The sequence below is a fragment of the Nicotiana tomentosiformis genome, chromosome 2, assembly GCF_000390325.3.
Source record: "Nicotiana tomentosiformis chromosome 2, ASM39032v3, whole genome shotgun sequence".
Classification (NCBI taxonomy): Eukaryota; Viridiplantae; Streptophyta; class Magnoliopsida; order Solanales; family Solanaceae; genus Nicotiana; species Nicotiana tomentosiformis.
This window is the reverse complement of record NC_090813.1, coordinates 79,712,017-79,777,676: the sequence shown is the minus strand read 5'-3', so window position 1 is coordinate 79,777,676 and position 65,660 is coordinate 79,712,017. Positions and strand designations below refer to the sequence as shown.

At 37.7% G+C, this 65,660-nt stretch overlaps 2 protein-coding genes and 1 long non-coding RNA gene across 3 annotated transcripts; 2 read left to right on the top strand and 1 right to left on the bottom strand.

The window, feature by feature from the left end:
• Nucleotides 1–25,491: 25,491 nt before the first annotated feature.
• LOC104109488 (G-type lectin S-receptor-like serine/threonine-protein kinase At1g11300) lies at nt 25,492–28,918 on the bottom strand. The gene is made up of 7 exons (XM_070195638.1): nt 27,345–28,918; nt 27,142–27,249; nt 26,859–27,055; nt 26,576–26,786; nt 26,247–26,490; nt 26,012–26,162; nt 25,492–25,911 (listed from the first exon to the last, which is right to left on the bottom strand). The coding sequence occupies exons 1-7, from the start codon at nt 28,624–28,626 to the stop codon at nt 25,612–25,614; spliced, it is 2,493 nt and encodes an 830-aa protein (XP_070051739.1). The 5' UTR covers nt 28,627–28,918; the 3' UTR covers nt 25,492–25,611.
• Nucleotides 26,405–27,107, top strand: LOC138906563 (uncharacterized). Its single transcript, XR_011414017.1, has 2 exons — nt 26,405–26,492; nt 26,650–27,107. It is a non-coding gene; the product is annotated as an uncharacterized lncRNA (long non-coding RNA).
• A 3,234-nt stretch (nt 28,919–32,152) lies between the features above and the next one.
• Nucleotides 32,153–33,655, top strand: LOC138905131 (uncharacterized). The gene is made up of 2 exons (XM_070193635.1): nt 32,153–32,356; nt 32,717–33,655. Exons 1-2 carry the CDS (start codon nt 32,153–32,155, stop codon nt 33,653–33,655), a joined length of 1,143 nt encoding a protein of 380 aa, XP_070049736.1.
• The last annotated feature ends 32,005 nt before the right edge of the window (nt 33,656–65,660 follow it).

Below are 65,660 nucleotides of genomic sequence, written 5' to 3'. Positions count from 1 at the left end.
AAATCTCCGCGTTCAGCTAGCTCACTAATACCTGGCCTGATAGGAAGCACCTGCATTTGCACAAAAAGATGTGCATAAGCGTAGTATGAATATACCACAGATGTACCCAGTAAGTGCCAAGCCTTACCTCGGTAGAGTAGTGACGAGGTCAGGTCAGGCCCTATTAGAAATAATAAAGGACATGGTGAAATGTTTATCAATATAATAAAAATAAAATGACAATGGAATGAATCAAGTAATATGTCACCATTTAATTACACAGAATAAGGGCAAATAATACCTCGTGGAAGGAAAACAGAAATTTACAACTTTAAGAAAATCACAACAATGATCAAAGGCAAATGCAGCCATAAATAAATATCAACAAGGGCACTCCCGAGGTACCGCCTCGTAGTCACAAATCATAAATAAATTCACAATATCTCATTTTTTTATATTACCGCGAGAGCCTTCACAATCAATTTTAAAGAAAATATATTTTTTCGAAATAGCATCCCGCATTTTACCCACCCTTATCACACCGCATGACTTCTAGTAATTTTCCTACTAGCCACGCGTATCAAGCCACCCTTATCTCACCGCATGCGTTTCAACACCCAGACCTTGTACCACCGCATGCGTATCAATATCATAATATATCACAATTTACACCTCAAGTGCCCAAATATTTCAACTTGCCAAAATAAATCAACAATAATATTTTTCCATAATAAAGAGCTCACAGCTCATGCCAAAATAAATCAACAATAATATTTTCCATAATAAAGAGCTCACGGCTCCATCACAATGAGTACAAAAATCTCACAAAATATTCGGGAATAAATAACTCAGCAAAAAAAATAATATTTTAAAAATTTTAATACGTTGCCTCCGTACCAAATTTAAAATATCAAATACTTTATATTAATAATATTTAAATTAAAGAAATTCAACCTTCAAATAATGCACAGAATAAAAGAAACCAAGTTTCAACTAAACAGGTAAAACAATTAGCAGAAAAAGGTCAAGCAAATTTAAAGTATAAAAATCAGATCAATGATAAAGAATATAATAAAATAAAATAATTTAATTAATATGAAACAGTGATCTACACAATTTAAAAATATAATCTTTCACATTTAGCCCGTGTACACACTCGTCACCTCGTGTACACGACTTTCAACACATTACAATTATCACATCAATACCAATCGTAGGGAGAATTTCCCCCACACAAGGTTAGACAAGTCACTTGCCTTGACTTGCTTCAATTTAATCCACTAGTAGACCTTTTCCTCGATTATCCTACTCTGAATGGCTTGAATCTAGCAAAAATAATTCGATACAGTCAACAAAAATTATAGGAATCAATTTCATAAGAAAATACTACATTTTCAATAAAATCCGAAATTAACTCAAAATTCGTCCGTGGGGCCCATGTCTCGGAATCCGGTGAAAGTTACGAAATATGAACGCCCATTCAACCACGAGTCTAACCATACCAAAATGACTAAATTCCAATAACAATTCGACCCTCAAAATCTCAAATCTATCCAAAAGGGTTTTTAAATGTTTCCAACTTAAATCACCAATTAAATGTTACAAATAACGATGGATTCGGGTAATCTAACCAAAATTGAGTTAAGAACACTTACCCCGATGTTATCCTTGAAAATTTTCCGAAAATCGCCTCTTCCCGAGCTTCAATTTGGTAAAAATGGAAAATGGGACGAAGTCCCATTTTTTGAACTTAAACTCTCTATCCAATGGTTTCTTCTTCGCGAACACGGACCTTGCTTCGCGAAGCAGAAAAATGTGATGCCCAACTTTCCTCTTCGCGAAAGCGAGGGTCCACTCGCGAACGCGATGCCTTACCAAACTTGACCTTCGCAAACACGATCCCTCCTTCGCGAACGCGAAGCTTTAATGCCCAATACCCCAGCTTGGCCTCTCCCTTCTACGCGAACGCCTTCACGCATGCGCGATGAACACTGCCATCACCCTTCGCGAACGCGGTTCCTTCTTCGCAAACGCGAAGAGAAATTTCTCGCCTGCCCAGTTCCCCTTTGCGAACGCGAAGAAGGAAATCAGAGCTGGACACCAGAAATCCTTCAATTGTTCCCAAGTCCGAAAATGATCTGTTAACCTTCTGAAACTCACCCGAGGCCCTCGAGACCTCAACCAAATACACCAACAAGTCCTAAAATATCATACGAACTTAGTCGAACCCTCAAATCAAATCAAATAATGCTAAAATCACAAATCACACCACAATTTAAGCTTAATGAAACTTAAGAATTTCCAACTCTCACATTCGATGCTGAACCCTATCAAATCAAGTCCGGTTGACCTCAAATTTTGCGCACAAGTCATAAATGACATAACAGAGCTATAAAAATATTCGAAACTGGATTCCGACCCCGATATCAAAAAGTCAACTCCCCGGTCAAACTTCCAAACTTAAATTCCTATTTTAGCCATTTCAAGCCTAATTTAACTACGGACTTCCAAATAAAATTTCGATTAAGCTCCTAACTCCAAAATCACCATACGGAGCTGTTGGAATCATCAAAGTTCTATTACGGGGTCGTTTACACATAGGTCGACATCCAGCCAACTTTTTCAACTTAAGTTTTAAACTTTGGAACTAAGTGTTCCAATTCATTCTAAAAATCTCATCGGACCCGAACTAATTACTCCGACAAGTCATATAACAGTTATAAAGTACAGAATGAGCAGTAAATAGGGAAACGGGGCTACAGCTTTTAAAAAGACTGGCCGGGTTGTTACATCCTCCCCCTCTTAAATAAATCGTCATCCTCGAACGGGTTTACAATTTTACCTGGAGTGGTGAAAAGATGAGGATAACAGTTGCGCATATCATGCTCGGTCTCCCAAGTCACCTACTCGGACGGATGACCCCTCCACTGTACTTTTACTGAGGCGATGCTCTTCGATCTCAACTTTCTAACATGTCTGTCCAAAATGGCCACTGGTTCCTCAACGTAAAGTAGATCCTTGTCCAACTGGACTAAGCTGAAGTCTAATACATGAGATGGATCGCCGTGATACTTCCGGAGCATGGAAACTTGGAACACTGGATGAACTGCAATGAGATTAGGTGGTAGTGCAGGTCTATAAGCCACCTATCCAACTCTCTCAAGAATCTCAAAAGGTCCGATATACCTCGGGCTCAACTTGCCCTTCTTTCCGAACCTCATAACACCCTTCATGGGCGAAAATTGGAGCAAGACCCATTCACCAACCATGAATGCAACATCACGAACTTTACGATCCGCATAACCCTTTTGTCTAGATTGAGCTGTACGAAGTCGATCCTGAATCAATTTAACCTTTTCCAGAGCATCTTGAACCAAGTCTGTACCCAATAATCTAGCTTTGCCCGACTCGAACCACCCCACTAGAGACCGGTACCTCCTACCATATAAGGCCTCATACGGCGTCATCTGAATGCTCGAATGATAAATGTTGTTGTAAGCAAACTCCGCAAGTGGTAAGAACTGATCCCAAGCACCCCCAAAATCCATCACACACGCACGAAGCATATCATCCAGTATCTAAATAGTGCGCTCAGACTGTCCGTCCGTCTGAGGGTGAAATGTTGTGCTCAACTCAACCCGAGTACCTAACTCCTACTGTACAGCCCTCCAGAACCGTGATGTAAATTGCGTACCCCGATCAGAGATGATAGATACCGGTACGCCATGAAGTCTGACAATCCCGCGAATATAGACCTAAGCCAGCTATTCTGAAGAGTAAGTAGTAACTACAAGAATGAAATGGGCTAACTTGGTCAACCTATCCACAATCACCCAGACTGCATCAAACCTCCGCTAAGTTCGTAGGAGTCCAACAATGAAATCCATAGTGATCCGCTCCTATTTCCACTCTGAAATCTCTAACTTCTGAAGCAACCCACCTAGTCGTTGATGCTCATACTTCACCTGCTGGCAATTTAGACAGTGAGACACATACTCCACCATGTTTTTCTTCATCCTCCTCCACCAGTAATGTTGTCTATTGTCCTGATACATCTTCGCGACACTCGGATGAATGGAGTACCGCAAACTGTGAGCCTCCTGGAGAATCAACTCACACAAACCATATACATTAGGCACACATAGCCTGCCCTGCATCCGCAATACACCGTCATCTCCAATAGTGACTTCCTTGGCATCATCGTGCTGAACTGTATCCTTAAGGACAAGCAGATGGGGGTCATCATACTGATGCTCCCTGATACGATCATACAGAGAAGACTGAGAAACCATACAAGCCAAAACTCGGCTCGGCTCGGAAACTTCCAATCTAACAAACTGGTTGGCTAAGGCCTAAACATCCAAGGCTAAAGGCCTATATGCTACCGGTAAATATGCTAAGCTGCCCAAACTCTCCGCCTTACGACTCAAGGCATCGGCCACTACATTGGACTTCCCGGGATGATAGAGAATGGTGATATCATAATCCTTAAGAGACTCCAACCATCTCCGCTACCGCAAATTAAGATCCTTCTGTATAAATAGATGTTGTAGACTCCGGTGATCGGTGTAGACCTCACAATGGACACCATACAAATAATGCCGCCAAATCTTCAAGGCATGAACAATAGCTGCTAACTCAAGGTCATGTACCAGATAATTCTTCTCATGTACCTTTAACTGTTTGGACGCGTAGGCAATCATCCTACCGTCTTGCATTAACACTGCGCTGAGACCAATACGCGACGCATCACAATATACAGTATAAGACCCTGAACCTGTAGGTAATACCAATACTGGGCCTGTAGTCAAAGCTATCTTGAGATTTTGGAAGCTCTCCTCACATCCCTTGGTCCACCTGAACGGAGCACCTTTCTGGGTCAATTTGGTCATAGGTGCAGCAATAGAAAAGAAACCATCTACAAATCGGTGATAATACCTTACCAAACCAAGGAAACTTCGGATCTCCGTAGCTGAGGACAGTCTGGACCAACTCTGCACTGCCTCAATCTTCTTCGGATCTACCTTGATCCCCTCGCACGAAACTATATGACCCAAAAATCTCACTGAATCAAGCCAGAATTCACACTTTCAAAATTTTGTATATAACTTATTTTCTCTCAAAGTATGAAGCACAGTCCTTAGGTGTTGCTCATGATCTTCTCGACTCCGGGAATACACCAGAATGTTGTCAATAAACATAATGATGAAAGAATCAAGATAGGGCTGCAATACACTATTCGTTAAGTGCATAAATGATGTTGGGGCGTTGGTTTGCCCAAATGACATTACAAGGAACTCATAATGACCATACTGAGTCCTAAAAGCAGTGTTCGGGATATCTGGCTCCTGAATCTTTAACTGATGATAGCTTGAACGCAAGTCAATCTTAGAGAACACTCTAAGACCCTGAAGCTAATCAAATAAGTCATCAATACGTGGAAATGGATACTTGTTCTTCACTGTAACCTTGTTCAGCTGGCATTAATCAATACACATCCGCATATAACCATCCTTCTTCTTCACAAATAAGACAAGAGCACCCCAAGGCGATACACTGGGCCGAATGAAGCCCTTATCAAGCAACTCCTGTAACTGTTCTTTTAATTCTTTCAACTCTGCTGGGGACATACAATATGGTGGAATAGAAATGGGTTGAGTGCCCGGTAACAAATCAATGCTAGAGTCAATATCCCTATCGGGTGGCATACCCGGAAGATCCGCTGGAAATACATCAGGAAAATTCCTTACTACAGGAACTGACTCCAAGGTAGAAAAATAAGATGACACATAAGAATAAGTGGAGCCTGGATCAAATAAGACTGATGCATCTCTATGACAGACCGGAATAATACGTGTGATAATAGAATCAGAAGCAACGACCTTTGTCCCAGCAGGAAGGGCATAATATCTAGCCTGGCCTCTCCCTCTAGGGTGACCTCTACCTGTCCGACCTCTACCTTTAGCTGGCTGTGCAGGTGGGGTGGCAACTGGTGCAGTAATCATGGCTTGAGAAGCCTGAGGGGCCTGTGGAATAGGTGGGGCCTGAAAACTCTGTGGAGGTGCACCCCTCCTAAGTCTGGGCAATCCTTCATGATATGACGAGTGTCACCACACTCAAAACAAGCCCTCAGAATACGTGTCTACTGGAAGTGGCTCGGGCCTGATTGACTAGACTGCCCGCTGAAGGCACCTCGTACAAGAGGTAGAGAAGACACTGGTGGTGCATAATATGGAATCTGAGGTCTGGGAGTAGCCGGAATACCACTGGTAGTTGGAAGTGCTTAATGAATAGGATGACTCATATAACCTCTACCATGATGGGCTGCAACTGGGGAACGAGAATTATTATATGTGCCAGAATATCGGGGTCTCTTAGTTTCCCTCTCTTCCTTCTCCCGAGTCCGCATACCCTCCAATCTCCTAGCAATTGACACCACTTGTTGGTATGTGATGTCCATCTCCAGTTCTCGAGCCATACTGAATCTGATACTATGGTGGAGCCCCTCAATAAATCGGCGGACCTGCTCTCGAATAGTAGCAACCAAGGCTGGTGCATGCCTAGCCAAATCACTGAATCAGACCGCACACTCTGACACGGTCATAGCACCCTGCGTAGCTGCTCAAAATATGTGTGCCATGCATCTCTAAGACTCTGAGGAACATACTCCCTTAAGAACATATCTGAAAATTGAGTCCAAGTGAGTAAAGCTGCCTCAACTAGACTATCCAACTCATATGCCCGCCACCACTGGTAGGTCGCTCCTCTAAGCTGGAATTCCATGAAAGAAACCCCACTGGAATCCACAATGCCCATAGTATGGAGGATACAGTGACATTCCTCAAGAAAACCCCGAGCATCCTCTAAAGCTAAACCGCTGAATGTGGGAGGGTGGTACTTCTTGTATCTCTCGAGCCTTAGCTTCTCCCCCTCTGAAACTGCTGCCCTAACCTCGGGTCGAACTGGGACAACTGGTTGCACTGGTATAACCTCTGGGGCATGGTCAACTTGGGCATGTGGCTCTGGGGTATGGGTGGCGGGAGTCTGTACTCCTTCCCCAGCCTGAGATGTGGCAGGAGCAAGAATCAACCCTGCCTAAGCTAGAGTGCCAAACATGCTCAAAAAATGGGCAAGAGTCTCCTGAAGTGCAGGGGTAGTAACAGGCGTCTCATGTGCCTGCTCTCCAACTAGAGCTACTGATGGCTCCTCTGTAGCAGCTCGTGTAGGTTCTCCGGCTACACCACGTGGACTTCTTCGACCTCTGGCATGACCTCTGCCCCGACCCTGGCTTCTTGCGGCTCTAATAGAGGGCGCGGGGTGTCTGATCATCGGATCCAGTTGTGCGTGTCCTCACCATCTGTGAGAGAATAGAAAGACAATGGTTTAAAATTTTAAAGTCAACAAATGCGCACGATAAGGAATCAAAGAAGTGAATATTTTTCTAACAGTTCCATAGCCTCATGAAGATAAGTACAAACGTCTCTGTACCCGATCCGTGAGACTCTACTATACATGTTTGTGACTCATAACACCTATGAACCTAGAGCTCTGATACCAACTTGTCACGACCCCAAATTCCCCTCCGTAGGATGTCGTGATGGCACCTAGTCTCTAAAACTAGGTAAGCCTATCAATATGCGAAATAACCAAAATAACATTTAAAAATTTTAAAATCTCAACCTCTCAGTACATAAAACAATTCTCAAAACCCGGTGAAATACAAGTCACAAGCTCTAAAGAAGTAATACGAATATCTTTATACATCAGAGTTTAAATGTGAATAGGGAAAATAACATAATAATGATAGAAGGGGACTCCGACGTTTGCGGACGCTGGCAGATATACCTTGAAGTCTCCGCGTTTAGCTAGCTCACTGATACCTGATCTGATAGGAAGCACCTGTATCTGCATAAAAAGATGTGCATAAGCGTAGTATGAATATACCACAGCGGTACCCAGTAAGTGCCAAGCCTAACCTCGGTAGAGTAGTGACGAGGTCAGGTTAGGCCCTACTGGAAATAATAAAGGACATGGTGAAATGTTTATCAATATAATAAAAATAAAATGAAAATGGAATGAATCAAGTAATATGTCACCATTTAATTACATAGAATAAGGGCAAATAATACCTCGTGGAAGGAAAACAGAAATTTACAACTTTAAGAAAATCAATGATCAAAGACAAATGCAGCCATAAATAAATATCAACAAGGGCACTCCCGAGGTACCGCCTCGTAGTCACAAATCATAAATAAATTCACAATATCTCATTTTCTTTATCACCGCGGGAGCCTTCACAATCAATTTTAAAGAAAATATATTTTTTCGAAATAGCATCCCGCGTTTACCCACCCTTATCACACCGTATGACTTCTAGTAATTTCCCTACTAGCCACACGTATCAAGCCACCTTTATCTCACCGCATGCGTTTCAACACCCAGACCTTATACCACCGCATGCGTATCAATATCACAATATATCACAATTTGCACCTCAAGTGCCCAAATATTTCAACTTGCCAAAATAAATTAACAAAAATATTTTTCCATAATAAAGAGCTCACGGCTCATGCCAAAATAAATCAACAACAATATTTTCCATAATAAAGAGCTCACGGCTCCATCACAATGAGTACAAAAATCTCATAAAATATTCGGGAATAAATAAGTCAGCAAAAAAAATAATATTTCAAAAATTTTAATATGTTGCCTCCGTACCAAATTTAAAATATCAAATACTTTATATTAATAAAAATTAAATTAAAGAAATTTAACCTTCAAATAATGCACAGAATAAAAGAAACCAAGTTTTAACTAAACAAGTAAAACAATTAGCAGAAAAAGGTCAAGCAAATTTAAAGTATAAAAATCAGATCAATGATGAAGAATATAACAAAATAAAATAATTTAATTTATATGCAATAGTGATCTACACAATTTAAAAATATAATCTTCCACATTTAACCCGTGTACACACTCGTCACCTCGTGTACATGGCTTTCAACACATTACAATTATCACATCAATACCAATCCTAGGGGACAATTCTTCCACACAAGGTTAGACAAGACACTTAACTCGACTTGCTTCAATATAATCCACTAGTAGGCCTTTTCCTCGATTATCCAACTTTGAATGGCTCGAATCTAGCCAAAATAATTCGATACAGTTAACGAAAATTATAGGAATCAATTTCGTAAAAAATACTATATTTTTCAATAAAATCCGAAATTAACTCAAAAATCGTCCATGGGGCCCATATCTCGAAATTCGGCAAAAGTTACGAAATATGAACGCACATTCAACCACGAGTCTAACCATACCAAAATAACTAAATTCCAATAATAATTCGACCCTCAAATCCACAAATCTATCCAAGAGGGTTTTCAAACTTTTCCAAGTTACATCACCAATTAAATGTTAAAAACAACGATGGATTCGGGTAATCAAACCAAAATTGAGTTAAGAACACTTACCCCGATATTTTTCTTGAAAATCTCCCGAAAATCGCCTCTTCCCTAGCTCCAATTTGGTAAAAATAAAAAATGGGACGAAGTCCGATTTTCTGAACTTAAACTCTCTGTCCAGTGGTTTCTTCTTCGCGAACGCGACACTTGCCTCGCGTTCGCGAAGCACAAAAATGTGTTGTCCAACTTTCCTCTTCGCGAACGCGAGGGTCCACTCGCGAACGTGATGCCTTACAAAACTTGGCCTTCGCGAACGCGATACCTCCTTCGTGAACCCGAAGCTTTAATAGCCAATACCCCAGCCTGGCCTCGCCCTTCTATGCAAACGCGAACGCCTTCACACGTTCGCGATGAACACTGCCATCACCCTTCGCGAACACGGTTCCTTCTTCGCGAACGCGAAGAGAAATTTCTCGCCTGACCCAGTTTCCCTTCGCGAAGGCGAGACCTCTCTCGTGAACGCGAAGAAGGAAACCAGAGCTGGACACCAGAAATCCTTCAGTTGTTCCCAAGTACGAAAATGAATCGTTAACCTTCCGAAAATCACCCGAGGCCCTCGGGACCTCAACCAAATACACCAACAAGTCCTAAAATATCATACAGACTTAGTCGAATCCTCAAATCACATCAAACAATGCTAAATCACAAATCACACCCCAATTCAAGCTTAATGAAACTTAAGAATTTCCAACTCTCACATTCGATGCCGAATCCTATCAAATCTGTTACACCCCGAAAATTTTTGAAGTATTTCATTGTAAAGCTCGGTAAATTTCGCAAGTGAATTCAATGTTTCGTGCTGTCGAAGTAGGCTTACGTATTTGAGGATGGTATAAAATCTTCGCGACTCGCAAGCTCACCGCGGTTCGGACTTTTTGGGTTGAACAATGAATCGAAAAGTAAAAGAAAATGTTTGGCGAAAAAACACATTTTTGTGGTCCATTATGTGACCACAGAACCACTCTGCGGGCCGTATAATGGCTGCAGAAGTGAGCAGGAGAAAGGCCAGTCTGGGGGCAATTATGCGGTCTACTATGCGATTGCATAACTGTTATGCGGTGCATTATGCGATTGCATAACTGTTATGCAGTGCATTATGCGATCGCATAACAGTTATGCGGACCGCATAGTGACTGCATACACAGATAGATTTTTGATCATTTTGGTTTGTAATTATGCGACCGATATGCGGTCGCATATGCGACCGCAGAACCTATTCCGGAGCTCCATTTTTGAGTTCTTACAACCCGATCCTACTTTGTTAAATACACGCCAAGGTTCATTTTTTAGCAAACATTCTGATGTTTTAGAGATAAGGGAGAGTGTTTTAGAGAGAGAGGAAACCCTAGGCTAATTATTCATCAAATCTTGCTAAAATCTTGGAAGATATACAAGGAAAACCCACAAGTTCTTCATCTAAGAGGTAAGGTTCCATACCCTAGTTTTTAATTTTGAATTTGGGTAGAAGATGGTTAATTAGGAGTATGATTCATGGGTATGAGATTATTATTTATACATACCAATAAGAATTGTGGGAAGATTGTTGAGCTGAAATAAGTAAGGATTGGGTTGTGGAGTGAAGGAAATCTTGTAGAAGAACCTTGTGGTTAAATTTGGACACCTAGTGTCTGATAAAATACTCAAATGAGTTGAGATCATGAATATCTTCCTAATAATGGTTCAATTTTTGTTATGTATCAAAATAGATTGGGATTGCTAGAATTTTCGAAACGTTGTAGTAATTTAAGAAAAGCTCAAAGCAAGGTATGTTGGCTAAACTTTCTCTCTTAAAATAGATATCCATAATATTTCCGTAAGATCAGGTATGATTGGCTCAAGATTCCTAACTTCTATATTCCGGGTTATTCCCTATAAACTTGTTTATTCCGAATGAGCCTTATGTCGAAAGATAGATGTTGAAAGTATGGTTTGCATATTAAAATATTGTGGCTTTGAATCGTGTTTTAGATGAGAACTAGTATACTAATTGTGTGAGAAAATCTCAATATTCTTAAGACTCGAAATTGCTCATATGTGTACCTAAAGTCTGGATTGAAAATGTATTACTGTTGATAAACTATAAAGGTGGTTGGAAATAAAATAAGTGAATTGGGATATAAAGTGTGGCCAATGTGCAAGAATGAAAGTTATACTTGTGGCTAATGGTGCCAATGAAATGAAATGATGTGAGAAAGGTTATGAAATGAGCCTCGACTCAAATGTTTTAAAATGATTTCGAAAATAGAATTGCCTAAAAGCTTTCGTACTCAATCATACCATAAGTGGTTGTTTTAACAAATACTATGCTTTGTGAGTATTTTCAATGTGTTTTGCGTTCTTACATATTCGTGATTGAAAATTGTGTATTATCCTTTTTGGGGAAAAGTATTTCAATAATAAATGGTGTGTTACTTGTTAATGATTTTAACTTACGCATCAATTACCAATTATATTACTCCATTTCTCGCAAAGAAATCTATTGTGCTTAAATTGTTCATTTCTAATAAACTTAAAGTTGTGATTTCCGGAATATTATATGTATGTTGATATTTATGATGATGATATATGAGAGGAAAGAAATGAAAGTGTAGAATATCAAATATGGCCATCGTGCCTTGAATAAAGAATCTTGTGAATGGCCAAAAGAGCCAAGGAAATATTATCGTTGTGAATGGCTAAAAATACTAGTGGAGATTTATACAATGTGAAAGATGATGAGGTAAATATATTTGCACCTTTGTTATTTTTGTGAATTATTCTCCTTATTTAGGATGAGATTGATGTAATAAAATTATTCCTCCTAATTGAAATTGAGATTTTGGTTGATGTCTTCAAATAAGACAGCCTAGCCGATCGGGTCGTGATCGGACTCTGTGCTTAACTTACGGTGGTATTGGTAATGATAGTAAGTATGGTTGATGTCTCTAATGAGATGGCCTAGCTGGTTGGGTCGTGACCGGACTCCGTACTAAATTTACGGTGATATTGATATTAACAGTAATTATGGTTGTTTCTCTAATGAGATAGCCTAGCCGATCGGGTTGTGATCGGACTCCGTACTAAATTTACGGTGGTATTGATATTGACAGTAATTGTGGTTGATTCTCTAATGAGATAACCTAGCCGATCGGATCGTGATCGGACTCCGTACTAAATTTATGGTGGTATTGGTATTGATAGTAATTATGGTTGATTCTCTAATGAGATAGCCTAGCCGATCGGGTCGTGATCGGACTCCGTACTAAAAGTACGGTGGTATTGGTATTGTGAACACTGGTATTGTGAATATTGGCATTGTGAATATTAGTATATCGGTGCTAATGATCTCCTAACCAAAAATTATATAAGAAGTTCGTATTTTGAAAATTATTATGTTTTAACTGGACATTTGGATATTGTGGATTTTGACTTGTTGTTATTATGTGTTGCCTTTTCTTATATGGGCATTCTATTTTGAAAGAGGATTTTTAGCTATACATACTAGTGCTATTCGACAGTACTAACGTCCCTTTTGCTGGGGGCGCTGCATCTTTAATGGATGCAGGTGGTTGTATAACACGTGTCATTGATCAGTGATAGCAGTACACTCTTTGCAGCTGATTTGGTGAACCCCACTTCATTTCGGGGTCATGTATTTGTTTCTCATGTACTGTGTTTTGAGGTATAGCCGGGGCCTTGTTGCTCGCATTTCCATATTACTCTTATATTGTACTTAGAGGCTCCGTAGACAGGTTGTGGGTTGTGGTTGATGTTGGGAACTGAACCAGATATGTTGGTTTTTGGAAATCATATTTTTCATTAATTCTATAAACTCGTAGTATTTTGGAAATTATGAAGGAAGCTGCTAATGGGAATGAAAAAGGAAGTTGTTAATGAAATCTTTTCAGTGTTTGATTAATGGAGTACATCTCCTATTATTTCATGAATGAGTTTGGGTAAAGTGAAATCTAACAGACTTGCTCAGCAGGGTTTACTCGGTTGAGCGCCGGTCGCGCTCCCCGAGTTTGGGGCGTGACAAAATCAAGTCCGATTAATCTCAAATTTTGCGCACAAGTCATAAATGACATAAAGAAGCTATAAATATTTTCGGAACTGGATTCCGACCTCGATATCAAAAAGTCAACTCCCCTGTCAAATTTTCAAACTTAAATTCCTATTTTAGCCATTTTAAACCTAATTTAACTACGGACTTCCAAATAAAATTCTGATCACGCTCCTAACTCCAAAATCACCATACAGAGCTGTTTGAATCATCAAAATGCTATTCCGGGTCGTTTACACATAGGTCGACATCCAGGCAACCTTTTCAACTTAAGTTTTAAACTTTGGAACTAAGTGTTCTAATTCATTCTAAAAACCTCATCCGACCCGAACTAATTACCCTGGCAAGTCATATAACAGTTACAAAGTATAGAATGAGCAGTAAATAGGGAAACGAGACTACAACTTTTAAAACGACTGACTAGGTCATTACATTAAAACTTTAGCTGCACACATGGCATCATCTAATTAATCTATTGAGAATTAGTGGACGTTATACTACTGGAGGGGATCCTATCCCGCGAATGTGCTAGCTCCGCCCCTCCATAACAGCAAATTATAGTGATAAGGATAAAACTTTGAAACCTTTTTTTTTGTTGCTAATTTGTTACATAATTTTGCTTTTGTAGTGTTAGAACATATGATAATGTCATTTTTGTCTGTATTCTGTGAATATATTTCCCCAGGCAACGCTTCATTTTATCATATTCGGAGCTTTGGTATTGATGGGCCTCATATGGGCATTTGCTCGTATTATAGTATAAATATCACTCACGCACTATTTGGTCGCCCCCATTTAACATGTACTCACTTTTTAAATTTCTTTTAATTTGTACCCACTTTTTAAACAACTTCATGCCTTTTTTCTTTTCGTTCTTCTTCTTCTTCTTCTTCTTCTTTTTCGGATGACAATGATTTTATATGGTGTTTCTTAACATATTTTAAGGTAGATTATGATAGATTACAACGGTGAGCTATTGTGGCGCTTTATTTTATTTTTTACTATTGCTTAGGGTTTCTTTTTTTTTCTTTTTTTAATTATAAAATGAGTTTGTTAGATTTATTATTGTTTTGACAAATTGATGATTGGGGTTTGTTCTTGATAAAATTTTGAGGTTATGTTTCAAAATTGAGTTCATTTGGAGTAGATTTAGGTATTAAATCGTATAGTGGATTGTTAAAATTCGAAGAACAAATTACTGTTTCTCGGCAATTTGCACTTCAGACCTATTTGGCCTTAAGTGCATGACAACGTTGGTTGCACTTCACACCTTTTTGCCTTAAGTGCATCTGAAGTTCAAATTTTTACTTCAGACTTAATGACCTTAAGTGGTAGGAAATATTTGTGGCACTTTAGACCTTTTGGCCCTAAGTGCATCTGAAGTGCAATTTTTCACTCAAGACTTATTGGTCTTTAAGTGTAGGAAAATGTTTGTTGCACTTCAGACCTTTTGGCCTTAAGTGCATCTAAAGTGCAATTTTTTACTTCAGACTCATTGGTTGCACTTCAGACCTATTTGGCCTTAAGTGCATCTGAAGTGCAATTTTTTTTACTTCAGACTAATCTTTTTTTAAATTTTAGACCCTATAAGTCTGAAATTGATCGTAAAGTGGGTAGGCTTGCAAATATTTTTGTAAAGTGGGTATAGGTTCAATTGTGACCTTAAAATCGGGTATAGATACAAAAGCTCCATATTATACTATCCATTCGATTGCAAAATTATCTATGGAGAAGGGTTTAAAATGTCCCTAAATTATTAGAAAAGGTTTAAAAATATCCTTCATCCATCTATTGGGGAAAAAATATCCCTCCATCTACCTTTTTGGTTCACTTATGCCTTTTGACTGTTAGGTCAATGCTGAATTAAAAATAATAATTATTTAAATTTCACGTGAAAACTTTTATTGGTCGAAATTAAAACATCTAACCTATTAGAAAGACCCACCCATATCTACCCAATTTTTGGACTAACTCGCCCCAAACACTAACCCGACCCGTATAAAAAGTTCAACTAAAAAAAAGACGCCCCACTTCCATCTAACTCCGAGTTAGATGGTGTCACGACCCAATTTAGGATCATGACCGGCGCTTAGGAGCAAGTGCTCCCACGTAAGCCTCATCGGTATTTTACAGAAAATTGGACTCCCCTGTTTTTCGACTTTCCAAAAACTTTCCTATCCCAAATTCAACAATCAAACATTCTAATATCAATCCAAACAACAATAACTTTATCAATTAACCAAAATAAGTCTCAACCATTAATAATCCACCCACTAATACCCAGAAATACTAATCTATCTCCAAATTAGATAAGAAAGTGCAATACCATCATAAGTCTATAATAACAAAAGAATACTCATGATACCCATAAAAATGACTATGGAGCGACTCAAAGAGTTTTAAGAAAGATACTATAACAAATAAATAACAATCTTTGCCCACGCGAATAAATGCGGGGTTCACCAGGAACTGTCAACTCATGTACTCTAATTAACGGAGTCCTCGCATGCGTCTACTGTTGCCTCTGTAAAAACAATAGTGGGGAGTGAGTCGCTAGCTCAGTGAGTAATAACACATAACTACAACCGTTTTTAATGGGGACAAGTCAGAAAATATGCTAGTATATTTAATAAAAAATATCATAAGAATGCCCTTTTAGAATAATAAACAATAATCAGTCTCATCATGTGTTTCGTGTAATATAACTCAATTGACAATTCGGTAATAAGCTCGATAAATACAGTGTAATATCAATATTCATATTTGGAAGGTTTCAATGAATGGATCATGTAATCGGTATAATTGTGGACTTCTTCGCAAGAAGTCAAATATAACGACAGTCCCTACTTGAGGAAAATCAGTAACGGTATGCTAGTTCTACCTTCCCACTAGCAAGGGATGTAACGGTAATCGATAATTTCAAGGTGCACCAGGTCTAACGAATCCACCGTTAGCTACGAGATCCTTCAAAGTCTACTCTCATTTATACTTGTCTCTGTAATCCGTATATACTCATAGGAAAATATTTTAAAACAATATAGGGCATTTCAGTTCTTATCAAATCATGTAATTTTATTTCGATAACAGTAAATTCAAGTAACGGTAAAACATATCTAGTAACGATGAAAATATTTAGGTTAACCGATAAACATCTCAAGTAAATTGTTCAGTACCATATCATGTAAAAGACTTGTCCCACATGCAATTTCAAAGCATCGGTAACACATTTATTTTTAAAATCATATATAAACCATGCAAGTTAAGAAAACACAAATTGTGGTAAGATTACTACTCATAGTACTCGTATCGAAATACCAAGCGTGCCGCCTCGAACAACCCGTACAAATTGTTTAGATCAATCTATATTATTACAAACAAGAGTCTAAGTGTCAACTTCATGACTACCAACATAAACAGGTGCTATTCTATACAATTTCCCCTTAGTTCCATTTAGAATAACCTTAATTTAGGCTGCCATGTCCCTATCAAACTAATTCTCTCTAATTCCTTTGTATCACCAATTCAACAATTAATTATAATTAAATACCAAACTAAATCCCAATATTATAATGGAAGAGTTAAACAATATAAAACTTAAAATTCTTCCAGAATACTCACGTTGCTAGTTTGGTAGTTTCTTGTTACAACTCTTTGATGCCAAATAGAGTACTTTTTATTCAAGAAAAATAACTGGTGCATCTTGTTCCTCTTCATGCCTCGCGTCTTCGTCTCTCCTGGCCCACAGTTTGGTTTTGACTCCAAGTTGCTACTAAATTTTCTCGCTTTCAATTTGCTTACCAATTAGAATTGTAAACGTTTTCCGAATTTTCTTTTATGTACTCCATTTGTTGGCAGGAAAGTCTTTCCTCTCCAAACCCTTATTAATTCTCACACCACACCATTCTGATGGGCTTTGGCCTCACAAGTTGCTTTATTTTTTCTTCTTTTTTTAATTGTTAGCTAAATGATCAATTTGTCCTCGTTTAAATTATGGGGTATTACAATCTCCCCACCCTATAAAATTCGGTCCCCGAATTTTTAGTCAAGTGCATGCATATACACTAAATTAAATGAGGATAGTTGACTCGCATAACATCTTCCACATCCCAAGTAGCTTATTCAATGATATGGTTTCTCCATAAGATTTTCACGAACATAATTTCTCTTGATCGTTACTTTCTTATTTGTATGTCAATAATAACGATTGGCTATTCATCATAAGTTAATCTCTCATCAAGTTGTATAATTGGTTCTTCCAGCAGAGCAGATGAGAGAAGTTCAATATACATTTTCTTAGAATAGAAGCATGAAACACTAGATGGAGTAAAGAAAAAAAAGACTCGGGAAGAAGTGACAACCAATTAGCGACGACTCTCATCCCTTCAAGTATCTTTTATAATCTTATAACCTTGGATTCAGCTTTGTTCTTTTTCGAAATTGCATCACGCCTTTTATAGTGAGACTCGTACGATCACTCAGTCTCTAACTATAAATTCTAAGTATATTCTTTTATTATTTATACAAGACTTTTATTTGCTTTGTGATGTAAGCAATATCTGTCTGATTATGTGGACGTTATTAATAGCTTCTTATACTACCAAGTTTGGACCTAATACCTTAGCCTCATCGTTTTTATTCATCTAATAAGGAATCGATATTGCCACAACATTTCATACAATTCCATCTTAGTGCTCTAAGTAAAAGCGATTGTTGTAGGAAAATTCAGTTTGATCGACAAGGTGCCCATTTTATAAGCCAGTCTATGATTACCCACATACTATCATAACCTATAAGCATTCAGGTATCCCATTCACAAAGTACATGATAACTCTTCTTATTTCTACTCTAGGACTCTAGTTGTTGTAGTAGACCCAAGGGTCATTGACATTCAACCTTGTCCAGTTGACAAGTTAAGCAAATAGAAACAAAGCTAGCCAAAAACAAAAGTTTGGTTCTATTTGCCTGTGGTTTAGCTGGCTTCTTGGCTATATCACAACTTTATTTCAGTTTTTGACCTCATTTGGAACTATTTGATTGTAAGTATTTGTGGATGCTCATGCCCAAAATTAAGCATGCAGAAGATCTGCAACACTTGGTGCACACATTGGGATAGCATTGTTCATGTTTATACTTGGTCACTTCTTATTGCTTATTCTCGTAAGTACGCACAATTGGGTATATTGCTCAACTTTGGTATTAGAATTGATGTATTTTCATATTTTATACTTCTTCATTTTGTAAGACCTCGTGATATTTTGTATATATATTTTGTTATTATTAATAAAAAATACCACTAGGCACTCAGTCTAGTGGTATATTTGCTTAAAAAATACAATTGCTTTAGGTCATGGTGCATATACATGTATCTGAAATCTTGGGCTTCATCAAGAATATGTAACACATCTCAACTTACCTACATCTGCTACACAGAATCCATTACCTGGTTGACACCCTCACTGGCAGTAGTCATATCCTTGATTTTACAGCTAGGACATTATCTTAGTATTCGCACAATCACTTATCCTCCTACTAACTAACCTTTATGCACTTTATATTTGGCTTGACCAATAGAATTTTTTTTTTATTTTTCACATTAAATCTAATACGTATACCCTCTAATCTATGTATATCTTTGTCCAGAAGTCTCCTTACAGGAGCTATATGTGCCAAATTACCCATATTTTTTTTTCTTAATGCATACGCCATAATATTTTCCTTTTTCGAACAATAATAAAAATAGTACATTTATATCTTCATTAGTTCCCTCCATTGGTGTTGCTAAATATTTATATCTCTGTTGGTTTTCAAAGTACTTGAAGCTCTTTTGCTATGTATAATTCTCATAGGTTTCTCCGTATAAGTAGTGTCTCCAAATCCTAAGAGGAAATACTACTGTGGCCATCTCCAAATTAGCATAGACCGTCTTAAGATTCTTCAATTTCCTTGAAATATAAGCTATCACACGACCATTCTGCATGAGAAAATATCCTAATCCTACTCTTGAGGCATCACAGAACATCGTGAATTAGAGCCTAATGGAATAAGGCTAATATTGGTGCGGTTGTGGAATAAGACCCTCAAACATGCCTTGGGCTTTTGGAATCTCGGCTTACATTCCTCGATCCACTGAAATTTAGTATTTTTCTATACTAACTTGGTGAGTGGTGGTGCTATTCTAGAGAAATCCTACACAAATGCCTATAGTAGCCCAGCCTGTCAAGCCAAAAGTAATCTCTGTAGGAGAAATGGGTCTCGGGCATTTATGAACTGTTTCTATCTTCTTAGAATCTACCTCTTTTTTTTTCATTCTTAGATACCATATGTCCTATGAATACCACCGAGTCCAGCTAATTGAAGAACTTGGAAAAAAAGTTGATTTTCCTGCAGCGTCTTTGACATATTTTTCAAGTAATTCTCGTGCGCTTCCTGGGTACGAGAATATACCAGAATATAATAAGTAAAAACTATGAATTTTTTCTCCAAAAATAACTTTGAACACCATATTCATTATATACATCAATGCAATTGAAGCAATGGCCAATCTAAAGGACATCACAGGTAACTCATAATATTTGTACCGAGTACTAGAGGCAACATCGAAATATCTTCCTTTCTTATTCTAAGCTGATGATAACCAGACTAAAGATTAATGACTCCTTGTAACTGATCAAACAAGTTATCTATACAAGATAAGGGATATTTGTTGTGTATTGTTATCTTATTTAATTATCTGTAGTTGGCCCACATTCTTAAAGACTCATCCCTTGCTTTTTCAAACAATATTGGTGAATCCCATGGTGCAACACTCGGTATGATAAAACCTGTATCCAGTAGGTATCTCAACTATTCAATTATCTCTTTCAACTCTGTTGGTGCCATATGATATAGTTTGCGTGTCAGGTGTCAGCTCAATACCGAAGACTATTTCTCATATTGGGGGTAGTCCTAGTAAATCCTTAGGAATACATTAGAGAATCTCTCATTATGAGACTTTTTCTTTTTTGTCAAACTAAGTGTTTCTTCTCTTGTTCCCCTTATCGTATCTATGAGATCCAAACAACCTTTCTTCTATAATCGTTAAGTCTTCAAAATATATAATTTGCTCGTCTCTAAAACCTATAATCCCCCTTTTGGACAAAACTAGCTTTTAAAGTTCACCAAACCTAATAGTCTTTCCATAGTAATCGAGGGTAGCATGGTAAGAAGATAATTAATCCATATTCATCTGTACGTTAGAGTCATCCATATCAGGTACAACTTGGTTAGCTAGGGTTTCCTTCTCTTAACTTGAATCTTAAAAGTTTTAAACACATGTTTAACTATTATAAATTTTTCACAGATGTGGCAACCCGAAAAGGATCGCTTAATATCTCAAAACATTCTTGATTTTTAAATCTTCGACTCATATTAAAATCCATACTAAAAGATATTCTAATCTCGATCTTCTTATGTGAGTTCTTGCCCGCCTATCATGTCCATATTTTCAATCTTTCTGGTAAGTGCAACTGCTACAGAATAGGTTTAAATCTTCATATATGCATTTATTATCTTATTTAAACAATTCACCAACCTTTCAACAAGCCTCTAAACTTAAGATTTTGCTTGTGTATCCCGCTGAGAAAGTTTGGTGTTATATGTAAGTATACCCAACGTCTAAATCAATTACTTAAATGATCTTGCAGGCAAGTTCACGTCACAAACTGTCAAGAAGGAAATGATTCATAAACACTTTAGTGAAATTTATTCCCAAATTAGTTGTATTGCTTTTGTTGACATCTCTAAGAGTACAATATCATTTAATGTATTTTTCATATTCTCTAGTCTAAAAGTTTCCTGTTCCATAGACCTCTACATGAAATATCATATAGCTCATAACGTGGTAAGTATTTTACTAAAACCTTTAAGGATTCTTTAAACTATAAGAAATAGTAAACATAGTAGTTTCAACTTTAAGAACTTTATTAAGAATATTTTGTTGTTCCCCATAATCTTCAAGGTGCGTGAGAACTTTAGAGCCCCCTATTCTGTTGCTCATTTTTCTCTTGTTTATCTATTATATCCATAAAGATCTCATTTTTTTCTTTTTATGGAGGTAAGTACCTTTTTATGATAGCACTCCTTTATTGCTGTAGTGGTGGACTAGTATAAATTTTCGAAATGGACTCTATTATGCATCTTACCGGAAAACACCTCATATGGCACAATGAACCTTTTACTGGTCTTGTATACTACTTATGTAGCATTTCTTTGCTTGGAGATGGCTGCATGTCCATTGGCAAAATTTGACGTCTTTGAAGTTTGAACCTCTAGCCAAATTCTATTATAGGGTAATTGGTCTGAGCCATACACGAATAGGATAAGTAATGACAAATTCAGATTTGACCCTAATCGCCACACACGTACGGAGGAATAAGAAAGAAAGACAAGACACATCCTATCATGCCCTCGTGATTATGGGAATAACCAGCTACATAACCATAATTGAGATTCTACTACTAACGTTTGCTCCATTAGTTACAGGAATAACCTAGGGCTCTGATACCAACTTTGTCACGACCCAATTTAGGATCATGACAGGCGCTTAGGAGCAAGTGCTCCAAAGTAAGTCTCATCGGTATTTTACAGAAAATTGAACAGAGTTTCCCCTATTTTTTGGACTTTCCGAAAACTTTCCTGTCCCAAATTCAACAACCAAACATCCTAATATGAATCCAAACAACAATAACTTTATCAATTAAAAATAAGTCTCAACCATTAATAATTCACCCACTAACACCCAGAAATATTAATATATCTCCAAATTAGATAAGAAAGTGCAATACCATCATAAGTCTATAATAACGAAAGAATACTCATGACACCCATAAAAATGACTATGGAGGGACTCTAAGAGTTTCAAAAAAGAGACTATAACAAATAAATAACAATCTTTGCCCACGCGAATAAATGCGGGGTTCACAAGGAACTGTCAACTCATGTACTCTAATTAACGGAGTCCTCACATGCGTCTACTGTTGCCTCTATAAAAATAATAGCGGGGAGTGAGTCGCTAGCTCAGTGAGTAATAACACATAATCACAACCGTTTTTAGTGGGGACAAGTCAGAAAATATGCTAGTATATTTAATAAAAAATATCATAAGAATGCCCTTTCAGAATAATAAACAATAATCAGTCTCATCACGTGTTTCATGTAATATAATTCAATTGACAATTCGGTAATAAGCTCGATAAACACAGTGTAATATCAATATTCATGTTTGGGAGGTTTCAATGAACGGATCATATAATCGATATAACCGTGGACTTCTTCGCAAGAAGTCAAATATAACAGTTGTCCCTACTCGAGGGAAATCAGTAACGATATGCTAGTTCTACCTTCCCACTAGCGAGGGCTGTAACGGTAATTACAAGGTGCACCAGGTCTAACAAACCCGCCGTTAGCTACGAGATCCTTCGAAGTCTACTCTCATTTATACTTGTCTCTGTAATCCGTATATACTCATAGGAAAATATTTTAAAACAATATAGGGCATTTCGGTTCTTATCAAATCATGTAATTTCATTTCGATAACAATAAATTCAAGGAACAGTAAAACATATCTAGTAACGATGAAAACATTTAGGTTAACCGGTAAACATCTCAAGTAAATTGTTCGGTACCATATCAAGTAAAGGACTTGTCCCACATGCAATTTCAAAGTATCGGTAATACATTTATTTTCAAAATCATATATAAACCATGCAGGTTATGAAAACACAAATTGTGGTAAGATTACTACTCATAGTACTCGTATCAAAATACCAAACGTATCGCCTCGAACAACCCGTACAAATTAGTTAGATCAATCTATATTATTACAAACAAGAGTCTAAGTGTCAACTTCATGACTACCAACATAAACGGGTGCTATTCTATACAATTTCCCCTTAGTTCCATTTAGAATAACCTTAATTTAGGCTGCCATGTCCCTATCAAACTAATTCTCTATAATTTCTTTGTATCACCAATTCAACAATTAATTAATTTTATCATAAAAACTCTTATTTAATACTACTCCCTATAATTAAACACCAAACTAAATCCCAATATTATAATGGAAGAGTTAAACAATATAAAACTTAAAATTCTTCCAGAATACTCACGTTGCTAGTTTGGTAGTTTCTTGTTACAACTCTTTGATGCCAAATAGAGTACTTTTTATTCAAGAAAAACAACTGGTGCATCTTGTTCCTCTTCATGCCTCGCGTCTTCGTCTCTCCTGGCTCACAGTTTGGTTTTGACTCCAAGTTGCTGCTAAATTTTCTCGCTTTCAATTTGCTTACCAATTAGAATTGTAAACGTTTTTCGGATTTTCTTTTATGTACTCCATTTGTTGGCAGGAAAGTTTTTCCTCTCCAAACCCTTATTAATTCTCACGCCACACCATTCTGTTGGGCTTTGGCCTCACAAGTTGCTTTATTTCTTTTTTTTTTAATTGTTAGCTAAATGATCAATTTGTCCTTTTTAAATTATGGGGTATTACAAATGGAAGGATGACAACAATAACCCTTACTATTTTCACCATGCTTATCTTAGGTTTGTCCACCTTTATGCCACTAAAAGTTGAAAGAAATGATGTAATAGGAGTGACAATTTCCATCAGTTATGCTAGTGCGAACTTCCAACAACTATAAGCAGTAGCATTACATCTGTGTGAAATATCTTTACCTCAACATGTTGGTGAGTAAGCATTTTCCTAGGTCTTTGTAGCTTCTTGATGTTTATTAGCAGTAGCATTACATCATGGCTAACAGATCCTAACTAATAAACCCTATCAACCACATAAGCTGAAAATTTATTTTCACCAATTCAGTGCTAATTCTGTTTGTTGCATTGGCATTTATTCAACGACTTTCTCTGCTTCTTGTAGTTTCCCAGATTGGTCAAGAAAATCCACTAGTGAAGCATAATTTTGATCTCCTGGTTTCCTAATGTGCTTTTTACAGCAGTTAACCCGGAGTTAGACGGAAGTGGGGCGTCTTTTTTAGTTGAACTTTTTATTCGGGTCGAGTTAGTATTTGGGGTGGGTTGGTCCGAAAAAACGGATAGATATGTGTGAGTCTTTCTAATAGGTTAGATATTTTAATTTCGACCAATAAGAAGAAGTCACGTGGAATTTAAATAATTATTATTTTTAATTCAGCATTGATGCAACGGTCAAAGGGTATAAGTGAACCAAAAAGGTGTATGGTATTTTTAGCCCAATAGGTGGGTAAAGGGTATTTTCAAACCTTTTCCAATAGCTTAGGGGCATTTTAAACCCTTTTCCGAATTATCCAATATGGCTAAGTTGGTTAAAATAATGAAAGCAGATTTATAATGGACTCTCGAATTGTTAAAATCAAAACCTTAATGAGGAGATTAAAATGAGAGGTTTCAGATCATGACCAGCCATGCTATATATATTTCAGTTGGATGCGTATATGAGAAGCTGAACAATACGAACAAATGCCTTTTTTTCCGAGAACAAAGGTCAGTATTTTTCTCTTACTTTTAATGTGGCCACTTTTGAAGATTACAACAACCTACTAGGATTACACTATTAGGGTCTGGGGAGTGTACGCAACCTTAACTTAAAGCAAAAAGACTGTTTCCGAATAGTAGTAAAGATTGATAATAATGTTTTAAGTGTTAGACTGGAACAATTGATATTAAAATTAAACGTTAAGATAGCTGTAATGGAAGTCATTTTCCCCATGAAAGAAAGGTAACTCCAAATCTAGTAGTAGATGAACTCTCTAATTTCAAGAAACACATCTTTTTAGGCTACTGCTTGGATATGGATTCTACTATCAAACAATATAGCATTGCTTTCTCTCTGTGTGTTTGTGGAGGGTGCAGAACTAAAACAATTTATTAATCTGATGTTATTAGTGCTGAACTCATGATTAAACACCTACTACATAAGTGACTTGCACAGTTTACTCTTTTCTCTTGAATTCTTAATGTACTGAGATAATATTGAGTGGAATCATTACCAAATGAATCAGAGGCAGTAATAATTACAGGAAAGAATCAGATACATCCCTAATTACAGGGGGAGGAATAAAATACATGCCCAAATTAAAATGCTAAAATGTCTTATCGTCCTTCCATAATAGTAATGCTAACTGTGTTGACAGAGCCTTGAGTTTTAGAAGATTCCTTCTCAGAACAGCTCGGTCTTGTTGTAAATGCAGGTTGTTTAGGACTTGGCAAATCAGAAATTTCACTAGTGAGCATAGATAGAACCACCGAAACATTTGGTCTATCTTCTGCATATTCTTGAACACATAATAGCCCAACATGTGCACATCTCAGAATTTCCCTTTCAAACTGCACATCTATTATCTTGGGATCAACCAATTCGACAATGTTGTTTTCGTTCCAACACTTCCATGCCTGAAGAGCAAGTGCATTTGACAACACAATGGAAACTTGAATTAAGAAAAGTTGTCATTTCATAAAAAGTAGTAGGAGCTTAATTTTCATATGAACTTACATATGCTAGAAGGCTTAATGCACAGTCATCTTGGTGAAAGCTTGTGTTCCTCCTTCCACTAATAATTTCCAGTAACAAAACTCCGAAACTGTAAACATCTGATTTTTCTGAGAATCTTCCTTCCATTGCATATTCAGGTGCCATGTAACCACTGCATCATGTTATATTTTTGAATGTTTACTTTGTGTATTCTTTGCAATCATGAAAAGATAAAGACAAAGATACACGAACTTACTAGGTACCAACAACTCTCTCTGTGTTGGCCTGATCTTGGTTGCCTGGAAAAATCCTTGCCATGCCAAAATCTGAAATTTTCGGGTTCAGTTGTTCATCCAGCAAAATGTTGCTTGCTTTCAAATCCCTGTGAATAATCCTTAGCCTTGAATCTCTGTGAAGGTAAAGAAGGCCTCGACCAATTCCCTCAATGATGATCACACGTTTACTCCAATCAAGGAACTCTTTCTCTTCAGGGTTTGAACCTGTAAGTTTGAGAATATTTCAAACAATATCCTTTTTAGCTAGACACTATGGTATATAAAAGAAAAGTAATGGTAATCAACTAACCGAAGAGATATGCATCTAAGCTTCTTTTTGGCATGTATTCATAAACCAGCATCTTCTCCCCTCTTTCTATGCAGCAGCCAAGGAGCCTAACAAGATTACGATGTTGAAGTTTGGAAATCACCACAACCTCATTCATAAACTCCTCTAGCCCCTGACCAGAAGACTGTGAAAGCCTTTTCACAGCAATTTCATGTCCCTCTGGCAATTTCCCCTGTAGTTATATCATTCCGTCAATGCCTATTCCGAAAAAGATAATAAATGACTCAATGACAGAGAACATTACCTTGTAAACTGGACCAAAACCTCCCTGCCCAAGCTTGCTAGACAAGTTAAAATTGTCAGTTGCACTTGCTAAGATGTCAAAGTTGTATACGAATAGCTCTTCAAATTTAGCTTGGTTGATGTCATCTGTAACCATGCTTTCCTTGTAGAAGTTTGGCAATGATTCTCTTAATAAGAGCTCACTCTTTTTCTTCCTTCCTGATTCAAAAGCACATTAGAGATAAACTGATAGTGAATGATTAAAGCTACTGTAGATTTGCTAATGTTACAGATTAGATTGTTACCTCTGTGCTTAGCCAAATATTTACATGAAAAGTATCCAAAAATGGCAAGAACTATTGAGCCTACAGGTACTATGATCCCAATGGCTACTTTAATATCTCTCTTTTGATCTGCATTCCAAAAATAGTTTCCATTATACATATGTTTTTGGCAATTGCAGAGTTTTATACTAGCATATATTATTGTTCTGAAAAAGAGGTATTACCAAGCTCAGTGTATGCAAGGCGAAGGAATAAATCTGCCCCGCCCGTGGAGAATTTCTGAACATCAAGTAAGATTCCTTCCCAATGCATGCATCCTATGCCTATGTAGTATGAATAAGCTATGCAGGTATTATTCCTCAAGCAACCCTTATAACAATCTTCAACGGAAAAAGGCACCCAAATAGCAAAATCCGGTACTTTCATCGACTGCAGCTTCAGAAACCAATCTTGCTTACCTTGCTCAATGTTAGAGTCGTTTCTTTCGTTCTCTAATGCAGTCTTTCTGATGCATCCATTGGTCCAGTTTCCTTTTCCCCATTCCTCTTGACTTTTTGGTTTAAACCCTTGCAAACAAGTGCAAATTGGTGAACTATTAGGATCACAGCTTCCAAAAGGTCCACACTTTCCATAAAAATCACACTCATTTGCAGGACTTGCCCATGTTACTGTCCAGTCATTCTTCCTAGCATATAGTAGTTCTTTTTCCTGCAAAAATCCTGTTGAGTTCAAGACTAAGTAGAGTATCTCATCACCATGACCTGTATATGAATAGGAGAAGTAGGCACTACCCATGTTGTCATTTACTAGATCAAATCCGTTGAGATAGAAAGAAGTCATATCTGGCATTCCAATGAAAATCTGTTTATTCCATGGACCGCTACGCCAATGAGGTAAGCCATTCTTCCATATGAAAATTTGGGGAATGGTTTCAGGTTGAATTCCAGCTGAGAAACTCCCATCAGAAGGATCTAAGGGACTTCTCCATGATTTCAGCAGATTCGTCGTGTTAGTACTCTTATCGCTGCCAAGTTTCATGTACTGCAAGAAAGAATCTGAAAGATCACTAAAACTTTCCCATAGAGTTCTCCCACTGGAGCTGTCTTTCAAAACTAAGTTTCCAGTATCTGAGAGCTGGGCAGTAGTATTTCTCACAGCTGTTGAAATATTGGATGACCAAATACTCTTCTTATGTGCATTCAAGATTACAAGATTTCCACCTTCTGATATAGTTATTCTTCCACTAGAATCTTGTAAAGGACTGTCTCTGTTGGCTACCCATACAACACTTGGTGTTTGGGTATTAAACATAATACCAACATAACGATTCGTCGAATTCTCTGGACTAAAAAATCCCAATATGAATCTGTTATTATTGGAAACTAAAGTTTCTGAACCACCCAGAGATTGATTGATACTAATGGTGTCTGATAAAGCATTTGCTATATGAAAAAACAGAACAAGAACAGTGCGCCAAAGATATATCTTGTTATAACTTAGCTTCATTGTTTATCAAGATTTCTTCTGCCAATAAGCATGAGAATTGTGGTTATCATCTGAAATTGATTTTCCTATCGTAGCAGTATGTCCTGATATTTTCACTTCTTTTTCTATTCCAGTTGCTCAACAGTACCCTTTTCTTCTTTGTCAACAACAAATGTCTGAATCAAATGCCTTGATTGACCCGTCATATTGGATTTCCTACAGTTGGTGATTACTAAAATGATTGATCATTAACTTAGGATGGCTAAGGAAACCACACCAACGTAAGGAAGTTTCCATGCTAATTAGAAATGTCAACAGTATGATATTTCCTTGTCAATCTTAACCCGGACATGACCAAAAAGTAACGCTGTGAATTTGGGGTCAGCGCTTTATTTGAACGTGGTAGTTCAAATGTCAAATTAAATAATATGTTGATTGAACATAGGCAGTGGGCAAAAAGAAATTTCACTAGAATAAGATTGTCAAATTAATCTCAGCAGCACTATATGACATAGGCAGGAAACTTCCTTCCCAGTTATTTTATAGAGTTATGTTTGAATACAGGAAGGCAATGGTTCAAAAATATGTCTACAATAATCGTTTATTTATTTTCCTTTTTAACATAATTTCTGATTATTGAATGTGAATTGTGTATTTGACCAAATCTTAATTAAAAAAACAAATTGAACCTTCCAAATATGGGTAAAAATGGTGGAGGATTAGCTGACACTACATAAAAAAGGGTTTCATTTTTTGAACATGTTCCAAAGTCACTTTCTGATTGGTTCCTGATTTGCTTGATTTCCGTGCGTTATATATATATATAGCCAAATTGTAAGGAAATCTCGTTTGGTGTTATTATCCTCTGAATCGATAAAAATTATAGATTCAGAATTGTAATTTTTTTAAGTTATTGATTTGTATATATTTAATAAATTTTTAAGATAAATATAGAGTTTTGACCAAAAGTATTGGTTCAGCCGAATCCACAACGTATGTGGGGATGGGATTCCCTCCGGTACTCTAATATCCAATAATTCTCAATGGCTACCTAGATGTATGCCATGTGTGCAGTTGAAGTTTCAAAGGCTTAGATTTACTTGTTCTTTTTAGTATTTTTTATTTGCATTATTAATAAATTATACTTTCTGTTTTTTTATGTATTAGATAAACAAAAAATGATCGGTGCTGCAACATGCCCGGACATGACCAAAAAGTAACGCTGTGAATTTAGGGTCAGCGCTTTATTTGAACGTGGTAGTTCAAATGTCAAATTAAATAATAGACCAAATACATTAAACTTGTCTCAACTTTTCATTTAGATATTTAAATATGAGAATCACGCGGAATTCTAGTTGTTTGGTCGAAAAACGCAAAAAATGAGGAACGATCATGGCGGGGCGGATACTATGGTTCCTTAGGTCGTATTTGATAGTCCGAAATTATTTAAGGCGATAGGGGTTAGGAGTTCCCGGGACCACTCGGAAGGCGTAGGCTATAACACACAAAAATATGGGAATCGCGCGGAATTCTAGTTGTTTGGCCGAAAAATGCAAAAAATGAGGAGCGATCATGGCGGGGTGGTTACTATGGTTCCTTAGGTCGTATTTGATAGTCCGGAAAAATTTTAGGCGATAGGGGTCCGGAGGTCCCGGGACCACTCGGAAGGTGTGGGCTATAACACACAAAAATATGGGAATCGCGCGGAATTCTAGTTGTTTGGCCGAAAAACGCAAAAAATAAGGAACGATCATGGCGGGGCGGATACTATGGTTCCTTAGGTCGTATTTGATTGCCCGAAATTTTTTTAGGCGATCGGGGTCCGCAGCTCTTGGGACCACTCGGAATGCATGGGTATAGCACACGAAAATATGGGAATCGGGCGAAATTCTAGTTTTTTGGCCAAAAAATGCTAAAACATCCAACTTGTTATTTAAATATTTCTGAATATTGATTACGTGAATTTGTGCGAGTCTAGGAGTTGTGCATAATAGGTTAATTCTCTATGGGATTCGACTCCAGACTTGTTAACCGGAATATATTTGCAATGACTGCTTAGTCCTTTTTATAAGGCATAGTTGGGCATGATCAAATTTTGACATCGTTGCCGGGGACTTTAACAGTGTTATTAATTACAGCTAAAATAAGTGCAAGAATTCTTAGTGTAGTCAATTTTCTTTATTTTAAACTAAATGCATTAAAATTCTAACGTTTGTAGTCTTGGGTGTTACAGGTGCATGCCTAGAAACTCCTCAAGAACTGGTGAATTGTTCCAAGCATTATCAGATCCTGAGAAAGTTTTCAAGGCACTGAATCATGCAAACAAGAAGGGCAAACAACAACATAACTCAATAGAATAAATCGAAACAGACATGGATGACGGAATAGAAAATCCAAACAACAAAAATAATGCGATGACCCAAACAATCAGGGTGTGGTGTCTCTTGTGCCAGAAGCAGCATTGTATGATTGGGCACAACCCACTGCCAAAAATCTAGCAACCGCAATTGCAGTCCCTCAGATACAAGCGGAATCATTTCAAATCACAAACAACATGCTATATTTGTTGCAGAACAAGGGACTGTTCTCAGGGTCTTACATTGAAGATCCTCGGCAGCATCTAAAAAATTTCCTGTCAATATGTGTCACACAAAGGCAACCTAATGTGATACCGGAAGCAATAAAACTGTTATTGTTTCCATTCTCGGTGACGGGAGAGGCTCAGACTTGGCTTAATTCACTCCCCATAAACTCCATCACTATTTGGGAGGAATTAGTCAAGCAATTTCTAAACAAGTTCTAACTACCCAATAAGACTGCCAAACAAATTGATGAGATATTGAGATTCAGGCAGAGACCAACAAAAATACTACAAGAAACGTGGAAGAGGTTTAAGGATATGCTAGTTAAGTGTCCACATCATGGCATTCCAGATCAGATGTTGGGGCAGAGGTTCTACATGGGATTGGCAGACAGCTTAAAAGCCAATGTTGATGCTTCAGCAGGTGGAGAATTTTTGAGCAAATAATTCAGTGAATGCAAGATCCTACTTGATAAAATGGCTCAAAACTCAGGATGGATGACAAGAGACTCTACGATCATTCATGTCGTTCACTCAGTGGCTTTAAACCCAAACAACTCCATAGCCGAAAATATGGCCACTTTGATGATGCAACTGAGTATCCTCACCAAAAAGATCGATGAATCAAGTCAGAAAAAGCAGGTACACATAGTTGACGCGACTAATGAGGGCTTATGTACACCATGCATTAACCAACCATATGTATGCTCTTGGAGTGCGTAAAGTGACAACCAACACTATCGGGAAGATATGAACTATGTGGCCAACTATGGAGGACAAAGGCAAGGTGGTCAGAATTGGGAGCAACAGAATCAACAATATAGACAAGCACGACAACAGTACAATAATAGCATCAATCCTGTAGCTATGCGACCACAGGGTCAAGTTGTGCCGTACCAAAGGCAACAGGGATACAACCAGTAAAATTAGCAGCTAGCTTATCAACAGCCTCAACAACAGCAAATAATGAGACAAGATGATGGGTTGTCTGAAATTAAAGGAATGTTGCAACAACTGATTGGGTCCAATGGAAAAATGCAAGAGAGAGTGGACACACATGAATCATCGATAAAAGGCATTGAGATTCAATTAAGACATATATCAATGGCTTTAAATAACCGCCCCCAAGGGACGTTACCTGCAGACACAGAAGTTAATCCAAAAAAGCAGGTCCCGAAATAGCTTATGGCAGTGAGTCTAAGAAATGGTAGAGATCTAGATCTAGAGCAAGAAATTTCTTGTGAAGGCCGACCAACTGAAACACTTGTGCCAGTACCCATTGAGGTAGATAATTCAACAAGTTTAACTGAGGTGTCGATACAACATGCATAAGAGAGCACAAGAAAAGAAAAAGAGGTTGCGAAGGAGACTGATGTAGCACAATAAATGGCAGAAGAAGTAGTGCCTGAGCAGGATAAAACTCAAATCACAGGAAGGAAGCGACCTCCAGTACCATTCCCATAGAGATTGGCCAAATATCAGAAGGATGAGCAGTATAAGAAGTTCATGGAGATGTTGAAACAAATCCAGGTGAACATTCCACTAATTTATGCCTTGAGGGAGATGCCTGGGTATGCCAAAATGATGAAGGATTTGATGTCTCGTAAGTTCGACTTTCAAGACTTGTCCACTGTTACACTAACCCAGACCTGTAGTGCTTTCGTGATGAGACCCATAGCTAAGAAGTTGTCAGACCCAGGGAGTTTCACAATCCCATGCACAATAAGAAGCTATGCTTTTGCCAAAGCATTGTGTGATTTGGGGGAAAGCATAAACTTGATGCCCTTGGCTATCTACAAAAGGTTAGGCATTGGAAGAGCAAGACCCACATCAATATTACTACAGCTAGCCGACCGGACAGTGAAGAGGCCATCAGGTGTCCTTGATGATGTAATAGTGCAGGCTGGAAATTTTGTGTTCCCAGTAGATTTTGTCATTCTGGACTGCCGGGTTGACGAAGAGATCCCCATAATTTTGGGAAGACCATTTTTGGCCACTGGGAGAGCTCTAATTGATTGTGAAACTAGAGAGCTAAAAATGAGACTTAACGATAAAGAGATAACATTCAATGTGCAGAAGTCTGTGCGGCGACCAAGTGAATTTGCTAACTGCTCTCTAATAGAAGATGTGGATGTAATTTTGGATGAGAAAGACGAGACTCCGAACGCTAAAGACCCTCTAGCAGCCTGTCTCATAAACTTAGAAGAAGTAGATGGAGAGGACTTGGCAGAGTGGGTGCTGGCTCTTGAAGGTCAAGGGTTCTGGAAAAGAGAGCTCGAATTTGAGTCTTTTCACTTAGAAGAAAGAAAGACTTCTCCAGCTAAGCCATCGATCGAGGAGCCACCACAGTTGGAATTGAAACAGCTACCACCTCATCCCATGTATGCTTTCTTAGGACCTAAATCAACTTTACCTATTATTATCTCATATGGTTTGTTAAATGTGCAGGAAGAACAACTTTTGCATTAATAGAGTGCAAAACTGCAATTGGTTGGACCATTGCAGATATTAAGGGTATCAGCCCAGCCTTCTGTATGCATAATATTTTACTGGAAGATGACCACAAACCTTCCAGCGAACATCAAAGAAGGTTGAACTCCAACATAAAAGAAGTCGTGAAAAAGGAGGTGATAAAGTGGTTAGATACGGGAATCATTTTCCCCATCTCCGACATCAATTGGATTAACCCAGTTCAATGTGTGCCAAAGAAAGGTGGAATAACTGTTCTGTAAAACGATAACAACAAGCTTATCTCAACAACAACAGTCACATGATGGCGAATTTGTATGGACTATAGAAGATTGAACAAGGCCACCCGAAAAGACCATTTTCCCTTGCCGTTCATTGATCAGATGCTAGATAGATTGGCTAGGAGGTCCTACTTCTGCTTTCTGGATGGATACTCGTGGTATAATCAGATCTCTATTTCCCTGGAAGATAGAGAGAAAACATCATTCACATGTCTACATGGCGTCTACGCTTTCCGGAGAATGTCGTTCGTCCTATGCAATACACCCACCACATTTCAAAGGTGCGTGATGGCCATCTTCATAGATATGGTAGAAGACATAATGGAAGTCTTCATGGATGATTTCTCAGTGGTGGGATACTCATTCGATGATTGCCTTAAGAATCTGAAAAGAGTGCCGAAAAGATGTGTGGAGACCAATCTGGTGCTCAACTGGGAAAAGTGCCATTTCATGGTACAAGAAGGTATAGTCTTGGGGCACCTAGTGTTAAGTAAAGGCATTGAGGTGGATCGTGCAAAGGTTTATGTGATAGAAAAGTTCCACCACCTACTTCCGTCAAAGCAATAAGAAGTTTCCTTGGCCATGCCGGTTTCTACAGATGGTTTATAAAAGATTTTTCCCAAATTGCTAACCCCTTGTGTAAACTGCTTGAAAAAGATCACCTTTTTGTATTTTTGATGACTGCAGGGTAGCGTTTGAGGAGTTGAAAAAGAAACGGTGACTGCACCAATCATAGTCACCCCCGACTAGGGGAAACCTTTCGAACTGATGTGCGATGCAAGCAACTATATTGTGGGAGCCATTCTTGGGCAACAAAAAGATGAAGTCATGCATCCGATATACTATGCAATTAGAACCTTGAATTGCGCCCAACTGAATTACACAGTGACAGAGAAAGAGATGCTAGCTGTGGTGTTTGCATTTGATAAATTTCTGGTCATACTTGATATGCTCAAAGGTAATTGTTTACACTAACCATGCTGCCCTCAGGTACCTAATTGAGAAAAATGAGTCAAAGCCGCACCTAATTCGATGGGTGCTACTGTTACAAGGGTTCGACTTGGAAATTCGGGACCGAAAGGGAACATAAAACCAAGTTACTGGTCATTTGTCCAGGCTTGAAGGAGCGAAAAAGAAGTTTGAGGTGGAGGAGATCATGGAGACTTTCCCATATGAACAACTCTTAGAAACGAGCCTTGAGGCTACACCATGGTATGCAGATATTACAAATTACCTAGCAAGTGGTATTGTTCCCTATGACTTGTCTTCTGTTCAAAACAAAAAGTTATTTCGTGATGGTCGCATGTATTTCTAGGATGAACCATATTTTTTTAGGATTTATCTTATTAACATAATCCGGAGATACATTCCCGAGATAGATCAATCTTTTGTTTTGCAGGCATGTCATGCTTCACCGTATGGTGGACATTTTGGAGGTGTAAGGACAACGGCTAAAGTGTTGGAGTCAGGTTTTTATTGGCCGACGTTGTTTAAAGATGCACACTTCTGGGTGAAAAGTTGTGATGAGTGCCAATAGACGAGGAATATTTCTCGTTGACATGAGATGCCCATAAACCCAATTCAAGAGGTAGAAGTATTCGATGTATGGGGAATCGACTTTATGGGACCATTTGTCAGCTCATATAACAACAAGTACATACTTGTAGCGGTAGACAATGTCTCGAAATGGGTAGAAGTCGTGGCACTTACAACAAATGATGCAAAGGCAGTTATTGGTTTCCTGAGAAAAAATATCTTCACCCGATTTGGCACTCCAAGAGCTACCATTAGTGATGGGGGCACCCACTTCTGCAACCTAGCCTTTGCAAAGTTGTTGGAGAAATATGGCGTTCGCCATAAAGTTGCTACTCCGTATCACCCACAAACAAGTGGGCAAGTCGAGGTGTCAAACAGAGAAATCAAGAGTGTTTTGACCAAAACTATAAATGCTACTCGGGCAAGAAAATTGGATGATGCGCTATGGGCTTACCACACTGCATTCAAAACTCCGATTGGTAAGTCACCGTATAAATTGGTGTTTGGAAAGGCATGTCACTTGCCGGTGGAGTTAGAGCATAAAGCCTTCTGGGTGTTACGACAATTAAATCTGGACTTGGAGGCTGCTGGAACTAGTAGAGTCATAGAGTTGCATGAACTTGACGAGTTCCGTTACCATGCTTTTGAGAGTACAAGGTTATACAAGTAAAGAATGAAACTGGTGCACGACAAAAACATTCTTGAGCGAAATTTTAAGCTGGGAGACGTGGTATTATTATTAAAATCGAGATTGAGGTTGTTTCCAGGCAAATTGAAGTCAAGATGGTCAGGACCATTTCGTGTGCTAGAGATTCATCCCACCAGAGCTGTAGAGATTGCTTCAGAAGATGGTTCTCGTAAGTTCAGAGTCAATGGTCACAGGTTGAAACTTTATTTGGGCATGGATGAGACGAAAGTAGTATCGGTGACTCATTTTCTAGAGCCAACAATGTTGAGCGAGCCTTAAGTCAATTGCATGCGTTGTGCCGCGACGTTAAATTAGGCGCTTCATAGGAGGCAACCCATTGTAATGTTGTATTCGTCATGCCATGACGTTAACTAAGGCGCTCATTGGGAGGCAACCCAATTCGTAGTTGATTTTTAGCATAATTAAAAAAAATCGTTTGTAGGAACTAACATATTTGCAGGCAATTTTGGCGGATTGTGCACTGGACCTCACATCGCTAGGTCCCCAGCGAGCTAGGCCGGGCGGAAAGCCTCGCGTCGCCAGCGTTATTTCTCACGTGGGAGCTTGCCTTGCGTGGGTTACATCAAGGTGAAACGCGCGTACTGTCTCGCACCACGCGCCCCACATCTCGCGTTGGAGCTCGCTTCGCATGGGGTATAGCGCGCCATTAGATTCGCGTCGCAAGGTAAGTATTTTTTCCGATTTTCTTTTAATCCTTTTGTTTTGTTCCTTTTAAAATCCCTCCCTTAAAACATAAACTAAACGCCTCAAACATTACTCATAACGATCTCACACACTCATGCCTCAAGAACCCTCCCACACAAAACCTTTGAAGACAAGCACTCTATGCTCTTTCCTTCACCTGCAACATCAATTCAAGGGCAATCCCTCCTCTTAAATATCTAATGTATGGTTTCTACATCCATTCTTTGGAAATTTCGAATTGGGTGAATGGATGTCATTGGATACAAATTTTGGGGTTGTTCTTCATTGTAACAATGTGTTTGTGTGTCCCAACCCCATGAACCATATATGAATGGTGTTGTTATTGTGTGAACAAGTGGTAGCACAAAACTCCCAAGCCAAATTGGGAGGGTGAGTCAATCCCTCATCCCTACAAGAACTCCCATGGCACTAGCACATGCTAAGTGTTTGTCATAATGCCTCAAAGGCATTCTTTGTCCCCATTGGAGCCCGAGTCTCCGGGATTGTGAGACTAGTGATATGGAGTCGTGCACCACTTTAAAATTTTAAGTGTGCGGTGGCTCACTAGTAGCCCGATGCTTCGAAATTGGAGGAAGCACCTACTTGTCATTTCTAGATTCTCATACTAAGAAAAGATGAGGTGAAGCCTGAGTAACCTCGAAATTTGTTGAAATTTATGTGTTGAACTCTTAAGTGTGGGGTCACAAGACCATGTTTTGAATTTTGCAATGCGTCCTAAATTGATTATTGCTCACTTGTGTAGATACAAACATGCCTCCAAGGAAGGACACCAGTAAAGGCAAGGCTACATCCACTTCTCCATCTAAGGCTAAGGCTCCCTCCACACCTCTACCGAAGAAGAGAAAAGAGGGTGAAGCCACTTCAAGTCAAGTTGAAGGACTGCAAGCAGTGGCAGCTATAGCACCCATTCGCCCACAATCTCAAGGATAGAGGGAGTTTGGAATCAAGAGCATACCTCCACATATTAAGGACTGGTACAAATGTTGTAGGCCGAGACATATACATCCGCAATCTGCTATTCATGAGCGTCGCCTAGAAGCCAAGTACAAGCAATTTGGAGAGGTATTAATGAGTTGGGGCTGCATTATGTGTTCAAAAAATACCAAGGATATCAATGTCAATCTGGTTTGAGAATTTTATGTCGGTTTTGATCCAAAGGATCCTGAGCAACTGGTGCCTATTCGTGGAAGGTTGATAGATTTTTTAGCCTCAACAATATACAATTTCTTAGGTGCGCCAGATGTTCCTCAGGAACCCTTGGACAATTTTATCACCCATCCAACATATCGAGAACTGAGACACACTCTTTGTGGTGTCAATTCTGTGGTGGCGTGAGTCCGGGATAAGAAAACTAATCGTCATAGGAAATTCCCCAAGAAGAAGATGAGGGCAGAGGCTCAAGTATGGCTGAAATTGATTAATACACGGCTCCTACCTTGCAATCACGACACTCTCATTAGCCGTGAGAGGAAGTGTGTGCTATATTTCCTCATGACTAGCCAACAGGTGAATGTGGGCAACTTGATCTGCTACCAGATGACTCAAGTGAGAACTAGCAAGAGAATTGATCGAACGCCCTTTCCAAACATGTTGACTCAGTACTTGAGACAGGAAGAGGTGGAGGAGGAGAAAGCTTTCGATCACATCATTGATCAGCCCCTACGACTAACGGACATTACAAGCGTCCGGGTTTAGGAGGAGACTGTTATGCCATCAATGACATGTGTCGAGCGCAATGCTCGCGGTGACAGCTTTATCACCCATTTATATGGGATAATGGACTTGTAGATTCGGATTGGGGACGTTTGGCCACTACAGAGGAGAGGGCCATATTAGAGGAAGATTTCCCGCTCAATGCTCATGCTCAGTGATGGCTATAGACTCCCAGAGGATGAGGATGTCAACATACCTGAGCAGTCCGAGCTCGAGACGGAGCAATAGGATGATGATGAGGAGGAGGACGAGGAGGAAGCAGGAGATGAGGAATGGGAAGCCTTCGAGGATGAAGGCGATGACGAAGCTTGATCACGGAGTTTTCATACACCCTACTTATTATTTATTTCTTGTTTTCTCTATATGAGTATGCACTAAGGACATTGCAAGAAATAAGGGTGGTAACTTGTAAATATTTGTCTTGTTTTAGTTATTTTTTTAGTTAGTGTCGTCTTTGCCTGGTATAAAAAAAAGTATAAAACATTGAACTCTTCCCGACGACGGATCTCCTAGACAGTTTTCTTTAGGGAATTAAGTCTAAAGAAAAAAAAAGCAAAAATATTTTCTTGTAGGTAGTGTAGTAATGCCCCTTGGTTTTTCTTTGTGTCGCGGTTCTTTTTCAAGGGTTTTAGTAGAATCGGGTGTAGTTAGTTTTAATTTTTAGGAGTAGAAACCACTGTGCTATGAATTGAATTGCACTGATATCTCTTGACTTTGTTATGCCTTGAGAATAGTGAGTATTCTGGTTGTGACGCATAGGCTCAATGTTTGACTCTAGTATAAGTACCTTAAATCGTAGGTTCTTAAATTTACTTAACTGCTTTAACTAGAGTGTCGTGATAAATACGATCCTGAGTGAATTATGTGCCATGTCTGTGTGAGGTTTGTATGTATTCTGTGCATTACAGTTGATGTCTAAAACTTTCCTCGTGTGTGTGCAAAGTAAAATAGTAGTCTTGTTCAGTCTGGGAAGTGATATAAGCGTTTCTTTATTGAGCCAGATATATATAGTTTACCCACCTAAATGTCATATAACGTAGTTAACCCCTTTGAACATATAATCTTGTTTCTTTGGTAACCACATTACAAGTCGTACCCCTTCGTTTGAATTAACCATGAGCATTTGAATTGTGAGGAATTATGTAAAAGTTAAAGTGTGGGGTGTTGGTTTAGCTTTTGGGTGGAACAAATGGAATAAGGAGAAAGGTGAACCATTTTGAAAAGAAACGAGAACAAATATATATCAATAAAAGTCACTTGGATTGAAGAAAAAAAAAATATATATATATATATATATATATATATATATATATATATATATATAGTTGTATTGTATGAAAAATAATTCTTGATAGTGGTGGCTAGTGATGTAATTGTGCTTAAACAAGGATGGGGTAATATACATTGATGTGAAGGTGAAGTTTTGGTTTGACATAAGTATCGGCTCGAGTGTTAAAGTATATGTATTAAAGTACTTAAAGGAGGTGTAGTCACTCATATCAAAATATATCCTACTCGACCCGCAACCAACATTACAACCAGTTAAAGTCCTACTTGATCCTAGACTTAATAACCTCGATTAGTAGAGTATTACTCTACGGGCAAGCCTCTGGTGCATCATTTGTGGCATATGAATATTATATCTGAGTGCGAGTGAATTATTCCTATCTTGAGTTCTTACGGTCTTAAAATGTATTGTGTGTGGTACACATCTCTTTTGTTGTGTGAGGGCACGTGATTTATGATGGAGAGGTAATGTTGTTGACCTCCATGTTAGAGTAAGTAAGTGAATTATGAATAATATATGGTATTTGTGAGTCAAATTTTGAGGTGAGGATGTTACATCTTTGTGCTTGGTATATTTTAAAGATTCTTGGTGTGACAAGTTAAGGGAATTGCTTAAAAAGGTCGTGTCTATAAGTGTAGTTTGATTGCTCGAGGATGAGCAATATTTAAGTGTGGGGTATTGATGTTTGGCTAGAATTCCATATTTTAGTACATTATTTACCTTACATTTTGGGGTGCTTTAATGATAAACTATACTTTATTTGCGTGTAATGGAGTCTATTTTATGTGTAGGTACATTGGAGATGAAATTAGAGCAAAAGAAATATTTAACGTATAAAGTGTGCTCGAAAACAATAGGAAAGAAGAAAGAAAGAATTGAGCAACAGAAAAATGAAGCAACAGGCAAAGCGAGCTATGAAGCTCGCGTTAGAGCTGGCGAGGCGAGCCTCTGAGCTCACGTGGGAGCAGGCGACGCAAGGGGTAAGGCGAGGATGAGCGAGCTGAATACCTCGCGAGGCACGATTTGAGGCGAGCCTGATCCGGATTTTGAAGGCTTATTTTGTCTCCTTGTTTGACTAGGGTTTGGGCTATGTCGTTTAGGTCTTTTCCTACACATATAAATAGACATTAAATACCACTTTTGAAGGAGTTTTGCGACCGGAGGCAAGAATAGCTCGTGGAACACCCGTTGGGAGCTTAAATCATTGATTTATACATTCCTTCGTCTTTACTTTGTAATTTATTTATGCAAAATACTTAGGATATTGTTACTATGAGTATGAGTAGCTAAAATTCTAATCTAGGGGTTTGATGGAACCTATTGGAGGATGATTTTCCTGTTACGTTAATATAGATTTGCCGCAACTTTTCTCTATTTGTTTAACTACATTTATATTGTGGTTGGTTGAAGATCTCTCAATCGACTGTGCCTTATTCGTATGTATTACTCAGAAGAGAGTGCATATTTAGGTAGTTGTTGAACAACATCACTCCTAACGTATATGAGGGATCAATACAGAGGATTTAAAGGTAGGATTAGGAATAACGAAACCTTGGTACGATCTCAGTGAGCCGTAACTTAATGCCAACTAGCATAATTCAGAAGAATATGTCTAGTAAATTATGGTAGTTACTCGGAAGAGAGAGTTACGACACTCAGAGAGCTCATGATCGGTAGAGAAAACTTAGGCAAATTTATAGGAAACATAGCAAAAAAGATTCCAACAATAGGGAAAATCATAACCTTAGACCATTCCAATTCTTGTCTACAACCTGTTCGTAGTTAGTTATTAACTACTGCATTTTCATTACATGATATTTAGTTAGTAAACATCCAACTTGTTATTTAAATTTTTCTGAGTATTGATTGCGTGAATTTGTGCGAGTCTAGTAGTTGTGCTTAATAGGTTAATTCCCTGTGGGATTCGACTCCGGACTTATTAACCTGAATATATTTTGCAACGATCGCTTAGTGCTTTTAATAAGGCATAGTTGGGCGTGATCAATCGGCGTCCGCTTTGTTTGATCTACTTGGTATTTGCAGCTTGCTCGTGAGTTCCTAAAAATTTTTCTTGCCATTATCTAGCTCAGTGAGAGCATGACTTTTTATAGTCTATATTTTAAAGTTGTCAAGATCTAATTTGAGAGCTAATTAAATTTGAATCCGCATTTGTTGGGTCTCAAATATTTTTTGGCGAAGACGATGAAGGCAGATTTGGGTCTGTTAACACATGAAGAAAAAATGATTACAGCTCATCCAAATATTTTTCGGTGAAACTTTATTTTCTCCTACAAGATTTTTGACTTTGAAGATGAAAATGACTGTGAGTACGGAAAACAAGACAACTTGAAAAGAAAAACATAAATCATATTTTTGTGACCATTACGCGCCCTTTTTAGGTGAGATACACATGACTTTCCATGTTACCAAGTTGTATTCAATTGGTACAGCTCTAATCTAGTTTAAGTGTTTGATAGATAGTAAGCTTAGTTTAGGTGTCTAAACAAAAAAGTTGGGACAAATTTAAGTGTTTGTGTATGTATTTGGTCTAAATAATATGCTGATTGAACATAGGCAATGGGAGAAAGATATTTCACTACAATAAGATTGTCAAATTAATCTCTGCAACACTATATGACATAGGCAGGAAACTTCCTTCCCAGTTATTTATAGAGTTATGTTTGAATACCAGGAGGCAATGGTTCAAAAATATGTCTACAATAATCGTTTATTTATTTTCCTTTTAAAAATATTTTCTGATTATTGAATGTGAATTGTGTATTTGACCAAATTTTTTAAAAAATCAAATTGAACCTTCCAATTTATGGGTAAAAATGGTGGAGGATTAGCTGACACTAGATTAAAAAAGAGTTTCGGTCGGAGTTCTTGAACATGTTCCAAAGTCACTTTCTGATTGGGTTCCTGATTTGCTTGATTTTCCGTGTGTTAGTTAGCCATATATATAAATCCAAATTGCAAGGAAATGTCGTTTGGTGTTAATATCTTCTGAATTGATAAAAATTGTGGGTTCAAAATTCTAATCTTTTTAAGTTACTGATTTGTACATATTTAATAAATTTCTTAAGATAAATATAGAATTTGAACCAAAGGCACTGGTTCGGCCGAACCCACAACGTATGTGGGGTAGGAGTGTACAAAGAAAATCGATAAACCGCACCAAACGATAATCCGAGTCAAACCGGAAAAAAAAAACTCGATGTGGTTTGGTTTGTTATTGGAAAATAAAATCTGACCATAATTGGTTTGATTTGGTTTTAACTAAAAAAGTCAAACTGAAACCAAACCAACCCAATAGTACATTTATATAATTTTTAAAAATATTTTATACATATAAATATTTTTTGTAATGTAATTTATAAATATTTCTTAAACGTTTTTCATAGTTTTATCTTTTAACGTATTATTTCAAGTTTAGACTTTAACATTCTTGAATGGTAAATAAATTTTATAGCCCATAAATGTAGTAACTCAAACAAAGTTCAAATCAACACTAATGCTAACAAAAGAAATTCAATTCAATACTAGGAATGACGATAGTGTTGGATAATTATTTTAGTTTTACATTGGTTTATAATGAAAATGCATAACTTAGTTTATCTTTTTCTTTAATGCTTAGTTATGTAATTAATATTAGTACTTATTAGCTATACTTATTTTAGCATGACCTATATAGTATTTTTAGATTATGTTAATTTTTATTATGGTTTATTAATTAGCAATATTTGTTTTATGTAATTTTATTATCTTATCTTTGTTATTGAATATTTTAATATAATGTTATGACTTATCTCATATTATTATGTTAGTTTCTTGGAAAACACATTATATAGTTGTATTTACTAGAACTTAAGAAATATTTGGAGCACAAATTATATATTTTATGCTATGAAAATTTTACCGGAAAAAAAAACCCGAAAACCCAAAATACCCTGAGAAAAATCGAGATTGAAAAACCCGACTTTGTTGGTTTGGTTTGGTTTATACATTTAAAAACTCGACACCAAAGGTTTGGTTTGATAATTGAAAAATCCGAACCAATCCGACTTATGTACACCCCTAACGTGGGGATGTGATTCCCTCAGGTACTCTAATATCCAGTAATTCTCAATGGCTACCTAGATGTATGCCATGTGTGCAGTTGAAGTTTCAAAGGCTTAGGTTTACTGGTTCTTTTTAGTGTTTTTTATTTGGATTGTTAATAAATTATACTTTCTGTTTTTATGCATATGTATTAGATAAAGAAAAAATGGTCGCTGCTGCAACATGTCCAGCTCATTCTTTTTTCAAACAAAGATCAGTTTGTCAATCTTAAATATAAGAAAATTCTCATCATATCTATGTACAAACAAGGTATGTTTTATCTAGAAACTCAATTGAATTTTCTTCTACTAAGTGGATGTACAAAAAATTGGCATCTAGAAAAATGAAACAAATGGGATTTTCGATATTTTAAAATAATGTAAAAGTGTAATAATGTGTGTAAAGAAAATCACAAGGTTGAAGAAGAAGAGAACAGCATTAGTGAAGGAAGTGGCGTAAACTGATCGTGTCAATTTTTGTTTTTATTTTCTAAGCATTATTATTAATTAATCAAATAAAAAACATAATAAAGAAACAATTAGTATAAAATAAATTCAGGTCGTTGAATGTCACGATCCCAAATTTCCCTCCGTAGGATGTCGTGACGACACCTAAACTCTAAGACTAGGTAAGTCTATCAATATGCGGAATAATCAAAATAATAATTAAAAACTTTTAAAATCTCAACATCTCACTACATAAAGAAATTTCCAAAACTCGATGAAATACAAGTCACAAGCTCTAAAGAAGTAATACAAATATCTTTATACATCAGAGTTTAAATGTAAATAGGGAAAACAACATAATAAGGATAGAAGGGACTATGAGGTTTGCGAATGCTGGAAGATATACCTTGAAGTCTCTGCGTTCAGCTAGCTCACTGATACCTGGTCTGATAGGAAGCACCTGCATCTACACAAAATGATGTGCAGAAGAGTAGTATGAGTATACCACAGCGGTACCTAGTAAGCGTCAAGCCTAATCTCGGTAGAGTAGTGATGAGGTCAGGTCAGGCCCTACTGAAAATAATAAAGGACACGGTGAAATGTTTATCAATATAATAAAAATAAAATGACAATGGAATGAATCAAGTAATATGTCACCATTTAATTACACAGAATAAGGGCAAATAATACCTTGTGGAAAGAAACTAGAAATTTACAACTTTAAGAAAATCACAACAATGATCAAAGACAAATGCAGCCATAAATAAATATCAAGAAGGGCACTCCCGAGGTACCGCCTCGTAGTCCCAAATCATAAATAAATTCACAATATCTCAATTTCTTATATCATCGCGGGAGCCTTCACAATCAGTTTTAAAAAATTTGTTTTTTCCGAAATAGCATCCCGCGTTTTACCCACCCTTATCGCACCGCATGATTTATAGTAATTCCCCTACTAGCCACACGTATCAAGTCACCCTTATCTCACCGCATGCATTTTAATACCCAGACCTTATATCACCGCATGCGTATCAATATCACAATATATCACAATTTGTAATCAAGTGCCCAAATATTTCAACTTGCCAAACTAAATCAACAACAATATTTTTTCATAATAAAGAGCTCACGGCTCATGCCAAAATAAATCAACAACAATATTTTTCATAATAAACAGCTCACGGCTCCATCATAATGAGTACAAAAATCTCACAAAATATTCGGGAATAAATAACTCAGCAAACAAAATAATATTTCAAAATTTTTAATACGTTGCCTCCGTACCAAATTTAAAATATCAAATACTTCATATTAATAATATTTAAATTAAAGAAATTGAATCTTCAAATAATGCACAGAATAAAAGAAACCAAGTTTCGAATAAACAAGTAAAGCAATTAACAGAAAAAGGTCAAGCAAATTTAAAGTATAAAAATCAGATCAATGATGAAGAATATAACAAAATAAAATAATTTAATTAATATGCAACAGTGATCTACACTATTTAAAAATATAATCTTCTACATTTAGCCCGTGTACACACTCATCACCTCGTGTACACGACTTTCAATACATTACAATTATCACATCAATACCAATTCTAGGGGAATTTCTCCCACAAAAGGTTAGACAAGTCACTTACCTCGACTTGCTTCAATTTAATCCACTAGTAGGCCTTTTCCTCGATTATCCAACTCTGAATGGCTCGAATCTAGCAAAAATAATTCGATACAGTCAACAAAAATTATAGGAATCAATTTCATAAGAAAATACTACATTTTTAAATAAAATCCGAAATTAACTCAAAAATCGTCCGTGGGGCCTACGTCTCCGAATCCTGCGAAAGTTACGAAATATGAACGTCCATTCAACCACGAGTCTAACCATACCAAAATGACTAAATTCCAATAATAATTCGACCCTCAAATCTATCCAAGAGGGTTTTCAAATGTTTCAAACTTAAATCACCAATTAAATGTTAAAAACAACGATGGATTCGGGTAATATAACCAAAATTGAGTTAAGAACACTTACCCGAAATTTTTCTTGAAAATCTCTCGAAAATCGCCTCTTCCTGAGCTCCAATTTGGTAAAAATGAAAAATGGGATGAAGTCCCAATTTTTGAACTTAAACTCTCTGTTCAGTGGTTTCTTCTTCGTGAACGTTATCCTTGCCTCGTGTTCGTCGAAGCACAAAAATATGATCCCCAACTTTCCTCTTCGCGAACGTGAGGGTCCACTCGCGAACGCGATGCCTTACCAAACTTGGCCTTCATGAACGCGAAGCTTTAATGACCAATACCCCAGCTTGGCCTCCCCCTTCTATGCCAACGCGAACGCTTTCATGCGTTCGCGATGAACGCTGCCATCACCCTTCGCGAGCATATTTCTTTCTTCGCGAATGCGAAGAGAAATTTCTCGCCTACCTTAGTTCTCCTTCGCGAATGCGAGACCTCTCTCGCTAACTAGAAAGAGGAAACCAGAGCTGGATACCAGAAATCCTTCAGCTGTTCCCAAGTCTGAAAATGATCAGTTAACCTTCCGAAACTCACACGAGGCCCTTGGGACCTCAACCAAATACACCAACAAGTCCTAAAATATCATACGGACTTAGTCGAATCCTCAAATCACATCAAATAATGCTAAAATTACAAATCACACCCCAATTTAAGTTTTATGAAACTTAAGAATTTCCAACTCTCACATTCGATGTCGAACCCTATCAAATCAAGTTCGATTGACCTCAAATTTTGCGCACAAGTCATATATGACATAACAAAGCTATGAAAATTTTTGAAACTGGATTCCGACCCCGATCTCAAAAAGTCAACTCCCAAGTTAAACTTAAATTCTTATTTTAGCCATTTCAAGCCTAATTTAACCGCGGACTTCCAAATAAACTTCCGATCACGCTCCTAACTCCAAAATCACCATACGGAGTTGTTGGAATAATCGAAATCATGTGTTGAACTCTTAAGTGTGGGGTCGCAAGACCATGTTTTGAATTTTGCAATACGTCCTAAACTGATTAATGCTCACTTGTGTAAATACAAACATGCCTCCAAGGAAGGACACCAGTAAAGGCAAGGCCACATCCACTGCTTCATCTAAAGCTAAGGCTCCCTCCGCACATCTACCGAAGAAGAGAAAAGGGGGTGAAGCCACTTCAAGTCAAGTTGAAGGACTGCAAGCAGTGGCAGCTATAGCAGCCACTCGCCCACAATCTCAAGGACAGAGAGAGTTTGGACCCAAAAGAATACCTCCACATGTTAAGGATTGGTACAAATGTTGTAAGCCGAGACATATACATCTGAAATCTGCTATTCATGAGCGTTGCCTACAAGCCAAGTACCAAGCAATCTGGAGAGGTATTAATGAGTTGGGGTTGCATTATGTGTTTAAAAATACCGAGGATATCAATGTCAATATGGTTCGAGAATTTTATGTCGGTTTCGATCCAAAGGATCCTGAGCAGCTGGTGCCTATTCGGGGAAGGATGATAGATTTTTCAGCCTCAGCAATATGCAATTTCTTAGGTGCTCCAGATGTTCCTCAGGAACCCTTGGACAATTTCATCACCCGTCCTACATATCGAGAACTGAGACACACTCTTTGTGGTGTCAATTATGTGGCGGTGTGGGTTCGGGATAAGAAAACCAATCGTCATAGGAAATTCCCCAAGAAGAAGACGAGGGTAGAGGCTCAAGTATGGCTGAAATTGATTAATACACGGCTCCTACCTTGCAATCAAGACACTCTCATTAGCCGTGAGAGGACGTGTGTGCTATATTTCCTTATGACTAGCAAGCGGGTGAATGTGGGCCACTTGATCCGCTACCAGATGACTCAAGTGAGAACTAGCAAGAGAATTGATCGAATGCCCTTTGCAAACATATTGACTCAATACTTGAGACAGGAAGAGATAGAGGCGGAGAAAGCTTTCGATCATATCATTGATCAGCCCCTACGACTAACGAACATTACAAGCATTCGGGTTAAGGAGGAGACTGTTAAGCCATCAATGACAGGTGTCGAGCACAATGCTCGCGATGACATCTTTATGGCCCATTTATATGGGATGATGGACTTGCAGCTTCAGATTTGAGGACATTTGGCCACTATAGAGGAGAGGTCCATATTGGAGGAGCGTTTCCCGCTCAATGCTCATGCTCAGTGATGGCTACAGACTCCCAGAGGATGAGGATGTCAACACACCTGAGCAGTCTGAGGCCGAGCAGGAGCAGTCAGATGATGATGAGGAGGAGGAGGTGGAAGCAGAAGATGAGGAATGGGAAGCCTTCGAGGATGAAGGCGATGACGAAGCTTGATTAGGGAGTTTTCATACACCCTACTTGTTATTTTTTTCTTATTTTGTCTATTTGAGTATACACTAAGGACATTGCATGAAATAAGGGTGGGGTGGTAACTTGTAAATATTAGTCTTATTTTAGTTATTTTTTTAGTTAGTGTCGTCTTTGCCTGATATAAAAAAAAAGTATAAAAAATTGGACTCTTCCCGACGACGGATCTCCTAGACAGTTTTCTTTAGGGAATTAAGTCTAAAGAAAAAAAAGACAAAAAGATTTTCTTGTTGGTAGTGTAGTAATGCCCCCTTGGGTTTTCTTTGTGTCGTGATTCTTTTTCAAGGGTTTTAGTTGAACCGGGTGTAGTTAGTTTTAATTTTAGGAGTAGAAACCACTATGCTATGAATTGAATTGCAGCGATATCTCTTGACTTTGTTATACCTTGAGAATAGTGAGTACTCTAGTTGTGACGCTTAGGCTCAATGTTTGATTCTAGTATAAGTACCTTAAACCGTAGGTTCTAAAATTTGCTTAACTGCTTTGACTAGAATGTCATGATAAAATTAATCCTGAGTGAGTTATATGACATGTATGTGTGGGGTTTGTATGTATTCTATGCATTACAATTGATGTCTAGAACTTTCCCCGTATGTGTGTACAAAGCGAAATAGTAGTCTTGTTCAGTCTGGGAAGTGATATAAGCGTTTCTTTGTTGAGCCAGATGTATATAGTTTACCCGCCTAAATGTCATATAACGTAGTTAACCCCTTTGAACCTATAATCTTGTTTCTCTGGTAACCACATTACAAGTCGTACCCCTTTGTTTGAATTGACCATATATTTGAACCTTGTAACCTCTCATGAGCATTTGAATTGTGAGGAATTATGTAAAAGTTAAAGTGTGGGGTGCTGGTTTGGCTTTTGAGTGGAACAAATTGAATAAGGAGAAAGGTGCACCGTTTTGAAAAGAAAATAAAAAACAATATATCAATAAAATCCACTTGGATTGAAGATATATATATATATATATATATATATATATATATATATATATATATATATATAGTTGTATTGTATGAAAAATAATTCTTAATGGTGGTGGCTAGTGATGTAATTGTGCTTAAAGAAGTATGGGGTAATATACATTGATGTGAAGGTGAAGTTTTGGTTTGACATAAGTATGGGCTCGAGTGTTAAAGTATATGTATTAAAGTGCTTAAGGGAGGTGTAGTCACTCATATCCAAATGTATCCTACCCGACCCGCATCCTACATTACAACCAGTTAAAGTCCTACTTGATCCTAGACTGAATGAGCTCAATTAGTAGAGTATTATACTACGGGAAAGCCTATGGTGCATCATTTGTGGCATATGAATGTTATATCTGAGAGCGAGTGAATTCTTCCTATCTTGAGTTCCTACGGTCTTAAAATGTATTGTGTGTGGAACTCATCTCCTTTGTTGTGTGAGGGCACGTGATTCATGATGGAGAGGTAATGTCGTTGACCTCCATGTTAGAGTAAGTAAGTGAATTATGAATAATACATGGTATTTGTGAGTCAAATCTTGAGGTGAGGATGTTACATATTTGTGCTTAGTATATTTTAAAGATTCTTGGTGTGACGAGTTAAGGGAATTGCTTAAAAAGGTCGTGTCTATAAGTGTAGTTTGATTGCTCGAGGATGAGCAACGTTTAAGTGTGGGGTATTGATGTTTGGCTAGAATTCCATATTTTAGTAGATTATTTACCTTACATTTTGGGGTGCTTTAATGCCAAATTATACTTTATTTACACGTAATGGAGTCTATTTTATGTGTAGGTATATTGGAGATGAAATTAGAGCAAAAAGAATATTTAACGTATAAAGCGTGCTCAAAAACAGTAGGGAAAGAAGAAAGAAAGAATTGAGCAACGAAAAAATGAAGCAACACGCGGAGCGAGCTATGAAGCTCGTGTTAGAGCTGGCGAGGCGAGCCTGTGAGCTCACGTGGGAGAAAGCAACGCGAGGGGTAAGGCAAGGATGAGCGCGCTGAATACCTCGCGAGGCACGGTTTGAGGTGAACCTGATCCGGATTTTGAAGGCTTATTTCGTCTCCTTGTTTGACTAGGACTTGGGGTATGTCATTTAGGTCTTTTACTACATATATAAATAGACATTAAATACCACTTTTGAAGGAGTTTTGCGATCGGAGGCAAGAATAGCTCGTGGAATACCCGTTTGGGGATAGAATCATCGATTTCTACATTCCTTCATCTTTACTTTTAATTTATTTATGCAAAATACTTGGGATATTGTTACTATGAGTATGAGTAGCTAAACTTCTAATCTAGGGTTTTGATGGAACTTATTGGAGGATGATTTTCCTGTTACGTTACTATAGATTTGCCGTAGCTTTTCTCTATTTGTTCAACTACATTTATATTATGGTTGGTTGAAGAGCTCTCAATCGACTGTGCCTAATTAGTGTGTATTACTCGTAAGAGAGTGCATATTTAGGTAGTTGTTGAACAACATCACTCCTAACGTATATGAGAGATCAATACGGAGGGTTTAAAGGTGGGATTAGGAATAACGAAACCTTGGTGCGATCCGAATGAGCTGTAACTCAGTGCCAGCTAGCGTAATTCGGAAGAATATGTCTAGTAAATTGTGGTAGTTACTCGGGAGAGAATTACGACACTCAGAGAGCTCATGATCATTAGAAAAAACTTAGGCAAATTTATAGAAAATATAGCGGAAAGGATTCCGACAATAGGAAAAATCAGAACCTTAGACCATTCCAATTCTTGTCTACAACCTGTTCATAGTTAGTTATTAATTACGGCATATTCATTACATGATATTTAGTTAGTAAATATCCAACTTGTTATTTTAATATTTTTGAATATTGATTGCGTGAATTTGTGCGAGTCTAGTAGTTGTGTTTAATAGGTTAATTCCCTGTGGAATTCGACTCCGCACTTGTTAACCGAAATATATTTTACAACAACCCCTTAGTACTTTTTATAAGGCATAGTTAGGCGTGATCAATCAGTGTCCGCTTTGTTTGATCTACTTGGCGTTTGGAGCTTGCTCGTGAGTTCCTAAAAAGCTTTCTTGCCATTATCTAGCTCACTGAGAGTATGACTTTTTATAGTCTATATTTTAAAGCTGTCAAGTTCTAATTTGAGGACTAATTAAATTTGAATCTGCATTTGTTGGGTCTCAAATATATTTTGGCGAAGACGATGAAGGCAGAATTAGGTCTCTTAACACATGAAGAAAAAATGATTACAGCTCATCCAAAAATTTTCCGGTGAAACTCTATTTTCTCCTACAAGAATTTTGGCTTTGAAGATGAAAATGACTGTGAGTACGGAGAACAAGACAATTTGAAGAGAAAAACAGAAATCATATTTTTGTGGCCATTACGCGTCCTTGTTAGGTGAGATACACATGACTTGCAATGTCACCAAGTTGTGTTCAATTGGTACAGCTCTAATCTAGTTTAAGTGTTTGATGGATATTAAACTTAGTTTAGGTGTCTAAACGAAAAGTTGGGACAAGTTTAAGTGTTTGATGGATATTAAACTTAGTTTAGGTGTCTAAACGAAAAGTTGGGACAAGTTTAAGTGTTTGCGTATATATGTGGCCTAAATAATATGCTGATTGAACATAGGTAGTGGGCAGAAAGATATTAATAAGATTGTCAAATTAATCTCTGCAGCACTATATGACATAGGCAGGAAACTTCCTTCCCAGTTATTTTATAGAGTTATGTTTGAATACCAGGAGGCAATGGTTCAAAAATATGTCTACAATAATCGTTTATTTATTTTCCTTTTAAAAATATTTTCTGATTATTGAATGTGAATTGTGTATTTGACCAAATCTTTAAAAAAAACAAATTGAACCTTCCAATTTATGGGTAAAAATGGTGGAGGATTAGCTGACACTAGATTAAAAAAGAGTTTCGGTTTGAGTTCTTGAACATGTTCCAAAGTCACTTTCTGATTGGGTTCCTGATTTGCTTGATTTTCCGTGTGTTAGTTAGCCCCATATATATATATATATATATATATATATATATATATATATATATATATATAATTGCAAGAAAATGTCGTTTGGTGTTAATATCCTCTGAATTGATAAAAATTGTGGGTTCAGAATTTTAGTTAAATTACTGATTTGTACATATTTAATAAATTTCTTAAGATAAATACAGAATTTGGACCAAAGTTATTACTTCGGCCAAACCCACAACGTATGTGGGGTAGGAGTGTATAAAGAAAACTGACGAACTATACCAAATTGATAATCCGAGTCAAACCGGGAAAAAAACTCGATGTGGTTTGGTTTGATTTGGTTTAGTATTGGAAAATAAAATCCGACCATAATTGATTTGGTTTGGTTTTAACTAAAAAAATTAAACCGAAACCAAACCAACTCAATAGTACATTTATATAATTTTTAAAAATATTTTGTACACATAAATATTTCTTGTAATGTAATTTATAAATATTTCTTAAACTTTTTCACAGTTTTATCTTTTAACGTATTATTTCAAATTTAGACTTAACATTCTTGAATGGTAAATAAATTTTATAGCCCATAAATGTAATAACTCAAACAAAGTTCAAATCAACACTAATGCTAACGAAAGAAATTCAATTCAATACTAGGAATGACGATAGTGTTGTATAATTATTTTAGTTTTACATTGGTTTATAATGAAAATGCATAACTTAGTTTATCTTTTTCTTTAGTGCTTAGTTATGTAATTAATATTAGTACTTATTAGTTATACTTATTTTAGCATGACCTATATAGTATTTTTAGATTATGTTAATTTTTATAATGGCTTATTAATTAGCAATATTTATTTTATGTAATATTATTATCTTATCTTTGCTATTGAATATTTTAATATAATGCTATGACTTATCTCATATTATTGTGTTAGTTTCTTGGAAAACACATTATATAGTTGTATTTACTAGGACTTAAGAAATATTTGGAGTACAAGTTACATATTTTATGCTATGAAGACTTTACCGGAAAAAAATGCGAAAACCCGAAAAACCCTGAGAAAAATCGAGATTGCAAAACCCGACTTTGTTGGTTTGGTTTGGTTTATACATTTAAAAACTCGACAACATTGGTTTTGTTTGATAATTGAAGTATCCGAACCAACCCGACTTATGTACACCCCTAATGTGGGGATGTGATTCCCTCAGGTACTCTAATATCCAGTAATTCTCAATGGCTACCTAGATGTATGCCATGTGTGCAGTTGAAGTTTCAAAGGCTTAGATTTACTGGTTCTTTTTAGTGTTTTTTATTTGGATTGTTAATAAATTATACTTTCTGTTTTTATGCATATGTATTAGATAAAGAAAAAATGGTCGCTGCTGCAACATGTCCAGCTCATTCTTTTTTCAAACAAAGATCAGTTTGTCAATCTTAAATATAAGAAAATTCTCATCATATCTATGTACAAACAAGGTATGTTTTATCTAGAAACTCAATTGAATTTTCTTCTACTAAGTGGATGTACAAAAAATTGGCATCTAGAAAAATGAAACAAATGGGATTTTCGATATTTTAAAATAATGTAAAAGTGTAATAATGTGTGAAGAAAATCACAAGGTTGAAGAAGAGGAGAACAGCATTAGTGAAGGAAGTGGCGTAAACTGATCGTGTCAATTTTTGTTTTTATTTTCTAAGCATTATTATTAATTAATCAAACAAAAAACATAATAAAGAAACAATTAGTATAAAATAAATCCAGGTCGTTGAATGTCACGATCCCAAATTTCCCTCCGTAGGATGTCGTGATGGCACCTAAACTCTAAGACTAGATAAGTCTATCAATATGCGGAATAATCAAAATAACAATTAAAAACTTTTAAAATCTCAACCTCTCACTACATAAAGAAATTTCCAAAACTCGATGAAATACAAGTCACAAGCTTTAAAGAAGTAATACGAATATCTTTATACATCAGAGTTTAAATGTGAATAGGGAAAACAACATAATAAGGATTGAAAGGACTCTGAGGTTTGCGAACGCTGGAAGATATACCTTGAAGTTTCTACGTTCAGCTAGCTCACTGATACCTGGTCTGATAGGAAGTACCTGCATCTACACAAAACGATGTGCAGAAGAGTAGTATGAGTATACCACAACGGTACCTAGTAAGTGCCAAGCCTAACCTCAGTAGAGTAGTGATGAGGTCAGGTCAGGCCCTACTGAAAATAATAAAGAACACGGTGAAATGTTTATCAATATAATAAAAATAAAATGACAATGGAATGAATAAAGTAATATGTCACCATTTAATTACACAGAATAAGGGCAAATAATACCTTGTGGAAAGAAACTAGAAATTTACAACTTTAAGAAAATCACAACAATGATCAAAGGCAAATGCAGCCATAAATAAATATCAAGAAGGGCATTCCCGAGGTACCACCTCGTAGTTCCAAATCATAAATAAATTCACAATATCTCAATTTCTTATATCATCGCGGGAGCCTTCACAATCAGTTTTAAAGAATTTATTTTTTCCGAAATAGCATCCCGCGTTTTACCCACCCTTATTGCACCGCATGATTTATAGTAATTCCCCTACTAGCTACACGTATCAAGTCACCCTTATCTCACCGCATGCATTTCAACACCCAGACCTTATAACACCGCATGCGTATCAATATCACAATATATTACAATTTGCACATCAAGTGCCCAAATATTTCAACTTGCCAAACTAAATCAACAATAATATTTTTCCATAATAAAGAGCTCACGGCTCATGCCAAAATAAATCAACAACAATATTTTCCATAATAAACAGCTCACGGCTCCATCATAATGAGTATAAAAATCTCACAAAATATTCGGAAATAAATAACTCAGCAAAAAAAATAATATTTCAAATTTTTTAATACGTTGCCTCCATACCAAATTTAAAATATCAAATACTTCATATTAATAATATTTAAATTAAAGAAATTCAATCTTCAAATAATACGCAGAATAAAAGAAACCATGTTTCGAATAAACAAGTAAAGCAATTAGCAGAAAAAGGTCAAGCAAATTTAAAGTATAAAAATCATATCAATGATGAAGAATATAACAAAATAAAATAATTTAATTAATATGCAACAGTGATCTACACTATTTAAAAATATAATCTTCCACATTTAGCCCGTGTACACACTCGTTAGCTCGTGTACACGACTTTCAACACATTACAATTATCACATCAATACCAATCCTAGGAAAATTTCTCCCACAAAAGGTTAGACAAGTCACTTACCTCGACTTGCTTCAATTTAATCCACTAGTAGGCCTTTTCCTCGATTATCCAACTCTGAATGGCTAGAATCTAGCAAAATTAATTCAATACAATCAACAACAATTATAGGAATCAATTTCATAAGAAAATACTACATTTTAAAATAAAATCCGAAACTAACTCAAAAATCGTTCGTGGGGCCCACATCTCCGAATCCGGTGAAAGTTACGAAATATGAACGCCCATTCAACCATGAGTCTAACCATACCAAAATGACTAAATTCCAATAACAATTCGACCCTTAAATCTATCCAAGAGGGTTTTCAAATGTTTCAAACTTAAATCACCAATTAAATGTTAAAAACAACGATGGATTCGGGTAATCTAACCAAAATTGAGTTAAGAACACTTACCCCGAAGTTTTTCTTGAAAATCTCTCGAAAATCGCCTCTTCCTAAGCTCCAATTTGGTAAAAATGAAAAATGGGATGAAGTCCCAATTTTTGAACTTAAACTCTCTGTCCAGTGGTTTCTTCTTCGTGAACGTTATCCTTGCCTCGCGTTCGTCGAAACACAAAAATACGATCCCCAACTTTCCTCTTCGCGAATGTGAGGTTCCACTCGCGAACGCGATGCCTTACCAAACTTGGCCTTTGCGAACGCGAAGCTTTAATGACCAATACCCCAGCTTGGCCTCCCCCTTCTACGCCAAGCGTTGGCGATGAACGTTGCCATCACCCTTCGCGAGCACGGTTCCATCTTCGCGAATGCGAAGAGAAATTTCTCGCCTGCCCTAGCTCTCCTTCGCGAATGCGAGACCTCTCTCGCGAACTAGAAAGAGGAAACCAGAGCTTGATACCAGGAATTTTTCAGTTGTTCCCAAGTCCGAAAATGATCAGTTAACCTTCCGAAACTCACACGAGGCCCTTGGGACCTCAACAAAATACACCAACAAGTCCTAAAATATCATACGGACTTAGTCGAATCCTCAAATCACATCAAATAATGCTAAAATCACAAATCACACCCCAATTTAAGTTTTATGAAACTTAAGAATTTCCAACTCTCACATTCGATGCCGAACCCTATCAAATCAAGTTCGATTGACCTCAAATTTTGCGCACAAGTCATATATGACATAACAAAGCTATGAAAATTTTCGAAACTGGATTCCGACCCCGATCTCAAAAAGTCAACTCCCCAGTCAAACTTTCAAACTTAAATTCCTATTTTAGTCATTTCAAGCCTAATTAACCGCGGACTTCCAAATAAACTTTTGATCACGCTCCTAACTCCAAAATCACCATACGAAGATGTTGGAATAATCGAAATTCTATTCCGGGGTCGTTTACACATAGTTCGACATCCAACCAACCCTTTTAACTTAAGTTTTAAACTTTGGAACTAAGTGTTCCAATTCATTCTAAAAATCTCATCGGACCCGAACTAATTATCCTGACAAGTCATATAAGAGTTATAAAGTACATAATGAATAGTAAATAGGGAAACGAGCCTACAATTTTTATAATGACTGGCTGGGCCGTTACATCCTCCCCCTCTTATACAAACGTTCATCCTCGAACGAGTTTAGAATTTTACCTGGAGTGGTGAAAAGATGAGGATAACAACTGCTCATATGAGGCTCGGTCTCCCAAGTTGCCTCCTCTGTCGGATGACCCCTCCACTGTACTTTTACTGAGGCGATGCTCTTCGATCTCAACTTTCTAACCTGTCTGTCCAAAATGGCCACTGGTTCCTCATCGTAAGATAGATCCTTGTCCAACTTGACTGAGCGGAAGTCTAACACATGATATGGATCGTCGTGATACTTTCGGAGCATGGAAACATGGAACACTGGATGAACTGCAATGAGATTAGGTGGTAGTTCAAGTCTATAAGCCACATCTCCAACTCTCTCAAGAATCTTAAAAGGTCTGATATAGCTCGGGCTCAACTTGCCCTTCTTTCCGAACCTCATAACACCCTTCATGGAAAAAACCCGGAGCAATACACGCTCACCAACCATGAATGCAACAGCACGAACTTTCCGATCCGCATAACCTTTTTGTCTAGATTGAGCTGTACGAAGTCGATCCTGAATCAATTTAACCTTTTCCAGAACATTTTGAACTAAGTCTATACCCAATAGTCTAGCTTCGCCCGGCTCGAACCACCCCCACTAGAGGCCGGCAATGCCTACGCCTATGACTCAAGGCATCGACCACTATATTGAGACTTCGGTGATCGGTGTAGACCTCACAATGGACACCGTACAAATAATGCCGCCAAATCATCAAGGCATGAACAATAGCTGCTAACTTAAGGTCGTGGACCACATAATTCTTCTCGTGTACCTTTAACTATCTGGACGCTTAGGCAATCACCCTATCATCTTGTATTAACACTGCGCCGAGATCAATACGCGATGCATCACAATACACAGTATAAGACCCTGAACATGTAGGTAATACCAATACTGGGGTTGTAGTCAAAGCTGTCTTGAGCTTTTGGAAGCTCTCCTCACATTCCTCGGTCCACCTGAACGGAGTACCCTTCTTGGTCAATTTGGTAATAGGTGCAGCAATAGAAGAGAAACCCTCTATAAATCGCTGATAATACCCTGCCAAACCAAGGAAACTTCGGATCACCATAGCTGAGGACGGTCTGGACCAACTCTGCACTTCCTCAATCTTTTTCGGATCTACCTTGATCCCCCCGTACGAAACTATATGACCCAAAAATCCCACTAAATCAAGTCAGAATTCACACTTTGAAAATTTTGCATATAACTTCTTTTCTCTCAAAGTATGAAGAACAGTCCTTATGTGCTGCTCATGATCTTCCCGACTCCGGGAATACACCAGAATGTCGTCAATAAACACAATGCGAAAGAATCAAGATTGGGCTGAAATACACTATTCGTTAAGTGCATAAATATTGTTGGGGCGTTGGTTAGCCCAAATGACATTACAAGAAATTCATAATGACCATACCGAGTCCTAAAAACAGTCTTCGGGATATCTGGCTCCTGAATCTCCAGCTGATGATAGACTGAATGCAAGTCGATTTTAGAAAACACTCTGACACCCTGAAGCTGATCAAATAAGTCATCCATACATGGCAATGAATACATATTCTTCACTGTAACCTTGTTCAACTGGCAGTAATCAATACACATCCGTATAGAACCATCTTTCTTCTTCACAAATAAGACAGGAGCACCCCAAGGCGATACACTGGGCCGAATGAAGCCCTTATCAAGAAACTCATGTAACTGTTCTTTTAATTCTTTCAACTCTGTTGGGGACATACTATATGGTGGAATAGAAATGGGCTGAGTGCCCGGTAATAAATCAATGCCAAAGTCAATATCCCTGTCGGGTGGCATACCTGGAAGATCCGCTGGAAATACATCAGGAAATTCCCTTACTACAGGAACTGACTCCACGGTAGGAGTATCAACACTAACATCTCTCACACAGGCGAGATACGCATCACACCCCTTCTCAACCATCCGTTGAGCCTTAAGAAATGAAACAACCCTACTAGGAGCATAATTCGAGGTACCTCTCCACTCTAGCCGTGGTAGACCTGGCATAGCCAATATCACCGTCTTGGCATAAAAATCAAGAATAACATTATAGGGCGACAACCAGTCCATGCCCAAAATAATATCAAAATTCACCATACTGAGCAATAATAAATTAGCTCTAGTCTCTAAACCATTTATAATTATTAAACATGACTGATACACGCGGTCCACAATAATGGATTTACCAACGGGTGTAGATACATAAATAGAAGAACTCAAAGAATCATGGTATACGCCCAAATAAGGAGAAAAATAAGATGACACATAAGAATAAGTTGAGTCTGGATCAAATAAAACTGATACATCTCTATGACAGACTGGAATAATACCTGTGATAACAAAATCAGATGCAACGACATCTGTCCTAGCAGGAAGGGCATAATATCTAGCCTGGCCTATCCCTCTAAGGCGACCTCTACCTGTTCGACCTCCACCTTTAGCTGGCTGTGCAGGTGGGGTGGCAATTGGTGCAGTAATCATGGCTTGAGAAGCCTGAGTGCCCTGTGGAATAGGTGGGGCATGAGAAATCTGTGGAGGTGTACCCCTCCTAAGTCTGGGGCAATCCTTCATAATATGACGAGTGTCACCACACTCAAAACAAGCCCTTAGAGGACGTGGCTACTGGGACTGCCTCGGGCCTGATCGACTAGACTGCCCGCTGAAGGCACCTCGTACAGGAGGTACAGAAAACACTGGAGGTGCATAATATGGAACTTGAGGTCTGGGAGTAGCCGGAATACCACTGGAAGCTGGAAGTGCTGAATGAATAGGATGACTCACATAACCTCTACCATGATGGGCTGCAACTGGGGCACGAGAATCATTATATGTGCCATAATCTCGGGGTCTCTTAGTTTCCCTCTCTTCCTTCTCTCGAGTCCGCATACCCACCAATCTCCTAGCAATTTACACTACTTGTTGGTATGTGATGTCCATCTCCAGTTCTCGACCCATACTAAATCTATTACTAGGGTAGAGCCCCTCAATAAATCGGTGGACTTGCTCTCGAACGGTAGCAACCAAGGCCGGTGCATGCCTAGCCAAATCACCGAATCGGACCGCACACTCTGACACGGTCATAGCACCCTGGCGCAGCTGCTCAAACTCTATGCGCCATGCATCCCTAAGAATCTGAGGAACATACTCCCTCAAGAACATATCTGAAACGTGAGTCCAAGTGAGTAAAGTTGCCTCAGCCGGACTATCCAACTCATATGCCCGCCACCACTGGTAGGTAGGAGGGTGGTACTTCTTGTACCTCTCGAGTCTGAGTTGCTCCCCCTCTACAACTGCTGCCCTAACTGCGGGCCGAACTAGGACAATTGGTTGCACTGGTATATCCTCTAGGTCATGGTCAACTTGGGCATGTGGCTCTGGGGTATGAGCGGCGGGAGTTTGTGCTCCTCCCCCAGCCTGAGAGGTGGTAGGAGCAAAAATCAACCCTTCATAAGCTAGAGTACCAAACATGCTCAAAACCTAGGCAAGAGTCTCCTGAAGTGCAGAGGTAGTAACAGGCGTCTCAGGTGCCTGCTCTCCAACTGGAGCTACTAGTATCTCCTCTGCAGCAGCTCGTGCAGGTGCTCTGGCTACACCACGTGGTCTTCCTAGACCTCTGGCATGCCCTCTGCCCCGACCTCGGCCTCTTGCAGCTCCAATAGGAGGTGCGGGTGTCTGATCATCGGATCTAGTTGTGCGTGTCCTTACCATCTATGAGAGAATAGAAAGACAAAGGTTTAAAATTTTGAATTCAACAAATGTGCATGATAAGGAATCAATGAAGTAAATATTTTCCTAACGGTTCCATAGCCTCCCGATGCTAAGTACAGATGCCTCTATACCGATCCGCGAGACTCTACTAAACCTGCTTGTGACTCATACACCTATGAACCTAGAGCTCTGATACCAACTTATCAAGACCCCAAATTCCCCTCCGTATGATGTCGTGATGGTACCTAGTCTCTAAAACTAGGTAAGCCTATCAATATGCGGAATAACCAAAATAACAATTAAAAACTTTTAAAATCTCAACCTCTCAATACATTAAGAAATTCCCAAAACCCGGTGAAATACAAGTCACAATCTCTAAAGAAGTAATACGAATATCTTTATATATTAGAGTTTAAATGTGAATAGGGAAAACAACATAATAAAGATAGAAGGGGACTCCGAGGTCTGCGGATGCTGGCAAATATACCTTGAAATCTCCGCGTTCAGCTAGATTACTGATACATGGTCTGATAGGAAGCACCTGGATCTGCACCAAAAGATGAGCAGAAGCGTAGTATGAGTACATCACAGCGGTACCCAGTAAGTGCCAAGCCTAACCTCAGTAGAGTAGTTACGAGGTCAGGTCAGGCCCTACTCGAAATAATAAAGGACATGGTGAAGTGTTTATCAATATAATAAAAATAAAATGACAATGGAATGAATCAAGTAATATGTCACCATTTAATTATATAGAATAAGGGCAAATAATACCTCGTGGAAAGAAAACAGAAATTTACAACTTTAAGAAAATCACAACAATGATCAAAGGCAAATACATCCATAAATAAATATCAACAAGGGCACTCCCGAGGTACCGCCTCGTAGTCCCAAATCATAAATAAATTCACAATATCTCATTTTCCTATATCACAGTGAGAGCCTTCACAATCAATTTTAAAGAAAATATTTTTTTCCGAAATAGCATCTCGCGTTTTAGCAACCCTTATCACACCGCATGACTTTTAGTAATTCTCCTAATAGCCACGCGTAACAATCCATCCTTATCTCACCGCATGCGTTTCAACACCCATACCTTATAACACCGTTTGCGTATCAATATCACACTATATCACAATTTTCACCTCAAGTGCCCAAATATTTCAACTTGCCAAAATAAATCAACAACAATATTTTTCCATAATAAAGAGCTCACGGCTCATGCCAAAATAAATCAACAATAATATTTTCCATAATAAAGAGCTCACGGGTCCATCACAATGAGTACAAAAATCCCACAAAATTTCTGGAATAAATAACTCAACAAAAAAAAATTATTTCAAAATTTTTAATATGTTGCCTCCGTACCAAATTTAAAATATCAAATACTTTATATTAATAATATTTAAATTAAATAAATTCAACCTTCAAATAATGCAAAGAATAAAAGAAACCAAGTTTAAACTAAACAGGTAAAACAATTAGCAGAAAAAGGTCAAGCAAATTTAAAGTATTCAAATCAGATCAATGATGAAGAATATAAAAAAATAAAAAAATTTAATTAATATGCAACAGTGATCTACACAATTTAAAAACATAATCTTCCACATTTAGCCCGTGTACACACTCGTCACCTCGTGCACACGACTTTCAACACATTACAATTATCATATCAATACCAATCCTAGGGAGAATTTTTCCCACACAAGGTTAGACAATCACTTACCTCGACTTGCTTTAATAAAATCCACTAGTAGGCCTTTTCCTCGATTATCCAATTCTGAATGGCTCGAATCTAGCCAAAATAATTCGATACAGTCAACAAAAATTATAGGAATCAATTTCATAAGAAAATACTACATTTTTAAATAAAATCCGAAATTAACTCAAAAATCGTCCGTGGGGCCCACGTCTCCGAATCCAGCGAAAGTTACGAAATATGAACGCCCATTCAACTTCGAGTCTAACCATACCAAAATGACTAAATTCCAATAACAATTCGACCCTCAAATCTATCCAAGAGGGTTTTCAAAATTTTCCAACTTAAATCACCAATTAAATGTTAAAAATAACGATGGATTTGGGTAACCTAACCAAATTTGAGTTAAGAACACTTACCCCGATGTTTTCCTTGAAAATATCCCGAAAATCACCTCTTCCCGAGCTCCTATTTGGTAAAAATGGAAAATGGGACGAAGTCCCATTTTCTGAATTTAAACTTTATGTCCAATGGTGTTTTCTTTGCGAGCGCGACACTTGCCTCGCGTTCGCGAAGCACAAAAATGTGCTGCCCAACTTTCCTCTTCACGAACGCGATGGTCCACTCGCGAACGCGATGCCTTACCAAGCTTGGCCTTCACTAACGCGATCCCTCCTTCGCGAACGCGAAGCTTTAATGCCCAATACCCCAGCATGGCCTCGCCCTTCTACGCGAACGCATTCACGATGAAAACTGCTAGCACCCTTCGCGAACGCGGTTCCTTCTTCGCGAACACGAAGAGAAATTTCTCGCCTGCCCCAGTTCCCCTTCGCGAACGCGAAGAAGGAAACAAGAGTTGTACACCAGAAAACCTTCAGTTATTCCCAAGTATGAAAATGATCCGTTAACCTTCCGAAACTCACCCGAGGCCCTCGGGACCCCAACCAAATACACCAACAAGTCGTAAAATATCATACAGACTTAGTCGAATCCTCAAATCACATCATATAACGCTAAAATCACAAATCGCAAATCACACCCCAATTCAAGCTTAATGAAACTTAAAAATTTCCAACTCTCACATTCGATGTCGAACCCTATCAAATCAAGTCCGATTGACCTCAAATTTTGCGCACAAGTCATAAATGACGTAACGAAGCTATAAAAAGTTTTGGAACTGAATTCCGACCTCGATATCAAAAAGTCAACTCCACGGTCAAACTTCCAAACTTAAATTCCTATTTTAGCCATTTCAAACCTAATTTTACTATGGACTTCCAAATAAAATTTCGATCACGCTCCTAACTCCAAAATCACCATAGGTCGATATCTAGCCAACCTTTTCAACTTAAATTTTAAGTTTTAGAACTAAGTGTTCCAACTCATTCTAAAAACTTAATCGGACCTGAACTAATTACCCCCGCAAGTCATATAACAGTTATAAAGTATAAAATAAGTAATAAATAGGGCAACAAGGCTACAACTTTTAAAACGAATGGCTGGGTCGTTACATTGAAACTTTAGCTGCTCACATGGCATCATCTAATTAATCTATTGAGAATTACTGGACGTTATACTACTAGAGGGGATCCTATCAGAGGATCCTATCCTGCGAATGTTCTAGCTCTGCCCCTCCATAACAACCAATTATAGTGATAAGGATAAAACTTTGAAACCTTTTTTTCTTTTGCTAATTTGTTACATAATTTTGCTTTTGTAGTGTTAGAGCATATGATAATGTCATTTTTGTCTGTATTCTGTGAATATATTTCCCAGGAAACACTTCATTTTATCATATTCAGAGCTTTGGTATTGATGGGCCTCATATGGGCATTTGTTCGTATTATAGTATAAATATCACTCGCGCACTATTTGATCGCCCCCATTTAACATGTACTCACTTTTTAAATTTCTTTTAATTTCTACCCACTTTTTAAACAACTTCAGGCCTTTTTTTTGTTTTCGTTCTTCTTATTCTTCTTCTTCTTCTTTTTCGGATGACAATGATTTTATATGGTGTTTCTTAACATATTTTAACGTAGATTATGATAGATTACAACGGTGAGCTATTGTGGCACTTTATTTTTTTTACTATTGCTTAGGGTTTATTTTTCTTCTTCTTTTTTTTTTAATTATAAAATGGGTCTGTTAGATTTATCGTTGTTTTGACAAGTTGATAATTGGGGTTTGATAAAAGTTTGAGGTTATGTTTCAAATTTGAGCTCATTAGGAGTAGATTTAGGTATTAAATCGTATAGTGGATTGTTAAAATTCGAAGAACAAATTTTTATATCTGGCCAATTTGCACTTCAGACCTATTTGGCCTTAAGTGCATGACAACGTAGGTTGCACTTCACACCTTTTTGCCTTAAGTGCATCTGAAGTTCAAATTTGCACTTCAGACTTAATGGCCTTAAGTGGTAGGAAACGTTTGTTGCACTTCAGACCTTTTGGCCCTAAGTACATCTGGAGTGCAATTTTTCACTTCATACTTATTGACCTTAAGTGCATAAAACCATTGGTTACACTTCAAACCCATTTGGCATTAAGTGCATCCGAAGTGCAATTTTTCACTTCAGACTTATTGGTTTTAAAGTGTAGGAAAATATTTGTTGCACTTCAAACCTTTTGGCCTTAAGTGCA

Excerpts from the sequence above, each read along its gene's own strand:
- LOC104109488 (XM_070195638.1), bottom strand. The coding sequence starts at position 28,626 with ATGAAGCTAAGTTATAACAAGATATATCTTTGGCGCACTGTTCTTGTT. Across the intron at positions 26,491-26,575 it reads CTTAGATGCATATCTCTTCG|GTTCAAACCCTGAAGAGAAA; the intron begins GTTAGTTGATTA and ends TCAAACTTACAG. Across the intron at positions 26,163-26,246 it reads GAGAGAGTTGTTGGTACCTA|TGGTTACATGGCACCTGAAT; the intron begins GTAAGTTCGTGT and ends AACATGATGCAG.
- LOC138905131 (XM_070193635.1), top strand. The coding sequence starts at position 32,153 with ATGAGACAAGATGATGGGTTGTCTGAAATTAAAGGAATGTTGCAACAA. Across the intron at positions 32,357-32,716 it reads AAGTTAATCCAAAAAAGCAG|GTGAACATTCCACTAATTTA; the intron begins GTCCCGAAATAG and ends AAACAAATCCAG.